The sequence below is a fragment of the Arachis ipaensis genome, chromosome B5 (genome assembly GCF_059453495.1).
Source record: "Arachis ipaensis isolate K30076 ecotype BB chromosome B5, ASM5945349v1, whole genome shotgun sequence".
NCBI lineage: Eukaryota > Viridiplantae > Streptophyta > Magnoliopsida > Fabales > Fabaceae > Arachis > Arachis ipaensis.
The window spans coordinates 115328403-115400491 of record NC_142440.1 but is presented as its reverse complement, the minus strand read 5'-3'; the positions used below and the strand labels follow the sequence as shown (position 1 = coordinate 115400491).

The 72089-nt window shown below is 36.1% G+C and overlaps 1 protein-coding gene, 1 long non-coding RNA gene, 1 other non-coding gene and 1 pseudogene across 7 annotated transcripts; 2 read left to right on the top strand and 2 right to left on the bottom strand.

Annotated features, from left to right (window-relative positions):
• Positions 1–26007: 26007 nt before the first annotated feature.
• Positions 26008–26727, bottom strand: LOC107640861 (putative calcium-binding protein CML15 pseudogene; annotated as a pseudogene).
• A 13390-nt stretch (positions 26728–40117) lies between these two features.
• On the bottom strand, positions 40118–41028 carry LOC107641984 (uncharacterized). Its single transcript, XR_001620561.3, has 2 exons — positions 40549–41028; positions 40118–40464 (listed from the first exon to the last, which is right to left on the bottom strand). It is a non-coding gene; the product is annotated as an uncharacterized LOC107641984 (long non-coding RNA).
• A 1806-nt stretch (positions 41029–42834) lies between these two features.
• Positions 42835–47742, top strand: LOC107643801 (RNA-binding CRS1 / YhbY (CRM) domain-containing protein). Of its 5 annotated transcripts, XM_088488478.1 has the most exons (8): positions 42849–43313; positions 44411–44519; positions 44670–44888; positions 44996–45249; positions 46215–46342; positions 46417–46642; positions 47024–47151; positions 47245–47742. In XM_088488478.1, the coding sequence occupies exons 3-8, from the start codon at positions 44848–44850 to the stop codon at positions 47356–47358; spliced, it is 891 nt and encodes a 296-aa protein (XP_088344604.1). In that variant the 5' UTR covers positions 42849–43313; positions 44411–44519; positions 44670–44847; the 3' UTR covers positions 47359–47742. The 5 variants fall into 5 exon arrangements, with proteins under 5 accessions (XP_016203035.1, XP_088344601.1, XP_088344604.1 ...); XM_088488475.1 differs by having other exon boundaries at positions 42836–43313; positions 44670–45249; XM_088488477.1 differs by having other exon boundaries at positions 44699–45249.
• Positions 47743–64069: 16327 nt separating this feature from the next.
• On the top strand, positions 64070–64177 carry LOC148565459 (small nucleolar RNA R71). Its single transcript, XR_015884232.1, has one exon. It is a non-coding gene; the product is annotated as a small nucleolar RNA R71 (small nucleolar RNA).
• The last annotated feature ends 7912 nt before the right edge of the window (positions 64178–72089 follow it).

Sequence of the window (72089 nt, the reverse complement as noted above, 5' to 3'; positions counted from 1 at the left end):
GTGAGTGATAGCTTGGCCAAACGATTTTTGCTCCAATCGCTTGGCAAAAAATAGAGGGAACATAGGATAAAGCTTTGGAATGAGTTTTATGATCCGAGGTTGAGTAAAACCGAGATCATAAATAATGCACCAGAAGATACTGCTCCTCATCAATGGGCTTTATTTGCAGAATATCGTTTGAAGCCTAAAACTCAGGTAAGTACTTACTCTCCTAGTTAAATGTTGTCCCACTAAAAAGCCTTATATAGTTTGCTGCTGTAAATATATGCTTTTTTCTTGCATTTCTTTTATATACAAGTTAATATATGAAGCAGATATTGCTACTGCCTGCTCGTCTTTTATTTTATATAGAGTTGGTAATGAACCGGTGATATGTTGAATGCATGTTATATGTTGAATGCATGTTTGACTCTATTTAATTGTGTCCAAATTTATCTTGTAGAATCTTTGTAAGAGGAATCAAGAAATTTGGCAAAAACAAATAATTCCTCATACTTTAGGTGCTAAATCAATTGCAAGAAGAAGGGCTGAATTGGTAATCAATTAATGCATGCCCTCTGTTGTTAGTGTTATTCATGATAGCATTGTTAAGATGAAGGATTTGGACATATTTTGTAGGGTGTTGTATGATTTGGTGATCCTTCTTCTAAACGTTTATGATTTGTCCCTGTTGACTAAAGTCTTTTTAGTTGTTTATACCATTTCAGGAAATAATTATCTTTTCCTACATATATGAATCTCGTGTTATTATCTACATATTCATCCCAGTTACTTGGTTTTACTTTAGAATCCATTGTTTAGTTTGCTGCCACCTTATATTTTATATAGGAGTAAAGTACTAAATTGGTCCCTTATGTTTGGGCGTAATTCTGTTTTGGTTCTTAAGGTTTAAAGTGTTCTATTTAAATCCAAAAAAGTTTTATTTAGCATCAATTTAGTCCTACAGTGAGGTCAAAGTTAAATAATTAACGGAATGTCCTACATAACAATAGTACAAGAACAAAATCGATAATTTGGAGAACAATACAGACTCCAGAGGCACAAAATTAACCATGGATACATCAATACATTTATTTATTATTTTTCTTACAATATAAATAAAATATTTTCTATAAAACTAAAGAGAATGATAAATAAATGTATTGATGCATCAATGGTTGATTTTGTGCCTCTGGAGCTTGTACTTGTTCTCCAAATTATCGATTTTGTTCTTGTACTGTTGTTATGTGTGACATTTCGTTAATTATTTAACTTTGACCTCACTGTGGGACTAAATTGATACTAAATAAAACTTTTTTGGATTCAAATAGAACACTTTAAACCTTAAGGACTAAAACAGAATTACGTCCAAACATAGGGGACCAATTTAGTACTTTACCCTTTTATATAGCATAGGAGTCATTTATGTTAGCACCCAATGCATCTCAGTTATTATATTGTTGCTATTAGTTACTTAATTTCATGCATATCTGATGTATCTCAAATAATAATTAGATGAATGATATATTTTTTGATTGAGTCTTTCTACTTTTCTTGAATTTTAGACGGAAGACACAGGAAAAGAAGTTAGTAGGGTTTAAATGTGGGACATCACTCACAAGAAAATAGATGGAAGTTATGTTAATGAAAAGGCTAAAGAAATAGCGGTAAGACTAAAGTGCAATAAGTAACTTGTTTATATTTCTTTTTCTTTCTTTTTTTATAAGATAATACTATGTTTGATTCTTTCTCTTTCTTTTTATATATGTAGGAGAAGATTGAAGCACATAGCAGCTAACAAGTGGTGGAATCAACCGTTAATTCTCCTCTTGATGCTCTTGGAGCAATTTTTGGGAAAGAACATCCTGGTCGTGTTTGAGGTTTAGGCATGGGATCTGTTCCAACAGTTGCTTTCAAGAACAACACTACAAGGATTAGTCAGATGAATTTAGGTTCTTCAAATGATGCTGGCACATCATCTACTTGTGGTCCAAATGTGCAAGAAGAGTTGGATACCGTTAAAGCGCAATTGCAAGCACTAGTCTTCTATATTGCTTCTAAGGAAGGAGGTAAAATTCCAGGGAAATTGGCTAGAATGTTCCCTACTCAATAAATTTCATAGATACAAATACAAAATTTTAAGCTGACTGGCCTATATTATTGTTTAGCAGACTATATAAGCCCATTACATTCTTTAATCTATATAATTTAAGTCTAATAAAAAAGCTAACAATATCTATTGTTTAATGTTATATCCGTGCATGGTAATATGATAAAAGCATACAGAAAGAGGATAATGAAAGAACTTTTGACTTAGTGATATAATTATACCTCTTGTTAAAAATGACATGCTTAATTTTCCAAGCATGAACGTGCTAGAATATTATTATATATTCGATGTCAAATTGTCAATTGATAATTAAATTGGTTTCTCTTAAAAGTGCATGACTTTTGAGTATTGACTTTATCTTTTAAAGATCCAACAAACTTCCTAAAATTTTATTAAGTGGGCCACTAAAAGAAGTTATTTTCATATCTTAATAATTTAGCCGTAAAATGACATATATTAATTTTATTGTGTTGATAATAATTATATTTTTGTTGTAGGAATTGGATCAAGAGAGTGAAATTTCATCACCAAAAGAGTTAGAAAGTAGGTCTTCTGGAGCAAGCAACAAGGAAGCATGACCTTGCATAATAAAGATTTTATGTATTAAGGATTACATGCATGTTAAGACGAATTATTGAAAATCTTACTGTGATACTTAATTTTTGGATTATGACTTTTCAATTATGACTTGGATTATGATTTTTGGATCATGTATGAATTAAAAATCATCTTATGATGTTTGATTTATGACTATGCCTTTTGGTTATTACGAGATTTTATAGTTTGAGTTTTGAAAATATCACTTCTAATAGGTGATTTCAATCTTATTTTAAAAAGAATAAAATTGTCATCATAATTAGATAAAAATGGTGGTTAGAAACCTCCATTTTAAATGAAAATGATGCCATTAAATTCTGGTAAAAACGGCGGTTAGAAACCTCAATTTTAAATGAAAAGATGCCAATTATACCCTGGTAAAAACGGTAGTTAGAAACCCCCATTTTAAACGAAAATATGCCATTAAACCCTGGTAAACGATGCCATTATATCTCGATAAAAATGGCGGTTAGAAACTACCATTTTAAGCAGAAATGATGCTACTATATTCTAGTAAAAACGGCGGTAATAATCGTCGTTTTAAACAACTTAAAAACCGTCATTTTACATAGAAATAATGGCGGTTTCAAACCGCTATTTTAACCGTAAAAAAGCCGCCGTATTATCCACAGGTAATTGTGGCGGTTTTTTGAAAACCGCCATAATAACCAGAATGGCTGCTAGAATATCGGCATTTCATGGGAGTGCCATTTTTGAAAAAAATGGTGGTTGGAACCGCCGTAATTTAAAAAAAAAACTGCCATTTTAATCTTTTTTTTTGTAGTGTAGTCATGTCAAGCCAATACATCCCTTTATACTCTCCATATCCCAACTTCTTAAATAAAGTCTGTAAATCAAAGAAATTAAGATAATCTAAATCCATCGGCGGATACCTTTGCACATTCCTAATAACGTCACACAGTATTCTTTTCGAGTTCCTCTTAAAAGAACCACCGTAGTTAAACACATGGACTACCATATAATCATCCATCTGTTATAACAATAATAATTATACAGAAAAATAAGTTATGGAAAAACCTAATTATAAAAATAATTTTTGTCAAATAAGCATAATTATTCAAAGTTCATATCAATCATACATAGTTTAGCTCAATGATGTAATAATAGAGAATAATTAAAAAAAATTTCATGCCAACCCTTCAATTAAATGAACCCAACCTTGTGCAAAATAATAGATACAATGTGCAACCCTCAAACCCTGGAGAAAAGAAAATTCTTTCCAGATAATCCATGTTCCTAACATCCAAGAAAACAAAACACAATAGTACAAATTCACCAAATTTTTTAATACCCTAAATCCATTCTTACCTCTGTAGCTACTACCTTCAACTTCGGTCGACGTTGTCACGGAGTCTGTTACTGACGCCGTCAGTTCCCTCTCCTCGCACTTTGTCAGCAGCACTGTTAGAGGTCCACTCAGCAGCATCACCACATGCACTGTCATAGATTTGCCTTTTGGAGGGAAAAGAGGAAAAGAATTTAGGGTTTCTATAAATACAAGTTAGGGATTGGGGGGTTATATGGGAAGAAACTCAACGAACCAATTTTCTAGTTACAAAATGGCAGCGTTTTGGACTTTATAATTTTGACGAATCAGTCGCTATCCATTTTTGACTTGTCACTGTGACACTTAACAGACAATCCATTGACACATTATCATTGTTTTTTTTTTAACGAAAAGCTCAACACAACAAGTGGAGCATAGGGAGTAGCAACATAGTATCAAACTAAAAATAAATAAACAAAACAAACGAAACTATAGATACCCCTTTGTCATCTCCAGCATTGCCATTAACAACAGAAAGGGTCAGCACCTAACCACTCCTTGTAGCTCAGAAAAGACATGTTGATAATCTCCGCAACCCCTTTTCCTTTGTTCTGAAAAATCCTCCGGTTCCGTTCCAACCATATGTTCCAGATGATCGCGCAGAAACACACCATCCATCTCTTGCACTCCTGTTTTGTACTTGAGTTCTCAGTCCAACTCTGGAAGTTCTCCTTTACTGCACCTGGACAAGACCATTGCATTCCAACATATGAGAACCAAGCACACATACCTGCCAAGCAAAGCTACAACCAAGAAATATGTGGTGGCCACATTCAACACTATTGTTACATAAAACACATAAAGTATCTTGTTGGTGAATGATCCGAAGGCGACTCAGTCTCTCCTTCGTATTAACCCTGCCTACCAGAACAAACCAGACAAACAACTCTACTCTGGGTGGGACAAGGCCTTTCCAAATGGTCCTAGTAAAACTGTAGCTTTGTATATCCTCCGGAGCCATTTCCACCTGCAACAACTGCACAAAAGAGTTAGTAGAGAAAATTCCTTGTTTATCATACTTCCATACAACTCTATCCTCTCTCCTAAGATCAAGTTTGACCAGCCTCAGAGTGTGGTGAAGCTGGTTCACTAGATCCAATGCCCATTGGAACAATTCTCTCCTCCACTGAAAATTCCATATCCAATCTAGCCCATCCCAAAATCCACAATCCCCTATCATTGATCCTGTTTGGTTTGAAACCGAGAATAGCCTTGGAAAGCGGTCTTTCAGAGAACCTTCATGAATCCAGACATCCTCCCAAAACCAAGTTCGTCTCCCGTCACCCACCTCCATGGACAACCCGGTAATCATCTTTTGTCTGACTTCTTGACTCTTGAACTGTATCTGACAGATATCCTTCCACGGACCACCTCGGATAGGTAATTCTTGAGAGGACAGGAGCTTACTTGGATTCAGGTTGTTACAGGAACAGACTACCTTCTTCCACAGTGGACACTCCTCTTTAGAGAACCTCCACCACCATTTAAACAGAAGAGCTGAATTTCTTATCATAGCATCTCCAACCCCCAACCCACTTAACTTTTTAGGGGCCTGAACCACTTCCCACTTAACCAAAGCCATACCACTCTTTCCATCCTCTTTACTCCATAGAAATCTTCTCTCAAGGAGATCAATTTCTCTGCAACAGCCTTTGGCATCTTATACAGGCTCAGATAATAAACCGGTAGGCTGTTTCACACAGATTTGATAAGTACCAACTTACCATCCTTATTGAGGATCTTGGCCTTTCAGAGACTAAGCTTCTCCTCCACTTTGTCTATTACTGGCTTCCACATCTTAACCAGCCTTGGGTTTGCTCCTAGCAAGATACCGAGATATTTAACTGGTAGATTGGCTTGCTTACAGCCCAACACACCGCACATACGTTGTACCCACTGCTCCTCACAGTTAACAGGAATCAAGCTAGATTTATCAAAGTTAATGCTTAAACCTGACATCAACTGAAAGCATCTAAGCAACCTCCTGTAGTTCTTGATTGTGTCTTCCTCCGGAGGGAAGAACAAAATAGTATCATCTGCGAACTGTAGATGCGACAACTCAATATGATCTCTCCCAACCATCAACGGTGATATGCGACCGTTTCTCACAGCTTCTCCAATCATCCTATGTAGGACATCAACAACAAGTACAAAGAGAAATGGAGACAGAGGATCCCCTTGCCTCAGACCCCTTTCCATCTTGAACGGCTTGGAAGGCGAACCATTTATCAACACTGACATAGAGCATGTGCTGACACACTTCATCACCCAACCCCTCCATCTTCGACCAAAACCCATCTTCTGCAATACAAGGTCTACAAAACTCCACTTGACTCTGTCATATGCTTTTTGGAAATCTAGCTTTATTATTGCCGCTTCCTTCTTCCTTTGTTTGATCCACTGAACCGTTTCACATGCAATTAGAGCCCCGTCATGAATCTTCCGACCCTTCACAAAAGCACTCTGTGTCTCACCTACTAACCCTGTCATAACCCCTCTCATTTTCCTAACCAGCATCTTCGAGATTACCTTATATACACACCCCACCATGCTAATCGGACGCAGATTTTTGATTTCCTTAGCACCATTAAACTTGGGGGCCAACGCCACCCATGTGACATTAGCATCAGGCGGCAACCTTGAAGATTGGAAAAAGCCCAACACCGCTGCCGTGAAATCCGAGCCTATATCATTCCAACACTTCTTTATGAAGTTCATGTTGTAACCGTCACATCTTGGGGCCTTGGACGATTCATAATCCTACACTGCCTCTTTAATCTCTTCAGGTGACGGTAGCATCTCTAAAGCAAGAGAATCCTCCTCGCTGATCCTTTCCACCAGACCATCTCTGAAACCCACCTCAGGGGACCTCTCTTGATGATATAAGTCTTTGTAAAACTCCCTGATGGCAATTTTAATCCTAGCTTGATTCCTTATCAATCTTCCATTAATAACTAGTGTATCAATCCTATTATTTCTCCGTCTCGCCGAAGCTAAGTTGTGAAAGTATCTCGTATTTTTATCCATGTCCCTCGCAAGCCTCGACCTTGACATCTGCTTCCAATGTAGTTCTTTTCTCACATACCATTTCTCGCAGCACGTAACTAACGCCTTCCTTCTTGCTTCCACTGTTCCATCAAAGCTCCCATTGCCGACCATGTCATCAATCTTCTGAATCTCTTCCTCAAACTTCAATATTTTCCTGTCCATATCACCAAAGTTGTCTATGTGCCATCTCCCCAAAGGAATCGTCAACGCCTTCAATTTATTGGTGAATTGTATCTCTCCCAGCCCTCTCCATTCCTCCTTGATCATCCTTAGAAACCCTTCATGAGTAAACCACGAATTCAGACTTTGGAACGGTCTCGGTCCATCTCTTAGCCTCTTCTCTTCCACTATGATAGGGCAGTGATTTGACAACCCCTGTGGACCACCTCTAAAACGAGTCTCCGGAAATGCCTCAAGCCATTCCAAACTAACCAAAGCTCTGTCAATACGGCTGCATAACTGTCCTCTGAACCATGTAAACTTACGGTCTGAAACTGGCAGGTCCACTAAACCCATGTCATGTACCCAATTCTTATAGTCCTGTGCCGACAAAGGTAAGCTTTCTAAACCTCGCCTTTCTTCCACTTTTCCAATCTCATTAAAGTCCCCCAGAAAACAACAGGCGCCTGATATTCCATGAACTGATAATCATTTTGAATTATAATTACACACCTTTTTGAGATTTTTAGGTTTGCTCCGTCTTGCTTTAGCCTTCTGTTTTGCCAATCTTCTTTTTTGAGCAATCTCTTCATTCTGTTCTTGGAGGATAGCCATAATGTCATCTTCTTCGTTAAGCAACATTGCTCCGGATTCTTTCGCTAGCTCCCATGCCTTCCAGTTCTCTAGCATTTGTTCATCCAAACTTACATACTCATTACTACTGTCCTCATCATCGTTGGCGTGTCTTTGTTCCCCTTCATGGTTGCCTCTATCACCGTACCCCTCCTCCACATTCTGAACCGGCATATTCGTGTCACTACCCGAGTCAATTCTCAAGCCTGACTTCACTGAATTTGCATTACCTCCAACAACTATTTTATGATAGGTGTCGTTGCTTTGCCCGTTCACCTCTTCGAACCCTTGAACCTCCTCCAGAGCCGTCACAGCCCCCTCCACCCTGACAGCATATTCTTCCAGTTTATAAGCCCCTGCCCTTACCAATTTAACTCCTCCTGTAGCCTTCCTCTCACCAGCGATGCCACCCCTACCCGGCGCACAACCAGCGAACAGCGAGGCGCCGTCACCGTCAGTCAACCTCCGCCTCAAGGTTTTCCCGCCGACGGATGCAACGCAACCTTCTTCTTCGTCACGCTCGGAGCCATCCCACTTTTCAAGGTCATCCTCTTCCAACCTTCCCGCATTACGCCGTGGCTCATCACCTGCATCGTGCAAGACGCGGCAACCTCCACCTTCTCCCTTTCCGAGGTTGCTGCAATAAGTCCCTAGCACGCGTGATTTCCCTAGCGGTGCAGATGGATCGCCAGTCACAAATCCCATCCCTTGGAGCAGCCTGACCCGACCCACAGCCTTATGATCCATTCCTTGGAGCAGCCCGACCCGACCCACAGCATCATGATCCATTCCTTGGAACAGCCCGACCTGACCCACAGCATCATGGTCCAGTCCATTATAGCAAGTACCGGTGCTCACCATTCGATCTGTTGGTGATTTTGGGCCTCCTTGGCCCAACACAATTTTTTTGTGTTTAATGGCATTGGTAGCCCTTCCCTTATCTCTCACACATGTTCCAATGGGCTTTCCTCTTTTCAGCCCATTATGATCATAGGTGTAGCTCCATGGAATTGTGAGCTTGGAATCTGTTTCATTACTCCCTTCCAATCCCATAAAATCTGCCAAGCCATCAATATGACCATAAATTTGCTGATTCGTAACCGAATTTCTTTGATTGAGCTTTAAGTGGTCATAACTCCATTTGTTTAAAATTGACTCTAAAATTACTAATCTATCCTCATCTTCTTCTTCCTACCGTACCCTTTCCGTAACTACTAACACTGCCTGATCTCCATAGCCTATCAACTTTGTAAGGTCAGACGACATTGTAGCATCAACATCAGGAGCTCTAATTGTTTCGTTATTTTGAAGAACGCAAACCACATCTTTGTCCGCTCTTTTTTCCAAAGTACATTGCGAGCTGTAGACTTCCTGTCCTACCTCTTTTACCAAGACGTCAAATCCACTGGTACCTAGAGTGATATGAACCCATTCATTGATCACATCCATAACACAAGTATCAATTAGTACCCGGCCAACACTAAACGAGGCGCACGATTCCGTCCCTTTATCACACCCAACCACATCTCCCCATTGGCCACACTGATCTTCTTGAAGGTATCCACTGTCCAAATATGTAATGGGACCCCATAACACTCTAGCCAGACTCTTCGAGAATCACTTTTCTCCGATTCGTCCAACCTCCATACGTTATGAAATATTTGTAGTAGGCTATTCATTTTGAACGTGTACGTCTCTTCAGCATTCAACAGACTGTCAAACGTCAGCAAGGCTTTGTAAGCTCCCAATTCTTGTACCTGAACAACTTGTGGAAAGTTCTTAGCAACCAAATCCTGTAACAACCCAAAGTCGATGGCCGTTGTTGTTCCACCTATCAGGCTTTTCTGCAACCAGTTCAAGTTCTCTTTCGCCACTGCTGACAAACCCCATTTGTAGGGTTTGTTTTGTATTGATTTTTGGGGATTTTATCACCTTTTACCCATATTTATTCAAGAAATAGCATGGTTTTGTATATTCTCCTTTAATTGTGCTTAAGAGTGAAAACATGCTTTTTAAGACTTAAAATAGCTAAATTTAATTCACCTTGATTCTATTGGATGCCTTGATATGTTTGTTAAGTGATTTAAGGTTTAGGAGGCAAAGATTGGATCAAGGGAATGAAGAAAGAAAGCATGAAAAGTTGGAGAACTCATGAAGAAATGAAAGAACCGGAAAGCTGTCAAGCCGACCTCTTTGCACTTAAACGACCATAACTTGAGCTACAGAGGTCCAAATGATGCGGTTCCAGTTGGGTTGGAAAGCTAACATCCGGGGCTTCGAAACGATATAAGATTTGCCATAGTTGCTACATGTATGGTGGCGCGCACGCGCAAAGTACGCGCACGCACCGTTGCTGCCACCTAGTTCACTTAAAGCAAAACGTGGCCAACGAATTCTAAAGCCTTGTGGGCCCAATCCAACTCATTTCTGATGCTATTTAACCCAAGGAGTGAAGAGGGAAATATATGTTAGTTACCAATTAGTTTAGTTTAGCTTTGTAGTTAGTTTCTAGAGAGAGAAGCTCTCTCTTCTCTCTAGGATTAGGATTAGATTAGTTCTTAGATCTAGATCTATTTCTTCTTATTCTCTCTTCTAATTTTCGTTCCTCTCCTCTATTGCACTTGTAGGATTCTTCTTCTAATGTAATTCCTTTGTTTGTAGTTTGTGAATTCTCTTTTGTAGATCTACATTTCTCCTTCAATGCAATTGGTAAGTTCTTTGTTGTTTCATGATTGATTTAGTTTTCTATTGTTGATCTCTTGTTTTTGTAGTTGTAGATTCCTTTAATTCTTGCATTTAATAATGTTTACTCCTCTTGCACTTTATGTGTTTGTTGAAATGTCTCTTTTAGTTTTAGTGTAGATTTTGTTCCTCTTGGCCTAGGTAGAGTAATTAGTGACACTTGAGTTATCTAATTCCTTTGTTGATTGATAATTGGAGAGATTGCTAATTGGTTTGGAGTGCACTAAAGCTAGTCTTTCCTTGGGAGTTGGCTAGGACTTGTAGCTCAAGTCAATTCATCCACTTGACTTTCCTTTCTTTAGTAAGGGTTAACTAAGTGGTAGCAATGAACAATTCTCATCACAATTGAGAAGGATAACTAGGATAGGACTTCTAGTTCTCATATCTTGCCAAGAGCTTTGTTAGTTGTTAGTTTATTTTCTTTGCCATTTATATTTCTTGTCCAAAAGCTTAAAAACCCCAAAATAACTCACAACCAATAACAAGACACTTTATTGTAATTCCTAGGGAGAACGACCCGAGGTCCAATACTTCGGTTTATAAAATTTAGGGGTTTGTACTAGTGACAAACAACTTTTTGTATGAAAGGATTAGTGATTGGTTTAGAAACTATACTTGCAACGAGAATTCATTTGTGAATTTCTATACCATCAAAAATCCCGTTCGTCAAAATGGCGCCGTTGCCGGGGAATTGCAATGGTGTTATGTTATTGGTTATTATATATATGTGAATAGTGTGAATATCTTGCTTTTTGCTTTATTTGCTAGTTGTAGAATTTTGTTTCTTTTGTTTTCTATTAGCTTTTGTTTTTATTTTATCTTTTCACCATGAATTCTCATTTTGGCTATGAGTGTAATTTCAACTATGTTGTAGGTGATGAGGACTATAATGGAGATGTGTATCAAGGATGGGACAATCAAAGGTGGGAAGAGCCATATGCTTATGATCAATCATCATGGCAACAACCTCCACCAATGCACTATGAAAAAGAGCCATTCTATGATGCATATCAATCCAATGGCTATGATGGATCTCCTTGTGATTTTCAAGAACCACCACCATATGCCTATGAGTCATATCCTCAACATGACCCTCAACCACACTCACAAGCCTATTTTCAACAAACACCTCCATATGACCATGATCCTTACCCACCATACCAACCTCCTTTTGAACCATATGAGCCATACATGGAACCACAATTCCAAGATTACTACTCCCAAAAACCACTTCAATACACACCACCACCTTACCAAGAAGAACCACCTTCCTATAATGAACCCTTTCTCCAAGACAATGAACCTTCTTATCCACTCCAACCTCTAATGGATGGAACCCTTGGTGTTCTTCTTCAAGGACATGAGGAGATGACAAGGGATGTGCAACAATTCATGACCGCCTTGGATGCGGTGGTAAACCGGTTAGCATCCCAACTTTTGGACACTCAAGGAACTCCCATGGCTCAAGAAGAGCATAGCATGAAGGAGAGATTGGAAACTCCGGTGGAAAGGGAGGAAGGCTACTTTGTATTAGAACAATTGGAGGAGCCTATGATCATTAAAGAAGAGGAAGAAGTGGTTGAAGACCTAGGAGATGCGGAACCTCCATGGGAAGCTAAAATCATAGAAAATCCATCCAAGAAGATTGAATTTGATGTCAAGGAGGAAAGTGCACAACCTCCAAAACAATTTTTGAATGAAGACTTGGAAAGAATGAAGCAAGAATTGAGTTCCCTTGGTGATGAAGATCATGCATCCAACCATCTTGGTGGTGAATCCTTTGAATTTGAAGAACCTTCTCCCAATGAGATAGAAAGCAATGTGGAGGTAGATTTCTCTCAACCTCCCATTTATGATTTGAGTGATGAGGAAGAGTTAGATGAAATTGATGAACAAAGGATTGGAAGTGAAGAAGCTTATGAAGAGGTGGAGATTAATAAGGAAGAACACAAGGGAGTAAAGCTTGCTAGCACGTTGGAGATACCTCTCCCCAAGCCACCACCATCCATTCTTTCATTCAAGTGGGTAAATTCCTTATACTCAAGCTTTATTATTCCCCTTGAATATGGTTTGCTTGAGACGGATGGTCAACTTAGACATATTTGTGGCTTTAAAAGCAAAAAGAAAATGGCTAGTGGTTGGAAACATTATTCTAGGCTCATTATGGTTGCATGTTCAAAGCTTAATTGCACGGTTTGGTATAGAGCTAGATTGTTTGGGTCTAGGAGAATGTTTGGTCACTTTATTGAGAATTCTAAGGTCATGCCACCCAAATGGAATAATGATAATCAACTTGAAGATGGGTGTGGAAATAAGACATGGGATCCGGGAATATATGAGGATCAATTTTGGGAGCCCATGGTTTGTGAAGAACTCCATCAAGGCTTGAAGATATTAAAATTGAAGAATGGAGCTTATTGGAGATTCAAGCATTGGTGGATGTTCAAGGATAGCTTCAAGCACAAGCCACCTTGAGAGGAGCGCCCCATAAGTCCAACTTAAGGACACTAAACAAAAGTGCTAGGTGGGAGACAACCCACCATGGTAAAATCCTTTCATTTTCTCTTTTGCACATATTGATAGAATTAGTTTAATTTCATGTTTTGTTTAGTTAGTTGAGTATGTTTGGTAGTTTAAGTATGTTAAATAAGGTTTTATGGTGTTTTGGTAGCTGTTTGGAGGTTTGGAATGCTTGGATTGGTGCAAAAACATAGAAAAAAGAAAATTTTTGAAAAACAGAGCACCATCCACGCGTACGCGTACATGGCGCGTACGCGCACTTACAGCATTTCCGACCATCCACGCGCGCGCGCCATGCGTGCGTACGCGTGGATTGAGAAGTTCCAACCTCCATACATTTTCCAGAGAGTTGTGCCTGCGCCGCGCCAACGTTGTGCCTCTGGCACAAACCGCACTTGCGCACACGCGCACATGACGCGTACGCGCCACTCTCGAAATAAGCCAACGACGCGTGCGCGCCATGCGTGCATACGCGTGGATGCCCTTTCCTCCATCCACTTCTTTTCTTTTCCTCTTTTTATTTCTTTCCTTCTCCTTTCTTCCTCCCTCCTACTACCCCTCATCCAACACTTCCAAACACCATCGATAACCATTTATTTTAGTTGGTTGTTAGTTAGTTAGTTAGTTAGTTAATTAGTTGATTAGTTCGTTCTAGTTTAGTTTTCATTTTATTTTCTCTCTTTTCATCATAAGTGTTGGATTATTGACTTTGTTTACTATACATTGCTATATCCCTTATTGCCTAAATGCTATTTTAGCATGAATGTTTTTAGATAATCTTTGTTGGATTCTATGATTGAGGTTATATTTTGTTACTTGGTTTTGAGTTTTTCATGCTTACCTTTTGAAAAAATACCAAGTGATGAGAATTGTCTTCGAGCTTATAACTCTTTTGAATTGCATGTTGTAGCTAGCCATCATGTGATTTGGATCCTTTTCCCTCGATTAGGCAACCTCTTGATGGATGATGTTGTGCATTTACCTTAATGCATTGTGTTCATGATTATATCCATCCATATATTTGACTTGAATGCTTTCATGCTTCTCTAATGCTTGTCTTACCTTACAAGCTTACTTAAAGCATCTCAAGCACACTAGGATAAGTGAAGTGCATGCTTCTTTTGTGACATAGCTTTTATGCTAATGTGTATTCTAAACCGCGCAATTTAGAATTCACACACCTAATATTTCTTAATGTCACACTAATTCACTCACCTCATTCTAGTGATTTACCTCATTCCAACAATGTATGCTTCCTTGCTTTTATATCTTCTCATCTTATGGTGTTGTATTTTTGTTTTTCATAACGAATGCACCACAAGCAACCATGGAAGCAGAAGAAAGAACACATAGCAATCCGGAGAGTCGCCGTACCCCCTTGCTCATCTTTGAGTGCACCGAGGACGGTGCAAACTTTTAAGTGTGGGGAGGTCGTCTGACCGGTTGGCGATTTTGGGTGACAAATTTCTAATCCCAACACTTTTGCATTTCATTTTTAGGTTTTTAGGATTTTTACTTTCATTTTCTTATTTTTGCATATATATACACAATAAGCTTAGTCAAAATAATGAAAATTTTCCAAGGATTTCTATCTATAGGGCACCAATTGATTTGAGTGAAAACTTTTCATAGAACTTGCTTGAATTATATATTGTAGATCATGTTTTTGAGCTAAGAACACAAGCAAGAGAGTCTTGAGCCTAATGGTGTGGTTACATCTTATAACCACTTATTTTTCCTTCTTGTGTGCATTATTCTCTTTCTATGATTGTAATCTTTGATTTGTTTGATTCTTTATTTCCATTATTTTGTATATTCATGCATTTATATGATTGAGGCCATCATTTTATTAGCTCACTTACCCAAATAGCCTTACCTTTTATCTTCCTTTGTTAGCCAAATTTGAGCCTACGCTTAACCCACTTATTCTTATTTTAGCACATTACAAGCCTTAAAGCGAAAAACAATAATTGTCCCTTAATTTGGATCTTTGATTAGCTTAGGCTAGTGTGTGTGAGTATCATTCAAGTGTGGGAACCTTGGGACATTGGGTGAATAAAAGGGTATTTTGTATTGTTATTGAAAATATTGGGAATTGGGTATATATTCATGTATCGATCAAATGTAAAACCTTATGCATTGATGCTCTTGCATATAGAAAGAAAAAAAATGAGAAAAACAAAAGAAAAAGAAAAGAAAAATAATATGGAAAAGAAAAAAAAATAGAAAAAAAAAAGAAGAAAAAAAATAATAAAAAGGGGACAAAATGCCCCAAGGCAAGGTCCAATAAAATCAATGCATAAGTGTTGTGAAATGAAAAAGAAAATGCATGAGTATGTGAAAAAGTGAAGAATAGGTAGCTAGATTAGAACTTAATTGTATAGGATGTCATAGGTTAGGTGGGAAGTTTAAGCTTATCAAAGATTCAAATTTCAAGCTCACTTGACCAAATATGCATCCTACCTTGACCCTAGCCCCATTACAACCAATGAAAAGACCTCATGATACTTGCATGCATGCATGGAATAAATGTTGATTGTTAGAAGAAAAACAAATCTTGGAAAGCATGAAATAGAGGAGAATTGAGTGAATCAACCCTAAACACTTGAGCGAATAGAGTGCAAACACATCCGGTGAGGGTTTGATGCTCAATTACATGTTTTCACCTATGATCATCATTCTTCATGCAAGTTTGTAAAAATATTTAATAACTCAATTCAATTGCGGATTAGACTTGCTAGTCCTTAGCCCTTGTGCATATATGTTTCTTGGGAATTGATTTATTTTGACCAAGCACTTGCATTCATTTAGATAGTTGCATATAGGTAGATTGCATTTAGTTAGTTTCCATTGAATAAATGCCATACCCTTACTTCATTCTTGGTTTAAGCATGAGGACATGCTTGGTTTAAGTGTGGGGAGGTTGACAAACCCCATTTGTAGGGTTTGTTTTGTATTGATTTTTGGGGATTTTATCACCTTTTACCCATATTTATTCAAGAAATAGCATGGTTTTGTATATTCTCCTTTAATTGTGCTTAAGAGTGAAAACATGCTTTTTAGGACTTAAAATAGCTAAATTTAATTCACCTTGATTCTATTGGATGCCTTGATATGTTTGTTAAGTGATTTAAGGTTTAGGAGGCAAAGATTGGATCAAGGGAATGAAGAAAGAAAGCATGAAAAGTTGGAGAACTCATGAAGAAATGAAAGAACCGGAAAGCTGTCAAGCCGACCTCTTTGCACTTAAACGACCATAACTTGAGCTACAGAGGTCCAAATGATGCGGTTCCAGTTGGGTTGGAAAGCTAACATCCGGGGCTTCGAAACGATATAAGATTTGCTATAGTTGCTACATGTATGGTGGCGCGCACGCGCAAAGTACGCGCACGCGCCGTTGCTGCCACCTAGTTCACTTAAAGCAAAACGTGGCCAACGAATTCTAAAGCCTTGTGGGCCCAATCCAACTCATTTCTGATGCTATTTAACCCAAGGAGTGAAGAGGGAAATATATGTTAGTTACCAATTAGTTTAGTTTAGCTTTGTAGTTAGTTTCTAGAGAGAGAAGCTCTCTCTTCTCTCTAGGATTAGGATTAGATTAGTTCTTAGATCTAGATCTATTTCTTCTTATTCTCTCTTCTAATTTTCGTTCCTCTCCTCTATTGCACTTGTAGGATTCTTCTTCTAATGTAATTCCTTTGTTTGTAGTTTGTGAATTCTCTTTTGTAGATCTACATTTCTCCTTCAATGCAATTGGTAAGTTCTTTGTTGTTTCATGATTGATTTAGTTTTCTATTGTTGATCTCTTGTTTTTGTAGTTGTAGATTCCTTTAATTCTTGCATTTAATAATGTTTACTCCTCTTGCACTTTATGTGTTTGTTGAAATGTCTCTTTTAGTTTTAGTGTAGATTTTGTTCCTCTTGGCCTAGGTAGAGTAATTAGTGACACTTGAGTTATCTAATTCCTTTGTTGATTGATAATTGGAGAGATTGCTAATTGGTTTGGAGTGCACTAAAGCTAGTCTTTCCTTGGGAGTTGGCTAGGACTTGTAGCTCAAGTCAATTCATCCACTTGACTTTCCTTTCTTTAGTAAGGGTTAACTAAGTGGTAGCAATGAACAATTCTCATCACAATTGAGAAGGATAACTAGGATAGGACTTCTAGTTCTCATATCTTGCCAAGAGCTTTGTTAGTTGTTAGTTTATTTTCTTTGCCATTTATATTTCTTGTCCAAAAGCTTAAAAACCCCAAAATAACTCACAACCAATAACAAGACACTTTATTGTAATTCCTAGGGAGAACGACCCGAGGTCCAATACTTCGGTTTATAAAATTTAGGGGTTTGTACTAGTGACAAACAACTTTTTGTATGAAAGGATTAGTGATTGGTTTAGAAACTATACTTGCAACGAGAATTCATTTGTGAATTTCTATACCATCAAAAATCCCGTTCGTCAAAATGGCGCCGTTGCCGGGGAATTGCAATGGTGTTATGTTATTGGTTATTATATATATGTGAATAGTGTGAATATCTTGCTTTTTGCTTTATTTGCTAGTTGTAGAATTTTGTTTCTTTTGTTTTCTATTAGCTTTTGTTTTTATTTTATCTTTTCACCATGAATTCTCATTTTGGCTATGAGTGTAATTTCAACTATGTTGTAGGTGATGAGGACTATAATGGAGATGTGTATCAAGGATGGGACAATCAAAGGTGGGAAGAGCCATATGCTTATGATCAATCATCATGGCAACAACCTCCACCAATGCACTATGAAAAAGAGCCATTCTATGATGCATATCAATCCAATGGCTATGATGGATCTCCTTGTGATTTTCAAGAACCACCACCATATGCCTATGAGTCATATCCTCAACATGACCCTCAACCACACTCACAAGCCTATTTTCAACAAACACCTCCATATGACCATGATCCTTACCCACCATACCAACCTCCTTTTGAACCATATGAGCCATACATGGAACCACAATTCCAAGATTACTACTCCCAAAAACCACTTCAATACACACCACTACCTTACCAAGAAGAACCACCTTCCTATAATGAACCCTTTCTCCAAGACAATGAACCTTCTTATCCACTCCAACCTCTAATGGATGGAACCCTTGGTGTTCTTCTTCAAGGACATGAGGAGATGACAAGGGATGTGCAACAATTCATGACCGCCTTGGATGCGGTGGTAAACCGGTTAGCATCCCAACTTTTGGACACTCAAGGAACTCCCATGGCTCAAGAAGAGCATAGCATGAAGGAGAGATTGGAAACTCCGGTGGAAAGGGAGGAAGGCTACTTTGTATTAGAACAATTGGAGGAGCCTATGATCATTAAAGAAGAGGAAGAAGTGGTTGAAGACCTAGGAGATGCGGAACCTCCATGGGAAGCTAAAATCATAGAAAATCCATCCAAGAAGATTGAATTTGATGTCAAGGAGGAAAGTGCACAACCTCCAAAACAATTTTTGAATGAAGACTTGGAAAGAATGAAGCAAGAATTGAGTTCCCTTGGTGATGAAGATCATGCATCCAACCATCTTGGTGGTGAATCCTTTGAATTTGAAGAACCTTCTCCCAATGAGATAGAAAGCAATGTGGAGGTAGATTTCTCTCAACCTCCCATTTATGATTTGAGTGATGAGGAAGAGTTAGATGAAATTGATGAACAAAGGATTGGAAGTGAAGAAGCTTATGAAGAGGTGGAGATTAATAAGGAAGAACACAAGGGAGTAAAGCTTGCTAGCACGTTGGAGATACCTCTCCCCAAGCCACCACCATCCATTCTTTCATTCAAGTGGGTAAATTCCTTATACTCAAGCTTTATTATTCCCCTTGAATATGGTTTGCTTGAGACGGATGGTCAACTTAGACATATTTGTGGCTTTAAAAGCAAAAAGAAAATGGCTAGTGGTTGGAAACATTATTCTAGGCTCATTATGGTTGCATGTTCAAAGCTTAATTGCACGGTTTGGTATAGAGCTAGATTGTTTGGGTCTAGGAGAATGTTTGGTCACTTTATTGAGAATTCTAAGGTCATGCCACCCAAATGGAATAATGATAATCAACTTGAAGATGGGTGTGGAAATAAGACATGGGATCCGGGAATATATGAGGATCAATTTTGGGAGCCCATGGTTTGTGAAGAACTCCATCAAGGCTTGAAGATATTAAAATTGAAGAATGGAGCTTATTGGAGATTCAAGCATTGGTGGATGTTCAAGGATAGCTTCAAGCACAAGCCACCTTGAGAGGAGCGCCCCATAAGTCCAACTTAAGGACACTAAACAAAAGTGCTAGGTGGGAGACAACCCACCATGGTAAAATCCTTTCATTTTCTCTTTTGTACATATTGATAGAATTAGTTTAATTTCATGTTTTGTTTAGTTAGTTGAGTATGTTTGGTAGTTTAAGTATGTTAAATAAGGTTTTATGGTGTTTTGGTAGCTGTTTGGAGGTTTGGAATGCTTGGATTGGTGCAAAAACATAGAAAAAAGAAAATTTTTGAAAAACAGAGCACCATCCACGTGTACGCGTACATGGCGCGTACGCGCACTTACAGCATTTCCGACCATCCACGCGCGCGCGCCATGCGTGCGTACGCGTGGATTGAGAAGTTCCAACCTCCATACATTTTCCAGAGAGTTGTGCCTGCGCCGCGCCAACGTTGTGCCTCTGGCACAAACCGCACTTGCGCACACGCGCACATGACGCGTACGCGCCACTCTCGAAATAAGCCAACGACGCGTGCGCGCCATGCGTGCATACGCGTGGATGCCCTTTCCTCCATCCACTTCTTTTCTTTTCCTCTTTTTATTTCTTTCCTTCTCCTTTCTTCCTCCCTCCTACTACCCCTCATCCAACACTTCCAAACACCATCGATAACCATTTATTTTAGTTGGTTGTTAGTTAGTTAGTTAGTTAGTTAATTAGTTGATTAGTTCGTTCTAGTTTAGTTTTCATTTTATTTTCTCTCTTTTCATCATAAGTGTTGGATTATTGACTTTGTTTACTATACATTGCTATATCCCTTATTGCCTAAATGCTATTTTAGCATGAATGTTTTTAGATAATCTTTGTTGGATTCTATGATTGAGGTTATATTTTGTTACTTGGTTTTGAGTTTTTCATGCTTACCTTTTGAAAAAATACCAAGTGATGAGAATTGTCTTCGAGCTTATAACTCTTTTGAATTGCATGTTGTAGCTAGCCATCATGTGATTTGGATCCTTTTCCCTCGATTAGGCAACCTCTTGATGGATGATGTTGTGCATTTACCTTAATGCATTGTGTTCATGATTATATCCATCCATATATTTGACTTGAATGCTTTCATGCTTCTCTAATGCTTGTCTTACCTTACAAGCTTACTTAAAGCATCTCAAGCACACTAGGATAAGTGAAGTGCATGCTTCTTTTGTGACATAGCTTTTATGCTAATGTGTATTCTAAACCGCGCAATTTAGAATTCACACACCTAATATTTCTTAATGTCACACTAATTCACTCACCTCATTCTAGTGATTTACCTCATTCCAACAATGTATGCTTCCTTGCTTTTATATCTTCTCATCTTATGGTGTTGTATTTTTGTTTTTCATAACGAATGCACCACAAGCAACCATGGAAGCAGAAGAAAGAACACATAGCAATCCGGAGAGTCGCCGTACCCCCTTGCTCATCTTTGAGTGCACCGAGGACGGTGCAAACTTTTAAGTGTGGGGAGGTCGTCTGACCGGTTGGCGATTTTGGGTGACAAATTTCTAATCCCAACACTTTTGCATTTCATTTTTAGGTTTTTAGGATTTTTACTTTCATTTTCTTATTTTTGCATATATATACACAATAAGCTTAGTCAAAATAATGAAAATTTTCCAAGGATTTCTATCTATAGGGCACCAATTGATTTGAGTGAAAACTTTTCATAGAACTTGCTTGAATTATATATTGTAGATCATGTTTTTGAGCTAAGAACACAAGCAAGAGAGTCTTGAGCCTAATGGTGTGGTTACATCTTATAACCACTTATTTTTCCTTCTTGTGTGCATTATTCTCTTTCTATGATTGTAATCTTTGATTTGTTTGATTCTTTATTTCCATTATTTTGTATATTCATGCATTTATATGATTGAGGCCATCATTTTATTAGCTCACTTACCCAAATAGCCTTACCTTTTATCTTCCTTTGTTAGCCAAATTTGAGCCTACGCTTAACCCACTTATTCTTATTTTAGCACATTACAAGCCTTAAAGCGAAAAACAATAATTGTCCCTTAATTTGGATCTTTGATTAGCTTAGGCTAGTGTGTGTGAGTATCATTCAAGTGTGGGAACCTTGGGACATTGGGTGAATAAAAGGGTATTTTGTATTGTTATTGAAAATATTGGGAATTGGGTATATATTCATGTATCGATCAAATGTAAAACCTTATGCATTGATGCTCTTGCATATAGAAAGAAAAAAAATGAGAAAAACAAAAGAAAAAGAAAAGAAAAATAATATGGAAAAGAAAAAAAAATAGAAAAAAAAAAGAAGAAAAAAAATAATAAAAAGGGGACAAAATGCCCCAAGGCAAGGTCCAATAAAATCAATGCATAAGTGTTGTGAAATGAAAAAGAAAATGCATGAGTATGTGAAAAAGTGAAGAATAGGTAGCTAGATTAGAACTTAATTGTATAGGATGTCATAGGTTAGGTGGGAAGTTTAAGCTTATCAAAGATTCAAATTTCAAGCTCACTTGACCAAATATGCATCCTACCTTGACCCTAGCCCCATTACAACCAATGAAAAGACCTCATGATACTTGCATGCATGCATGGAATAAATGTTGATTGTTAGAAGAAAAACAAATCTTGGAAAGCATGAAATAGAGGAGAATTGAGTGAATCAACCCTAAACACTTGAGCGAATAGAGTGCAAACACATCCGGTGAGGGTTTGATGCTCAATTACATGTTTTCACCTATGATCATCATTCTTCATGCAAGTTTGTAAAAATATTTAATAACTCAATTCAATTGCGGATTAGACTTGCTAGTCCTTAGCCCTTGTGCATATATGTTTCTTGGGAATTGATTTATTTTGACCAAGCACTTGCATTCATTTAGATAGTTGCATATAGGTAGATTGCATTTAGTTAGTTTCCATTGAATAAATGCCATACCCTTACTTCATTCTTGGTTTAAGCATGAGGACATGCTTGGTTTAAGTGTGGGGAGGTTGACAAACCCCATTTGTAGGGTTTGTTTTGTATTGATTTTTGGGGATTTTATCACCTTTTACCCATATTTATTCAAGAAATAGCATGGTTTTGTATATTCTCCTTTAATTGTGCTTAAGAGTGAAAACATGCTTTTTAGGACTTAAAATAGCTAAATTTAATTCACCTTGATTCTATTGGATGCCTTGATATGTTTGTTAAGTGATTTAAGGTTTAGGAGGCAAAGATTGGATCAAGGGAATGAAGAAAGAAAGCATGAAAAGTTGGAGAACTCATGAAGAAATGAAAGAACCGGAAAGCTGTCAAGCCGACCTCTTTGCACTTAAACGACCATAACTTGAGCTACAGAGGTCCAAATGATGCGGTTCCAGTTGGGTTGGAAAGCTAACATCCGGGGCTTCGAAACGATATAAGATTTGCCATAGTTGCTACATGTATGGTGGCGCGCACGCGCAAAGTACGCGCACGCGCCGTTGCTGCCACCTAGTTCACTTAAAGCAAAACGTGGCCAACGAATTCTAAAGCCTTGTGGGCCCAATCCAACTCATTTCTGATGCTATTTAACCCAAGGAGTGAAGAGGGAAACATATGTTAGTTACCAATTAGTTTAGTTTAGCTTTGTAGTTAGTTTCTAGAGAGAGAAGCTCTCTCTTCTCTCTAGGATTAGGATTAGATTAGTTCTTAGATCTAGATCTATTTCTTCTTATTCTCTCTTCTAATTTTCGTTCCTCTCCTCTATTGCACTTGTAGGATTCTTCTTCTAATGTAATTCCTTTGTTTGTAGTTTGTGAATTCTCTTTTGTAGATCTACATTTCTCCTTCAATGCAATTGGTAAGTTCTTTGTTGTTTCATGATTGATTTAGTTTTCTATTGTTGATCTCTTGTTTTTGTAGTTGTAGATTCCTTTAATTCTTGCATTTAATAATGTTTACTCCTCTTGCACTTTATGTGTTTGTTGAAATGTCTCTTTTAGTTTTAGTGTAGATTTTGTTCCTCTTGGCCTAGGTAGAGTAATTAGTGACACTTGAGTTATCTAATTCCTTTGTTGATTGATAATTGGAGAGATTGCTAATTGGTTTGGAGTGCACTAAAGCTAGTCTTTCCTTGGGAGTTGGCTAGGACTTGTAGCTCAAGTCAATTCATCCACTTGACTTTCCTTTTTTTAGTAAGGGTTAACTAAGTGGTAGCAATGAACAATTCTCATCACAATTGAGAAGGATAACTAGGATAGGACTTCTAGTTCTCATATCTTGCCAAGAGCTTTGTTAGTTGTTAGTTTATTTTCTTTGCCATTTATATTTCTTGTCCAAAAGCTTAAAAACCCCAAAATAACTCACAACCAATAACAAGACACTTTATTGTAATTCCTAGGGAGAACGACCCGAGGTCCAATACTTCGGTTTATAAAATTTAGGGGTTTGTACTAGTGACAAACAACTTTTTGTATGAAAGGATTAGTGATTGGTTTAGAAACTATACTTGCAACGAGAATTCATTTGTGAATTTCTATACCATCAAAAATCCCGTTCGTCAACTGCCACTTCCAACTTCTTTGTCCATCCATTCCCATGTGGGTCTTGCATCTTCTTATCTTTTCTCACATCCTTAGAACTACTAGCTGGGAGAGCTGGAGCATCCTCACGTTCCTTTTGCGGCTGAGGGACACTTTCTCTTCGAATGATACCTCCTTCCTGTATCTTCTTTGTGCCATTCGCAACCGACAGTCTCCTGTATTTTGCTTCTCCAACAAACATAACCTTACCTCCCAGTCTCATACAATTCATCTGTGTTATGGCCTTCAAAGCTCCTCCCCTCGTGGTGTATCGTATGAACGCAAAGATGTACAAACTACCATTTTTTTGCTTCTGAGATAGGTATATGTCGTTTATATATATGTCCAGTCCAACTGAAAAGCTCGAACAGTTCTCTCTTTGAAATATCTTCTGGAAGGTTATCCAAGAAGATCGAAAAGGACTCCATCTCCAATCGATGATATTCTTCTCGATTCCAAACTCTAGGATCTTTGATCGGATTCCTAAAACTATCCCCAACTTTCTCTCTCTCTCTCTCCCAACTCTCTCATATTTTTTTAAATGAATTTCCACTAATTTAAATGAAAAGCTCCACATTATCGTCGTTAAATGACACGTAAATAAATTCTGTTAAATTTTAACACTGAAAATGACAGAATGATCATTATATTTTACGGCTACCAAAAACAAAGATCGGATGATTCCACTTTTTTCGACAAAAATCAGCTTATCCTTAAAAAAATTATTAGAAACCAGCTTGAAATTTTATTCATCATTTTTTCTTAATGCATAAATCCCTCTTTTCTTCTGACCCTACGTAAAATAGGACTTCAAATTTTCTTCCGTTAAAGATGCTCTTTGCCTATAATAAGAAAGAGGTAATCTAAAACACTAGCATGGAAAAAAATTTTCTAAATCAAATCATGTGACGTACATTGCCTTTTAGCATTAAGGTATGTTTCTATATAATATTCCCAATCAATTTTTGAATAACTTTTAGTTAGACAATTAAATTTCTGACAGATTGTAATTACTAAATCAGTTTCATTCTAACTTTTTATTTTGTTAAGTAAATCAATTCCCAAATCAAATTATAGTAAAAAATTTAGACAGATAAATTCTATCATTATTTAATAAAAAATTAGAAGTCTCTAAAAATTTTCAAACCTTTCATCAATGCTACGATTTTGATGAGTATTTGATGTGGAACTAATTTGCATAACAAAACGAAATTTTAGAACTAATTTGATGTCTGATAAAAAGTTCCCAAAAAAACCGATTTGGGTATCACTTTTCCAAACAACGTGTGGTGTCCTTTCAAAGCTTTTCTTCATGAATTTTGGTGTTTATTAGCTAACTTATTACCTTCTATTTTTGCCTCCTCTATTAGCATCGTGGTTTTCATCCAAATCCAATCTGCCAGTCTTTTATACAAATAATTAATCCAATAATATTAAAGAGATAAAAAAAAAACAACTAAAACTTATTTTATTTAATATTTATTAATTATTATAATAATTAATTAATATTAAATAAAAAAATTTTAACTGTTTTTTATTAATATTTTTTATTACCATTTTTTATTACTATTTCTGAATGACATCGAGAATGAAAATTATAAAAAAGCCATAACTTAATCATTAGTGCAAATAGTTTAACATGTAAAGAAAAAAACCCACCAAGCGCACCCAAAGAAATCAAGATCAAAAGAAAATTAGACATTAAAGGATTCTGTTATCCTTAATCTAAAACTAGGTAATGGTAAAACTTTTGAAGCAAAAATGATTTATATAATTAATAAGCTGCAATTTATACAGAACTATGTTGCCATTCAATTTCAAAAGATTATTCTTAATTAATATGTAGGGTATAATTCTTTAAATTGGATTCGTCCTCATTTCGATATTCAAATTGTAATTATATTTTAGATGATAATTATGAATGAGCAAACAACAGAAAAAAAAAAAAGAAAGAAAGAAAGAAAGAAAGAAAAATGTAAGACATAAAATGTTACACCCAGAAAAGTATATGTACAAGTTTCATTCACAACTAGTCGCAATCTTTTAACATGCCGATTAAATCCACCATTGTTTTCCATTGCATCATATATATACAATATTCCTAATTTTGTTTTGTCTTCAACATTTGTCTTTCATCGTCTTAATTTGTTCAACAATGTAACAACATATATGTTCACATAAATCAAACCTTGTACATTATTCATACCTAATTCTTGAATGAATCTTTATATAGCTAAGCCAGCAGGCTATTTCCTTGAATATTAACACGCAAAAAAATTAGAAGCTGACTTTGCCATGATTCCTGCAAACTCATTGAAACTAATAACACCGTCACCATTGCTATCAGCTTCGGCCATCATATCGGAAAGCTCACGGTAAGTTAACGGATGGCCCATTTTTGCCATGGTGCTGGCAAGTTCTGCGGCGGTAATGTAGCCATTTCCGTCTTTATCAAATGATCGAAACAACTCGCTGAGTTGTTCTTGATTGATTAGGACATGCTCATTCAAATCAGGTAATAAGGCATGAACAAGCTCATCAAATTCTATATATCCATTGCCATTGTTGTCCATGTTGGTAAGTAAGGCATGGAGTTGATCGCCGGTGGGTTTGATGCCGAGAGATCGAAGGAGGGCGGCGAGCTCTAGGTGGGTGAGGCTTCCATCGGAGTCGGTGTCAAAGCGATTGAAGATGTCGTGCAGCTGATTGATCTGCTCGGAATGGAGGTTGGCCATCGCAAAGGGACGGATGTGGTTGTGGTTGTGGTTGTGGTGGTAGAAGATGAGAGCAAGAGAGAGGTTTTGAGTTTTGACCTAAAATGGTAAATGGCTAATTAGTTGGAACCTTTTTGCTTTTATTTGATGATGAAGAATGTGAGGTTCTTGTGTCGTCTGATTTGGTTGCGGGATTGGTTAGTTACATTGTTTTATAACAGGCACAGCCTTGAATTGTTAATTATAAACTATATTTGAGTGAATTCAAGTTATATAAAACTAATGGAATCTTCCAATGTAGTAAAACCCTATGCTTTTTAGAGAATATTAACCAACATTATAACCGAGTTGAGAACTACTGATGAGTACTATAATTAGTACAAAACTTCTCATTGCAATAAGTAATACCTCGACATTGGCTAATAATTTGTTTTGGGTATAATAAAAGCAGATAGCATTGTTTTTCCTTAATAAACATCTATATCTATATAGTTTAGCTAGATAGTTCGTTAAAAATTTCAACGAGATTAGATAAGTTTACAACTTAATTAATTAATGTTTAATTAAGTAATAGAGTATAGTCTTTTTTAAAAAAATAACAAAAGAAAAATAATCTTTTATGTATTTGGCCTTAAAGCGATTGCACCAAACTTGCTACGCATGCTTGGAATGGTAAATTAGCAAAGACTAATTATCCATTCATTCTACTCAATATGAAACTCACCACTAACTTCTTCAGCCTACTTGTTTATATTTTTTCTATGGAAAACTACCAAAAGTATCTATGAAGTTTACAAACGTTGACAAAAGTACTTATAAATTAAGGAAATTAACATTGTATCTATAAAAAATAAATTTCGAACGACAAAAGTATCTAAACCCTAATTTTTTATTGATTTTTAATCTACTTATGATCTTTGCTGAAGTAAATTTCAAATTGTATGAACGGATTTGTTAGTTTTTTATGGTTGATAGATGTTTCAATTTCTGGTTTTGCTAGAGTGAATTGAAATTGGATGAATGAATTTAAAAATTTTTTATGTTTTGAGTACTTTTTTAGTGTTTGATTGATTTAGTTTGGGTATGGATTGTAAACTTATTACTGAATCGGTTGAGGTCCGATCATCCACCATTTATTTGTCGATTGATTTAATTCTGTTGTAGGAGTAGTTTCGAATTTCATGACAAGGGTTTTAAAGATGCATGTTGAGTTATGGAAGGTTAAAAAAGTGAGTTAGTGTTGAGGGTGGGTAGCTTGAGAATTTTATTAAAAAATTAATAAAAAATCAAAATTTTGATACTTTTAACGTACAGAACTCATCTTTTATGGATATTTAATTTTCTTAATTTATAAGTACTTATATCAGCGTTCGTAAACTTCATGAATATTTTTGATAATTTTTTTTTGTATATATAATGTCCCTGAATTTTGAGCTTTATTCCATCTTTCATTCTTTTCCCATATCGAAATGCTCATTTTTAAAATATACTTCACTATTTGTTCTACACAGCTTAGATAATAATAGAAGATAGTAACTACTATTGAAAGGAAAATGTAATAAGGAGAGAAATTATTTGATGAAATATTTGTGACAAAGTTAATCACATAGCAACCATAATAATACCATACAACAAACACACCCTTCTTTATTCAGCTCTTTTATATCATATCTATGTCTTAGTGTTGATTTAGATTAGCTCTTTTGAGTAAATTTTTTTTAATTAAAGTATTTTTATTTAATTTTATATTTATTTAGGTATATTTTTTAAAAATTGTTTTTTTTAACTAATAGTATTTTGCTTTTAAAAAGTAAAAGCTAAAGATATATTTAATATTTTAAAAAAATTTAAAAAAAATTATCTAAATATAAATAGTTGTTGTCTATTAAATAAAGATATATTTTTAAAAAAATAAATCCTTTTTTTAAAAGTCAATTTAAACTAATTCTTATTTGAGTAAAAAAAGTATTTTTTATAAAAAATAAATCTTTTAAAAAAATAACTTTGTTAAAAAATGTAAATTATTTATTTTTTCTAAAAATTAATAATATCTTACTTTTAAAAAAATAAAAATAAAAAATATTTTTAATATTTAAAAACTCTTTTTAGAATTTAGGGTCAACTTTCCTTTCTATCCATACTTAATTCCATCCAAGATGGACAATCATGGATAGAATACAGATAGAGCTTCTGCCAAGTTTGAACTAAAATAGAAAAATCCAAACAATTTCAAAGAACTTTGCACTAATTGAATCCAATCTTTCTTTGATGAACATAAATGTCAAAGTGTTCACAACAAATCCATTAAAACACATAATCCCTGTAACACCCTACTGATGCGAATTTTACAAACCACAAAATACCAGTAAGTACAACGGATCATATCAAGTAATAACTCACGGTGAGTGAATATCGATCCCACGAAGATTAACGGATTAAGCAAGTAAAATTAATCATTAATCTAGTCAGACAATCAAATTAGGATTTTGAAAGGCTTTATTCATAAACAGAAATTAAACGAAAGAAAACAGTGAGGTGTGAGAAATAATATGAATTAAAGAGTTAAGGTTTCGGAGATGTTGAAACTTTTGGATTAATATTTTTCACTTTCCACCTTGATCATGCAAAAATACTTTTATGACAAACCGTTAGTAATCAAACCCCAATCCCTTGATGATTTAATTTCTCTTTAACATAATTAATCGCTAATTCCTTAGTTAATTACTTAAAGAAAGAGTTGAAGAAAGTTCACAGATTTATAAAGCCACACAATTCATACGAATTTCTCCTAGTTGATTTTATGTCACTTATCAATCCAGTTTCAAAACTTAAGAATTATGAGAATCGGTTTTCAAGCTTAATTCAATTAATCGACTTTCCCAAGAAATTAAAATAATTCAAATCAGAGAAGAATTATTTCCCAACACATTCAAACCCTTTAAGATGAAGAATAAAAACCTATTCTTGAAAAGAAATTAATGCATTAATCAAAGGTGTAAAAAGCTAAAACATTAATCCATGGAATCAATAGAGCTCCTAACTTTAACTGAAGAGAGTTAGAAACTCATGTTCTTCCTTGAAATCCTTGAAAAATAAAGCTGCCGAAGCAGCCAAGAGCCTCCTCTGAAGAGTCTCTCTCTGCCTTAAATACTAACCCTAATTTAAATTAAAATAGAATCAAAACTAAAACAGAATCAAATATATCTAATTAATGATTGCCTCTAGCATAACTTCTAATATTTATCTTCTTGTAATCCTCAATTAATGCTAAGATTAGTGGATTTTGAATTGAGTCTTGAATTGATGAGGAAGTGGACATTTGGTAACTTGAATTGAGGCCCTAAGAGGTGTAGAAAATCTCACGTAGCACATGAAATGTATTGCGCACCAAGTGAAGCAATCTTTCGGCCTAGAATGTATTCTGTTGGGGTCACATCCAAAGTGAAATAGGCTACATTGTACGTGAGCCAATTTTCTTCAATTATGGGCTTCCTTTGCTTCTTCACATTATACGTGGTAAATTTCACGTTATATGTGAAAACCAACTTGTGCATACGTACGTTCGCCAAAATTTGCTTTTTGTGCATATGCACACATATATGCGTACGCACAGTTGCTGCGTCTTACGTGAAATTTTCCACGTACTACGTGAAATGGTGAATGATATGTGCGTGTGCGTATGCACAAGTGTGTCCGTACATACAGATCCCTTTTCTTCTCTTCACGTTTCACGTCTTTCACCTTCTCCTTCCAGTGAGCTTTCTGTCATTCACAAAAAGCATTCTGCTTGTCATTGTTTGTCATAGAGAGCTTTCTGTTTATTGCTCTCCATCTTCCTTTCTGTTATGTTTCTTTCTGTTTTTCTTCTAAAATTTCCTATAATTAATGAAATTCAACTAACCAAAGTAATGTTCATTCCAACCTTAAATTCTTGATTATTTAATAAAAATTCTTATTAAACCAATTCAAATCAAGAAAGAAAAATACTAAAGATGCGGACGCATCACCTACCACACAGAGATTTACGTCTAGGATGTAAATCAAAGATGGTGAGGTGCTACAACCTCTAAAAGAAAAAAAAAAAAAAATATATATATATATATATATATATATATATATATATATATATATATATATACACGTAGTAGTAGTTGAAAGAAAAGTATAACAAGGAGCCTTGAAGGAAAGCTTAAGCAACGAGTCGCAAAAAGAAAAGCGCATCGCTCGCGTGAACGGAAACTTAAGTACGAAGAAGAGTAAGGAAATATATAAATAATAAGAGCGGAAAGTCAAAAGGTACATAATATCAAGCTCCAGCCTCGACCTGCGAAGCTAAGGCCGGCCGGAGAATATGTACATACATACATACATATATATAAGTATATCCCAAAATATCCCAACATACATAAAGTAATCGTCTAGTTCTCCAAAAGGCCTCTAAGAGGACTAAAAATAAGTTATATATATACATAGGAGAGTCTATAAACATAAATATATAATCGACAACCCAAAATATAACAGCCCAACTTTGCTTGCCATAGGAACCTTCAGACGCTTAGCGAGGAGCCTCTCGACCTGCATCTGAAAACGACAACATATGTATGGGATGAGAACTAGAGGTTCTCAACATGGTAATGGTACCCATATAAATAATATATAAGGTCCCGGGAAAGTTAGAGGCGATCCTAGATCTTTGACACTCATATTTAGAACTTAGAGTTATAAATTAAACCAGAAATCAGGTAAACTATCTAAGGTACTCAAGTTTCTAATCCAATATATAACTTAACACTTTAATCTCACTTTCCTTTAACCCTCTGAAACACCGGTGGAACTACCCTCGTCACTCCTCTGCCAAATGAGGGTTCTCTCAGTCACATAGGCATACAATACAGACAAAGAAAATACAGATAGAGTGCAGATATAGTAGGTAGAACATATAGCAATTAAACATAGTAATTCAAATAGGCAAACCCAAGTAATGCAAACTCAAACAAAATGTTGGCAAAAAAATACTGAAAATTAACACATACTTTTGTGCAAGCTTGTCATTTGTTTTCTTCAATCTTGCTTTTGTTATTTCTTACATTTCTTCACTTCTCACAATATATACAAAAGATTCTATTAATATATAAAATTTTGATGAATAAACAAAATATAGCATTACGATGATAGTTTCTGAATCTTACTCATCATCAAATTCGGTTTTTTTTTTGGGAAGATGAATCCACAATACCACGCTTCCTCTTTTTGGAATCCATCTTGAAAAAGCAAACAATCATCAGGCAAATAAACACAATAAAATTGACAAAATATACTGAAAACTAACACATACTTTTTTGCAGGCTTATCATTTTTTTCTTCAATCTTCTTTTTGTTATTTCCTCCTTTTCTTCACTTCTAGCAATACATGCAAAAAAATTATGTTTATAAAGATAATTTTGATGCAAAAAAAATATGATTACAATGATAGCCTCTGAATCTTACTCATCACCAAATTCAATCTCCATTTGGGAAGATGAATCTTCAATAATGTGCTTCCTTTATTTGGATTCCATCCAGAAAAAGTACAAACACACAAGGTAAATAAAGTGAATAAATATTTACAAAAGATATCGAAAAGTAATACTTACTTCTTGGCCATTCTCTCAGATTGTTTTTTTCTCTTCGGTGTCTCCTGTGAGTCATGTTCAAAATCAGACTCATACTCATAAATATTTTCACTTTTCGAAGATGAGTGCGATATAACAGTCGTTTCCTTTTGTGGCTTCTTTTGTTCCTTCTTTTTCTTTCTTTTTTGATTGGTCTCTCAGCTGTGTTCTTCTCACGATGCCCTAAAATAGGAAAAATATTAGTTAGCATAAAATATTAAAAAAATACATCGAAAATAAAGAAAAGATTTCTATCGAGTTGCCATTTTATCTTTCATTTTAGCTTCTATTCTTTCAACCAGCTTCTCCCTAGTCCAATATTGAACCCATGGTGGTCCAGAAATTGTATCCACCGACTTAATCTTGTTTATAGATTCATGAAAATATACAATCATCAGAGTAAAGAGGCAACCATGGACTGCAAATTTCTTTTTCAATTTGTGCCCTCTGATGCTCTTGATGAGGAAGTTGAGTACATGAGCATCCCAATTTCATTGTCGTATTGTGTCCACATGAAGAATGGGTGGCATGTGAACCAGAAAAAATTTGTTTATTGTTGTCGGCAATAAGAAGCACTTCTGAATGAAGAGGATGAATATCCTCTTGAATTTTAGCTGATTTTCCTGCCCATCTGCACTCATGTCCATTATAGAGTTTGTCAATTGTGACAAAGTCCAGCCTTTGAAGTTTTCAATAAGTTCCTTTTGCTCCTCATTGATTCTTTTATTTTTAATTTTGCTTGGATAGTGCTCCTCTACAATAGTATTAAAAATATTTCAATAACACAGAAATAATTTAAAAAATACTGAAATTTGATTTACAGAATAGATTACAAAATAAATTTTTATCAGATGCATTCAAGCCAAGGGCATCTTCTGTTTTTCACAGGTGATCTCGATTACATGGTAACGCATATGCAGTGTGTTATTGAACAAATTAAATAAATATGCTAATTCTTTCAAGAGCTTATGCGGCACATTTAAGGTAGGGATATGCGTCATAGCACCAAATCCCAATTCTTCGATAATAGCTTTTTTCTCATTGCTCATGTTGTAGAATATATCATGAATGGATCCTGTGGAGCATCTCAAATCATAAGTTTTTTTATAAATAAATGAGAATTATGTTACATAACTATATTTATACAAAAAAATTGAGTTGTTTTAACATATATATGATTAGATAATATTTTGGTCCTTCCTTTTTCGCGATGTTCCTGTCAGTAACTTTTTCATTGTCATTTTTTCTATAAGGAATAAAAACTTAGGTTAATAGGTGACAACAATACCAAATACACATTAATTCAAATGAAATACACCAAAATACAAAACAAATACACCATTATTATCTCTTGATTGCATCACACAATGTTAGTTCAAAAACATATGCAACTCAATCAAACATGCACAAAATGACACCAGAAGCACTACAATAATTTTCTATGGGCTAGTTACAACAAATGCATGAACAAAATTCCTCAAAAATGGACAAAAAATACATGCAAATCACTCAAACATGCAAAAAAATATCAGAAGTACTACAACAATATTCTGTTGCCTAGTTACAACAAAAAAGGACAACAGCACCAAGCACACCTCAATTCACATGAAATACACCGAAATATAACTCAAATACACTGTTATTATTTCTTGATTGCATCACCCAATGTCAGTTCAAAAACACATGCAATTCAATCAAACATATACAAAATGACACCAGAAACACTATAACAAATTTCTAAACACATGCAACTCAATCAAACATGCACAAAATAACATCATAAGCACTATAATAAGATTCTATTGTCTAGTTACAACAAAAAGAGGATCACAACACCAAGTACACCTCAATTCACATGAAATACACTGAAGTTGTTACTGATTACTACACATAAACTCAGTTCGAAACATGCAAACACTCAAACATGCACAAAACACATTTAAATCCCTCAAACACCTGCAAATATAGGTTAAACTATACGACAAACACTACGTAACATTTTTACACCGGTCTAACACAATTATCATCAAATGAATAGTATAATGACCACAATAATATATACTTTAACGCAAGCACATAAAATGAATCTACTAAATAAACAGAAATATCACTATCTAGTGTTTTGCGATCGAAAATGAGAAGGAAAAAAGTACAAAATTGAATGATTAGTGAACAATATCTTTAATAATGATTCATCTTTTGTTTCCGTGTTTCTTTGTGAAGATTTCGAACATAACTTTGAGAATTTCTTGAGTTTTTGCGATGATTTTAAAAGATTTTTTAGAGATTTTGAATGAAATTTGAATTTTGATCATTGTAGTTTTGATCGAGGAAGAAAAAATGTTTTTTATATTAACGTTAGTGGTATTGAATAGTTGTAAGAGCACGCGTATACATGCTCTTTAATCTTAAGTTAGTTTTTATTGGATTTGAGTCAATTTGGTTAGACTTAGTTTCCAAAAAAATTGGTAGGTATAGCATACCTGGTCAAAATATAAGAGGCTTTCGGTGGTTTACCCTTTGAAATTGAAATTGTTTGTTTGTTCGTTCGTGGACACCCCCTACTTTCATGAGTCTTTCTCAGAGTCGCTAGTGTGACTGTAACAGGATCGAAGAATGTTACTCTGATCTTCATAGTTGAAGATATCTTGCCGGTTTTGTTAGTTTCTGTGTCACTGACAGTCGTCGTTCTTGCGTCTTCAAAACGTGAAGGTGACCCCTCCAATGTCGTCGTCCGTTCTACGCCGTATCCTGCTTCTCCCCCAGTCCCACATCGTTGTGACCTTCACCGATTTGAGGATGAGACTTAACTGCTGCTTCTGCCTCTATGCACTTTAACAATCTCTGCAACGTGTGCTTTTGCCGTTGTTCTTTTGCTCCCATTCCCCTGCGCCGTAGCTGGCTTGCATTTGTTCTGTCTTGTTCTACTGTGGTTGTCGTTCTGACTCCATGGAACTAATGCTTCCGGAGTTGCGATGCCATTGCTGCTATCGCCGTTCCTGCATCTTGCTTCCCTTGTCTATGTCGCAGTCTCTGAGCTATCAAACCGCCACTGCCGCCATTTTGTCACTGCTGCTGTTGGTCGCTGAAGCTGCACCAGAGAAACCGCCAGCCACCATTACCCATCCTCACATTCTCTGTGAGCTTAGTTACTGCTTTGAGGTATGAATCTTTAATGAAATTAAGTATTATTCTCTCAAACCCTAGGTTATGTGATTATGATAAATTTGGTGAACTTAATTCTGTTTGTTGTGTTGATTATTGATTGTATGATGATCATAATGGTAAGTGAATATGATTGGGATTTATGTTAACCACGAGGTATGGTGATCTTGGCAATATTATGTTGGAATTGATTGTTGATTATGCTAACTCTATGAAACTGTGTTAATTGATTTGTTATGGTCAATGATCATAGTTAAAAATATGGCAATATCGAGTTAAACTTGAGGATGCATTTTGACAAACATCAACTTATGAAAAGTAGACGCTGCTGGAATTTTGTATACTTTGCTTAAAAATGTGAATTGGATGGTTATTGTAACACCCTCACTATCAGAATGTCATGCTTCCGACTGCGCCACTCTGATAGCTCGAACATTACGACGACGCTTAACATATTTAATACTAAGATAGGAGCCAGCCGTATAACCTTCCAAAAGACTTTTAATTGAAAGCATAAATACATACTTACAAGCCACATATAACACCTACAAAGAATATATATATATATATATTGACTTCCAAACATTACACAATACAAATCCTATCCCTCTTACAAAATGTATAAAGATAAAGGTGAGAGAAAATATAATATCTAAAACAATACAATATATCATATAAACGGAAACGAAAAATAAACTCTTCGAGACTTCTTCGTCCGTATCCTGAAAAGGAAACACCTGTAGGGGAGTGAGAACATCGTCCTCGAAAGGGTTCTCACTATAGGGTTACAGAATTGATATAATAAGATACGTAAAATAAATCTGTTTTCAGAGTACAGTGATCGTTGTTTGCCTTATTTATCGTTTCAAAAATCAAAGGTTTACATTTTCAAAAATCCGAAATCCTTTTTAAAAGAGAAATCTGTTTATTCTTCAAAACCCAAAACCTTTTGTATCAAAACTTAAAAGTTTTCCTAGACAGTATGAATGACCAAGCTGTTCCAAGTATAGGTTCATTAAGTGTATACTGAACCAGTTTGATTTTTCATATTTTACTAAACCAAAAACTCAAACCAATCACGGCCTCCAACCCATCACATAATCAATCGTGGCCTAAGGCCCAAACAACTCAATCACAATCCAAAATCACCACAATCCAACTAATTTCAGTTACAAACACAAATAGAAAGATTCAAACACAAACAAAGCAGTTACATCAAGTATAGCAATTAGCAGTTAAACATAATTATTCACGTAGGCAAACCAATTACAAGTTGCACACCCAAACAATGTCACATAGATGCATATGATGAATGTCTATTCTATTGGCTCGTGATATCACTTATCAGTCTATAAATGCCAACCCGACACATCCTTTCGGATGTCGCTTTTCTACCACGCCAAGGATATAGTGCCCTGCACACTCTTGCGATGGAAATTCTGCCACGCCAGGGATATAATGCCCTACACACTATTGACCCACGGATATAGTGTCGGGCACACTCGCATGTGTAACCCAAGGATATAGTGTCTGGCACACTCTTGCAGCAGAAAAGATTATCCATCATAATTCAACCCAGGGATATAGTGTCTGACACACTTTCAATAAGTCCATCGTCCTTTTCCAAGTTCCAAAACTCATCATCAGTTTCTAATTTCTCAAATCAATTTCCTTTACAACCAAAAACCCATTTCCTTGGTGACATATTCCGAAACTCCAAAAAACTTCAAAATCATATCAATTGTAAATCTCTTCCAAAAGTCATCAAAATCATTCGTTTTAAATCAGGATTTGGTAATGAAATTTCACAGAAGAGTCTCAAAACTTTAGGGGAGTACAACCTAACTCAATTTCTTAAAAAATTATTGAAACTCTTAAAATCATAGCTTCTTAGTTTGAGTAAATAGAAACATAATTTATTATAAAACTGAATCATATAAAGTCACAAGTCCAAACCCAATCCAAAACCAGTTCATTTAAATTAAAACCACTTTCAGGCCCCTCTTAAAAACCAATTCTCTGACTTCTTCCAAAACGTCACACACGCAATTATTCAATCAAAGTCTAATTTCCTTTAAAATCATTAAAAGCTCCTCTGAATGAAATTCTTAAGTCTAACCAAAAACATAAGCCCTTTTTATATTTAAAATCGATATTAGAACATAATACTTTTCTTCAGTGATTCAAAATTGTAAAGTAATTCTTTTCTAAATAAATCGAACTCAAGACATATAGTTTTCTTAAATAAATTAAACTCGAAAACATAACTATTTTCTTAATAAATCATATAATACAATTTCTCAAATCCAAACCTTTCTAAATAACTTTTCAAACAAAGTCTAAGATTTTTGTAGAAATTTCGGCAGCACCTCCCCTAAAACTTGGACTTTGCCACCCTTTTCGGGTCCCAACAAAACCATTTCACAATCATTTTCTGCGGTCCAAAACCAAAATCAGTTCAAAAGCAAGCTAAATCCAATCATTCATATTATTTTCATATCTCAAGGAAACCGTTTCAAGATCAAATCATTATCAACTGATCAAACTCATTTCCAAAACTTTAAAGAAACAATTCAGCAATAGTCCATTTATCAAAACCAAACAGTAATCCAATCAAACATATAATCATATTTATCCAAAACAGCGAGACAATACATAAAACTTATACAATCACTAAAAAACGTATTCCTCATATCGATATCTATTTATAACAATTCTAAATTATAAAATTGAGTTTTTAGAAAAAGTCCCTACCTTGACTCATCAAAACCATAACCCAAACACGTCAACGAAACCTTTTTTTCTCAACTCGAAACCAACGGCAACCGCAAACTCAGTCCCTAACCACTCTCGCAGCAACCACAGCAACTTAAAAGCGACATGCAATAATCAGAACTCGAATCTATATTACCAAACCTCAGAGTTTATAACCAACATAACAGAATACTAACGCAAGAATTTTCGAAACATAAATACTTACTGTAATGACAAAACGAAGTGACCAAAACTCTGAATCGACCCGGCAATAGCTCTGACAATAACCTCGAGCGACAGCAGCAAGCAAAAACCCGGGGTGACAGCGATTGTAATAACCACGCAGCGTCAAAAATCTTCTTGGAACCCAAAAGGACAGAAACTAGTGCACGAAATTGACTCCGCATGTTTTGCACAGATAGACCGGCAAGTATACTGGGTCGTCCAAGTAATACCTCAAGTGAGTGAGGGTCGATCCCATAGAGATTGTTGGTTTGAGCAAGCAATGGATACCTTGCAGATTTTAGTCAGGCGGGTAGAAAATATAGTTTGTCACGAAAAAATGCATAAAACAGATAAAATAAATAAAACGTTACTAGATAAGTGTGAAATCTATGGTAGGAGAAAGGTTGAGGCTTCGGAGATGCTTCTTCCTTCTGGATCAACTTTTCTCTGATGGATTCATTCTATGGCAGGCTGTATATGATTAACGTCGGGTCAGCGGTCATTAATCTCCTCTTCTTCAAATCAAACGCCGGGTCAGCGGTCATCCAATCTGAATAGGGGTGAAGCTCTAGCAGTCAATTCCTTTGGTGATCCTACTCCAAACACCACATACAAGGTCGGATCTTCCGGATCATAGAACGTTGCTCCTTGGGTTCTAGCCTATACCACAAAGGCCCTAATCGCCCTGCACATCGGCTGAACTGATGTCTCGAGAAGTCCCTAACGAAGCCGTAGATTAGCCGTCTAGGAGATGTATAATCAAGCTTGTGGTTCAGTACTATCCCGTCAAGGACTCGCAAGAACCCATGTGGAATTGGAATGACGGTCAAGTTACACTCCCAATCCATTAGGATGAAGAACGAAGATACATCTTAGAATAGAATCAAGCATAGACTGAAGTAAAATAGTGATATTATTAATTCATGAGAATCAGCAGAGCTCCTAACCTGAACCTTAGGAGGTTAGTGACTCATAATGTACAAAGGAACAATGTAATTCGAAAATAATACATAAAGTTCTGAACAAGGGTGATCCTTGTTCTATATATACTAATTTACTACCTAAGAATTACAGAAATAAGATAAACTAGTCCTATAGTGCAAAAATCTACTTCTGAGGCCCACAAATTTCAAGTTCATATCACTTCATTTGATTAATTAATTGTCAATTGGAACTGGTGCCTGTTTTCATAAATCAGTTCAGAATTTCCAGCAAGCAATCCAATTTCCAAGTGACTTAATTAAGCCTACAAAATAGATATGGACATGAAATTTATACTCACTTAAAATAGACTGATAGATCTTATAAATCCTTTTCAAAACAACTCAAAATTCCAAATAAATAAAAAATTACAGCTGCTGAAAGTTGGTACTGCAGAACCAGAAAATCAAAAAATTCTGCAGCAAGCACTAAACTTCAAAAATTTATATCTTCCAAAACACTTGGTCAAATTCTCTGAAATTTTTATGGAGTAATCTTGACTTCTTCAAATTTGATAGAAAAATAATTTGGATTGAAAATCACGTCTAAACTACTCCTAGTTTTTATTTTAAGTTGCTATCCAAAATTCTACAGAATTTCTACAGCATAGGTACTTAAGTTTGTAAACACTAACTTGCTTCCCTAAAATCCTAACCATTATACATCATTGATCCTAATTTGTTTAGGTCATCTCTTCTTGTTTCATATAGATTACAGCTCCAAGAGCTTCAATTCATATATTCCAAAAATTTACACCATCGGTACCATATCATTACACCTTCACAATATCAAACTCTGCACTATACTCAATAATAATTACTCAACAAATTCATGATACACTAGCAGAATTGTAGCAAACTATTGCAACATCAAATTTATGACTCCTCTAAAAAATTCCAGTAGCAATTACCACACATTCATATAGAATCATCATCAACAATAAAATCATAACTGTCAGCTACACATATCTCTAATCTAATCACCTAACCCCTTACCTCTTTTGATGCTCAAGAACACAATTCTTGCTCTCTTGTTTTCTTGAATCAGGAACCCTAACATACAAAACAATCGGAATTTTGTTATGGATTCATGGCCATTTAGTCGAGCCAGAGAATGGGTAAGAGAAGGGTTCTCACCCTTGTAGGTGGCAGTTCTTGGGAAATTCAGTCAGTCTAGCAAGAAATGGAGCACAATAAAAGTTGAATTTTTGGATTGGGGAAAAAGAAGAAAGAACAGAGGTTACTGGGTCTTACCCAACAAGAAGAAGAACACTAAGGAAATCATAAAGGAAAAGGGTAGGGTTCCTTCTTTGGCTCCGGGTAGCAACACCCTTGATGGCCCTTCTCTTTCTTCTTGATGGTGATGTACGCAGATGATGATGATCTTGTTGACGTTTTCCTCCTCCTCTTCCTCAAGCAATCGCCACTTTTTCTTCCTTTCTTCTCTTCGTGTGGTTTCCAGAGGAATTCAAAGGCTTGACTCTGCTATATATATGTATAGAAGGTGGAGAAGGATGAACTGGTGCGGCAAGGCTTCGTGGCTTCCTCCCCTTGCAACACCACATCACATCATTGATTTCACAAAGCGGTGACCATGATTTACTTTGAAACACGTTCGGTTGTGAGAGGAGAAGGGAAGATGGATTTAATAAGAGTTCCTTGGGTTTGGTTTAATTAAGGAAGCATGGTTTGATTGAATCGGAAGAAGAGAAAGAAAACCGTGACTTTATAATAAAAGAAAAATCGGTTTGATTATGAAATGGTGGAGTTTGTTTGGTACGATTTTTAGTTTAGGACACGCTTTTATCTCTCACGGCATATCTATTCTTTTCACTTATCAATCCTAAATCCGCCTTATTAATTTATGATGAGGTGATTCTCAGATATTTATCGAATTTTTCATCACAGAATTTCGGAGAATAACTCTGTGGAGAATCAAGGTGTTATAGCTATCAACTAGTAAAAGGCATAACTTACCTTGTGGGTTTCTTATAGTGGCAGAGCAAATTTTAATTTTATATCCAAGTTACATTGGATTGTTGATCATTCTTTAGATTATTGAAAATTTATCGAAGAATAAACTACCATTTGGTCATCAAAAGATTCAATTTTTGACAAAACATTCTTTGAAGAAAAAATGACATTTTCACCCTTCAAAGATGATTTCAATTTGATAAAATGCACCAATTATAGTAATACATATTCGAGAAAGAATTATTGACATTAGATTTCGACGTAACTTTTTGTAAGCTTGCTTAGAAAAAATAAAAAAGGGTCTAGACATCGAATTTTTTCTTGAGATTTTGTATGTACCTTCTAAATAATTTTCTAAATGTTACCAATAAAAATTTGGATCAAATGCATGAATTATTTGCAATTTATAATAAAAGATGGTAGATTTTGTGAAATTGAGAAATTTTTTGGAGGGTCAAAATATAATTTCTTATTTTAAAGGGCTATTTTTGTCAAAAATTGAATCTTTTGAGGCAAAGATGGTAGTTACATATAAATTTTGAGGTGAACAAAGCAATGGATAGCTTCTGCATTTTATTTCAACTTTTACAGCTTTAATTTTATTGGCTACTTTCAAGGTGTAGTACTCAGTATACAGTTTCTATGTTTTAATTTGATGATAGAAATGCTGTTGGTTTAGGTAAGGATGGATTCTCAGTTTTTCATTTTGTATGGTCCTAACTGTTAAAATTTATTTATATTGTGTTCTACTTTTTTACAAGTCAAGCAATCTTTCTGTTAATAAAATTTGGATGTTTATGTATAATTGAAATCAACTTCCACGCAACAGCGATACTTAATACATAATATGTTGTAGAATGAGAACAAATATTCTTCACATGTTTAAAAGTTTGCTAATAATTTTATGATTAATCTTATTGTTCAACCTGTTTCTTAGACAACTCTTAAATAATTATATCTGTTTACTCTTCGTATTTTATTTTATTTTGGAGATGGTTCATCTTTGAGATGTAGATCATAAGGGATAAATAAGCAACTGCTATAAAGATATAATCACATTTGCTGAAATTCTTGTTTTAGGACATATACCTGATATTTAATTTAATTTCTGCTGCTGAAGGAACTTACCACCAGTCTACCACTAGAGCTGGGTATATGAGCTATGATATGTGGATCCATTTGCCGCTACACCTGACTCCTTGACTCCCAGCATATGTCAATGTTTTGAAAACTGAACCGGGGGTGGTTGGACTGGTTCAACTGCAAACCGATAATATTAACGATTCGGTCAAACATGTAAAACCGGTAATAAAACCAGTAATAAAAATCGGTAAATAACTGTTGAACTGGATGAGAACTGACCAATCGGATCGAACCGGAATCCGGCTGGTCGACCGAACCGAAATCCGGCCGGTTTACACAAAAAAGGGAAGCTCCTTCGTTTCTTTCTCCCTTTCACCCTTTCTTTCTTTCATTCAGAGAAATCACACAAAACCCTAGCACTATAAGCCTACACCACCGCCGCAAGGAGTGGCATACTGCCGCCGTCCGTCGCACTCAAAGTTCGCCATCCGTCGCACTCAAAGTTCGCCATCCGTCATCTAGCTTCCCTCGTGCTCCAAGTCTTCAACCCCTGTTCGCTGTCACCGATCGCGGCTGCTTCCTCGAGCTCGGCGTCCGTCGTCTTTGTCTGCTCAGCCGCGCTTCCGTCGCCGCTTGTTTGCCGTTCACGTTCGCGTCTTCGTTCAGCTGTCGTCTTCGTTCGCGTTCTTCGCCGTTCGCGTTCGCTCGGCGTTCACCGTTCGCGTTCACTCGCTGTTCACCGTTCGAGTTCGCATTCGTCTGGAAGCCACGTTGCTCTACTTCAAACTCTGCGATCAACCCGCGCGCTCCACCCAGCCGTCGAACAGCTCTCTTTTGTCGCCGTCGTGAGTTACCTATACCCGCCGTTCCCTATACTCACACAACACCAATACTCTGCTTCAAACTCTGCAACTTCTGATTTCTATTACAATAAGTAATTATTTGATTTGGTAGTGGTTTGGAATTTTTCATTGACTGAATTAAAGTTACAAACTTAAAATAGTTATGTTCTCTTCTCTATCACATTGAAATTAAGCTTTGAATTCTCTTATTTCGTTTTAATTTCACCGCACTCACCATGTTTGATGAAATGCTTTAACCATATTTCTTGTTGGTTTTATAATTTCTAGCTTTTAGAAACTTAGTAAGTTGATTGCATGTGAAATTAGAATAATTGGATCATAGTAATTAGGAAATTTTAGCTGCACAAATAGCATCTTTGCAGAAAACATATTAGTATGATTATTCCACTTGCATTAGTGTTCTTCTGGTAAATTTTAACTGTTATTGTGAACTTGTTAATTTGCTAATTGTTCTTGTGTTGTTGTTCTGTTGTTCTTCTGTTACTTCTAATTTTTTTTTGTTTTAGTTGTGATTTTCTGTTCTTGAACAAACATAATAATTTGCTAAGTTGTTGGGCTGCTGTTGTTTTAATTTGCCAAATTGTTAGGTTGCTGCGACTTAATTTGTTGGATTTTCTATTTAGGTCTTATTCTTGTTTATTTGCTAAATTGTTGTTGTGTATTTATTGTTTATTTGCTGGATATTGGTGATCATTGTCTTTGAGATATTTATTGTTTATTTGCTGGTATTGGTGATCATTGTCTTTGAGATTATTTACTATGCAGGTTTAGTGTCATGAGAAACTGTCTTTCTGTGTGTTATGACTTATGAGCATTTGGTGAAGCCTGTATTGTACCTATTCAAAGCTTAGTTTTACCAAATGGTCTTTAAAGCAACTCGTCTAAAATGCTACTGTACAAACCCAAGTCTATTGTCTCTTAAAGCCTGTATGCACCTTCATTTGGTGAAGCCTTTCTAGCACTAGTTCACTACCAACTTTGTTATTAATAATATTATCAAATTTATTTATGCGAGTACTATGTTTATTTTTCAGTTGGATTTATGATAATTCATTTGATATTCTTCTTATTCTTGTCAGATATTTCTTTTAACATTTTGTGTACTGATGAGGAATTATACTTGCTTGGTATCATGCTTTCATCTGGCAATTTTGCATTTAATATAAAAAAAGGAAAATCCTAAAAGAGGTAATTCACCACTCCATTGGAAAAACTTCATACTACCCTATACCCTCAACTTAATACTTGCATATTTATAATTTATTTATTATTCTATTCTAAAACGGTTTTTCTGGTTGATGTGGTTGAACCGGTTGGACCAATAAACTATTAAATCAGTGACTAAAGCGGTTTGATGACCGGTCCAGTTTTCAGAACCTTGGTCTACCGACCAAAGGCCTCCTTCAAGTGACACTATTTCACCAAATGTGGAGCCACCTGCCGTTCTCACTCAAAACATGTCATTTTCATCTCTCTTTCCGTCGCTTCCTCACTCGCTCTATCCACGAGAACATTTATGACCCGCCATTTTCACCCTCCAGGAAGCCACATCATAAAGTAAATGAGAAAAACAAGAAGAAAAAGAAAACAAAGAACATCAATGATCCTGATAAAATCGCAGCCCCGAAACTTCCCCTAAAATCAGAGCTTCCATTTGATTTCAGATACTCTTACTCAGAAACCAACTCTTCCGTGACACCCATCAGCTTCCGCGAATCACCGAAGTTCTCTCCGTTTGGACCTGGCCGGCTTGACCGGAAATGGACTGGGACGTGCGCACCAGTTCAGGAGGAAGTGAACCGGACGAGGCTAGAAGAGGAGCGGAATCGGGTCCTTGGAGAACCGCTCACGGAGGATGAGGTGGCGGAGCTCGTGGAACGATACCGTCACAGTGACTGTGCAAGGCAAATCAATTTGGGTAATCTCTTTGCAATCTCTCTAGTTATTGTTATTGTACCAGTAGTAGTGGTGGTAAGAGAAGTGGTTTGTCTACATGAGGTGATGGTTCAAATTTCAATATTGTTAATATAAGGCTCTATTGATGAACTAGGGATTGCAAATCACAACCCCTTATTGAAATACACGGTTGGAACTACCAACTGTGGAGGGAGTTCTTCCTCTCCAGTTTTAACAGTTTTAACAGAAAATTCACAAAACTAAAACTAACTAATCAACTAGCTAGGACTATGACTACTGCCCTTATGCCTGCTAGTGCAGCTCAAAGGGAACAAACAGATAGCGAATTAACAGCAATTAGGAACCAAAACAACTAAAACCAGCAAGTAGACTACTTGCCTCTCCTCTTGTGAACTAAACCAAACCTGTTTCTACTGCAAAACATGTATATATGTTAAATTACTTTATGTGATTTTCTTTCCTGGCTTTAGTGACTTCAATTCTAACACAATTGTTCTGTAAGCATGTATGTATTATTTTATGCTTATCTGCAATGCTAGTGTAAATGCTTAAGGATCGAGAAATGCCAAATACTGCAATTTTGCAGTTTCTTTTCGTTTTTGTTTCAACTGGATCTTTCTTTATAGTAAATTTTTGTACCAGGTTATAGTATAATAGTATAATTATGTAAGTGAATTTCAAAATCATTAGTGTAAGATTGTCAATTTAAACTAGATGCATTTTTAATCTGATGCACCAAAGGAAATGCATCTTCAATTAACTCATCTACTAAATACAATAACAAAGGCTTGCCCCACTAGATAGGGTTAGCTGCATGGAGCACAAAATGTCATTGCACCTTGTTGTGAATCGTGTCTAAACTCAGTCCATTCATGCTAAAATCTCTTTGGGCTAATGTATGATGAATACTTACCAGTTACCACCTTTAATTGGAAGTAGATAATGTTGTATATGTTGTGGTGGTAGGGAAGGGAGGAGTCACACACAACATGCTGGATGACATCCATAATCACTGGAAGAAAGCTGAAGCTGTCAGAATCAAGTGCTTGGGTGTGCCAACTCTTGACATGGATAAAATTTGTTTCCACCTCGAGGTCCCCATTCTTGCTGTCTAATTTGCAGTTTACAATGTTCATTCATAATTTGTGTACTATTGCTGTATTTACAGGACAAGTCTGGTGGAAAAGTCATCTACCGAAACATCAATATTTTGTTGTTGTATAGAGGTCGAAATTATGATCCCAAGAACCACCCTGTTATTCCTCTCATGCTGTGGAAGCCCTATGCACCAATATATCCAAGGCTTGTGATGAGTGTCATTGAGGGTTTGACGTATGAAAGAACGAAGGAAATGAGAAAGAAGGGGTTGGACTTAGACCCCCTGATGAAACTCAGTAAGTGAACTTTGGTATTGAAGACTCTGTATTTGGTTATGTTTTCATATTATTCTTGGGAAGATAGCATAACTGATTTAGTTTGAATTAGTTTTATTGTGAAGTGATTAAGTTTGGTAGTTCGTCTAAAAGTGATTATGATAGATAGTAAAAAGATTTTACTTCTTTTAAAGTCAAATCTAGAGGCAAGAATTGATGATCGTTCATGAAAATCAAACATCATCTCAAATTGATTTTGGGCCTGTAGAATTGATTCCAATTTCTAAAGCATCTCATTCGAAATAGAAATACATGCTAAACTAATGGCTACTATTTAGTCCTTGCCTGTTTGAAGAAGTTGCTGATCCTAACGTGTTATGATTTTCAAATTTTTATGTTCAGCTAGAAATGGTGTATATGTGAATGTAGTGGAGAGAGTGAGAGAAGCTTTCAAGACTCAGGAGGTTGTGAGACTGGACTGCAGACATGTTGGAATGAGTGACTGCAAAAAGATTGGAGTTAAGCTACGGGTATGTCAAAATCCAGTGTTTGCATCGTGTAGCTGAAAATCAGATCTTACATGAGTATGTGCCTGAAGTCATTTAACCATGTTGCTATTGTAGGATTTGGTGCCGTGTGTCCCAATCTTGTTCAAGGATGAACAGATAATCCTCTGGAGAGGAAAAACAGACCAAGAACCTGCTTTTCAGGACCACGATGTAGTGTCTGCAGTGTAATCTGTAAATATTGACAGGATTATAAGCTGTAGCCATTTTTACTCTATGGAGACACCCATGTTCGGGGCAACATGGCAAAAGTTGAAAACGGTGCTCTCATGAAGAAAGGAATACAAATGAACGGATAGACTTTATAATTTATGCATTGATCTACTATGAAACTAGCAAAATGTAGTGGGATGGGTTTTGTTTTTTCGGCAATTAGTTGTCATGTACATGCTTTGTTGATGTATTATATGTACTCATTCTTATCTTGTAAACTGAGTCAACACACATTAGTTCCCCGGGTTTTCAAGAGTGTTGAATAATAAGTCAGCCTATGTTTGGCTCAATTTATGTAGTATGAATGCATATAATTTTCTTCACAATTTAGGATAATGTCCGGCAAAATGCTTTGAATGCTTATTGTCACGGAAGAAAGATTTTCCATTTTCTTCCGTGTGTTATCTGTTTTACAACTCATGAAGAATTAAGTCGGGAGAGTCTATGTAATATTATCTATTAGTAATATATTAAGTAGAATTAAAATGGTCTTTAGATGCATTATTAGCCGTCTAATTTTTACTATTATATCACGTCAGTTGACAAATTTACACAATTTAAATATAATTTATCTAATTAAAATACCTTTTAATCTCTTTATCTCTAATTAAAATTCTTCTCAAATTTTTACTTTTTTTTTCCCTCATGTATTCTCATTATTTATTAATTTTTATATTTATTTTCATATATAATTAAAAATAAAATTAAAAAATGATTACTATTTTTATAATTTATTTTGTAACGAATTGGTATTATCGGCATTAATAAGGATAATCAAATTTTACAATCTTTTATATGTTTTGATAATTTAAGAATTGTAATATTTGTTTTAAATGTAATTAAGAATAACAAAATTATATATTAAGTAATGAAAGATTACAACGGTAACTATAATTAAGGCTGTACACGGATCGGATACGATATTCGCACTTTTTCAGGCTGAATCCGATTCGATCCACATACTTGCGGATCCGATATCGGGTATATCCGCATAATTCAAAAAAACTATTTTAAGATTTTGTTTGGCTGTTTTTACAAAAAGAAATATCCAGAAAATTTATTTTTCACCTGTTTAAGCATATTTACTTCTAAAATATTATCAATAAAAGTTCTCTTGAATAACAAAAACAAAATAATAACACAAGATTTAATTTTAATTATTCTAAGTTGAAGTACAACATCAAAAATTAAAAACAAGATATCATAAAATTCATAAAATAACACACTAAAATTCATATCACATTAGGGTTTACTTTCTTAAACTATGCTATTTATATGAGATGTGCGGATATGCAGATTTGCGGATCGGATCCACAAATATCACTGCCAAATCCGCAATCCGATCCTACCATAGTGCGGATCGGATAATATCCGCAAAATTCGGATCAGATGCGGATAATTACCGCGAATATGCGGATATTATCCGATCCATGTGCAAGCCTAATTATAATGGTTATTTTAACGGTCACAAATGACAAAAAAATATCATAAATATGTGCACACTTATATATATATATATATATATACATATATCTTTAATTCTGGAATATCCATTTACATTCATAGTATAACTATTCTAAAGAAATTGAGTTTTTATTTTTGTGATCTTATTGTATTTTATTCTTCTTTCCAAAAAAAAAAAAAAATGCTTATAGCTTGATCATGTGTAATTCATATGTAGTCGAAGATTTTTTTAATATCTATGACCATCACCAAAATTTACTATGCAAAATTGCCAGCATGCCTCCAAGAATTGCTCATGAGCATTGGTAAGTTCAATATTTATGTTCTTTAGCTCATTTAGCTTTTCCCACAATTTATATTTTAAATATTGTTCCATTTGGCAAATATTAATTTTCAGAATCGCAACTGCTCAATTAATATCCGCCCAATATCAAGAAGCAAGGTATAGACGAAAATAATTACTAAATTTCAAGAGAAATCCAACTTTCTATTAGAGTCCAGATTGGTTGTCACTTTTTTATAATGTTGAATTTTTTTTATAAATATAAAAATTAGCCGATATCTATCATTTTGCATACACTAAGTTATTTATAATTTTTCTTGCTCAAATTAGTTACTTAATTTTTAATTAACCTATATTTTTATATAACTTAACGTGGCTCCATCTACACAAAGATACTATCTTAAAATATACACAAATAATAGAAAAAAGAACTACATTCACAACAGTACCAACAAAAAAAACCATATCAATAATAATAAAAACAGAAAACAATAATCCACAAAATAGATAATAAATACATTTAGAAAAAGCTAAACATAATATTTTATAAAATTTGATTTGTTATTTCTACATTTGTTATCTTAAGTTGTTACCAACATTTTTTATAAAAAAAAAGAACAATGCTTTAATTTTACTAAATATGATTAATATTAGAAGTGTCTAGTATATAGAGGTGTAAAGCTTTTACCTATACTAGAATAAATACCCGCGCTTCGCGCGGACTATGTGAAGATATATTTAGTAAATTTTTATTGTACCCAATTATCTTACGTGACCAAATTAAAAATGTATATGATGCTACTTATAAATGTAAAAATAAAAACGTGATACCAATTAACTAATGGAATGAACTATCAAACTTCATACAGTTTTATACTTGGTAAAAATATATTTATAAAAGAAATTTCCTTTTTTATGATAACACATGAGAATTGAGCTGATAGTTTTAAAACATCTATAATAAATTTACCTTTAGTGTCTTTGTTCTTTTTAGTGGATGATTTTTTAAATTTATTTTAATTGTGTTGCATGATTAAATGTTATTATCACCAAATAATATTATGTGCTATAGATAGCATCTAGTTAATTATATGCTGAATTAAAACAAAATTTATTTATATTTATTTATGATGAGTTTAAAAAATTCTAAATTAATATTTGTGATGACTAAATATTATTAAAATAATTAATTACAAAATTATTAATTTGATTTTCATCTAACATATGTTAATTAATAATTTTGTGTTGCAGGTTTTATAATTGGGCCGAAAATAAAATATAATTGCTACAAGCCCAAGTGTGATTTTATTTCTAATTCAGCTTTGATTCAAAAAATGTTCAAAGAAGTATGGCTGAATTGTTGTGATATTATTTGGGCCAAATTGAAGCTATTATTGCTACAAGCCCAAATTAATATTGATGCTACAAGACCCAATGCATGATCCGAATCCACTAAGCATAGAAAGCAAAGTTCCATTGCTTCCAACGGAACTTCTTTACTCATCATGAAGTGGAATTCAAAATTTTATTGAGTAAAGCTAATAAATGCATGGGAAATATGAGAGAGAAAGTTTCATTGATTTGATTGATGGCCTTTAATGAAAGGCACGCTACCAAGAAACAAAAAGGAAGTGGACATTTAATTTATTTTGTCTAAATCCTTTAGTTAATGTTCATACCTTCCTTTCTTCTCTCTTTTGCTTCTAACCTTTGGTCATAACACAGAGAAACCATGGAAGCTAAGCATAGCCACCGAAGAGAAAAAGAAGCACGCTACAAGACCATCAAAATGATGGCACGAAAAAGAAAAAGAAAAGTATGCTGTGGCTAAGATCTTCAACCATGAATGGTAAGATATGGTGATGAGATCTTGGCTTCTTCATACCAAAAATGGTAGAAGAAGATCTCGGCCAGCAAGGAAGAGATTCTTGGAGGCATGGCTTGTCTTTGATTCTGCTCAACCACCACAGGAAGTAGCTAGAGTGGCGAAGTGATGAAAGAGGCAGAGATTGGAGCAGATGAAGCCATCATCATCATGAAGCATCAAGGGCCAAAAATCCATCTTGGAGAGCAAGCTAAGGATGGAGCGCTCGGATTGATGAAGAGTGATGACCAAGGAAGAACTAGAGGTATTTGCATGTTGGGTTTTGCATGAGTTACCTTCTCTCTCTCTGTGGCCGAACCGGTTATGTGTGAAGGAAAAGAAGTTGAGCTTGGGTTTTTGGTTCAACTGTGGAGGCTTCCCTCTTCTATAAAAAGGGAGAACAGCCACGGTTTGATTCAAGGAGAAAGTTTGAGAGTGCAAGGCACAGAATTCTCAGAGCTACCTGAGCTAACAGTTTTCTCTTCTCCTTCAATGTATTCTGTTTTGTAATTTTTCTGTTTAATTTTGTCATGTCTTGAGTCTCATGGAAAAAGGCAAACAGTGAGGTTTGTATGAAAAAGCCATAGAGCGAAAAAAGGCAGAGAGTGCAAAATTAAAAGAAAAAGCCATAGATGTCTTAGAGTTCCTTTGTTCATCTATGTTGTGTTTCATGATTCTGTGGGAATCCCCTTGTAAATTGGGTTAGCACTTTACAGATTGTAATCAGGAAGATTATAGTGAAATTCCATCATGTTTGTGATGGAGTCTGGATGTAGGCTGCACTGCACTTAACAGCTGAACCAGGATATATCTGGGTGTAATTTTCTCTCCTATCTACTCCATTTCTGTTTCTACTGCACAGGAGAAAAAACTAAAAATATCTCGTGTCAGGTGACGAGACAAAAAGAAAAGTCTCGTGGCTAGGGACGAGACAAAAGAAAAAGTCTCGTGGATAGTGACGAGATAAAAAGACAAAAAGTTACCTAAGTTGGTTTCAAAGATCAGCAAGTATTATCAAGCAAAAAGGGGGCTAAGATTCAACCCCCCTTCTCTTAGCCACTGATAACCATCAATTGGTATCAGAGCTTGGTCTCAAAGAGATCAAGCTTTGCAGCTTGGAGAAAAGATCCAAATGGCAGAAAGCAGTGGCTCTAATCTGGTGTCCTACAATCTTACAGAAGGGCAGTCAAGCAACAGACCGCCTCTTTTCAATGGGAAAAACTATACCTATTGGAAAGAGAGAATGAAGATATTTGTGCAGGCAGTAGACTACAGACTCTGGAAGATCATCTTGGAAGGCCCTCAATTTCCAACTAACACAAGTGCTGAAGGAGTAGTCACTCTCAAACCAGAAGCAAGCTGGACCGAGGAAGATAGGAAGAAGGTGGAGTTAAATGCCAAGGCAGTAAACCTGCTCAACTGTGCTATCAGCTTCGAGGAGTACCGACGGGTATCACGATGCACAATGGCAAAAGAAATCTGGGACAAATTGCAAATCACTCATGAAGGAACCACCATTGTAAAGAAGACTCGGACAGATATGTTGAACAGAGAGTATGAAATGTTTGCAATGAAGGAAGGAGAGTCTATTGATGAGCTGTTTGAACAATTCAATATCATTATTGTTGGCTTAGATGCTCTGGGAATTACATATCCTGATTCTGTGCTTGTGAGGAGAGTGCTGAGATGTCTCACAAAAGAGTGGGAAACAAAAGCTTTAATTATTTCTGAGAGCAGTAGCTTAGACTCCATGACATGTGATGATTTGAGAGGAAATATTCTTGCTTTTGAAAACACCTATTTGAAAAAAGATTCAAAAAAGAAAGGAATTGCTTTTTCTTCTATGACTAACCCTATGGATGAAGAATCCAGTGATAACTCCTCTGAACATGAATTTGTGTTATTTGCCAAAAAATTCAGGAAAATGATGAAGCTCAAAGGCAAAGGCAGCAGCTCAAGGAGAATGAAGAAAGACCTTAGCAAAGTAACTTGTTACAACTGCAAGGAAATGGGGCATTTCAAATCTGACTGTCCCAAGTTAAAGAAGGAGGAGAAGCCAAAAAGAGGAAAGAAGAAGGGACTGATGGCTTCGTGGGAAGACTTGGAAAATGACTCAGATGATGATGATGAAGAAATCGAGACCAAGTCACAACCATGTCTCATGGCAGATCACATTGATCAGGTAGTCTTTCATAACCCTAACACTGAAGATCTTCATCTTATGATAGACCACCTTTCTGAAAAAATAAGATGCTTCCTGCTAAAAAATCAAGAACTTGAACAACAAATCACCATTCTTAAAGCTGAAAACAGCTTTCTTAAAGAGAAAGTGAGAGAGGCCGAAACTGCTTGTGATCTTGTTGAAGAAAATAAGCAGTTAAGAGCCCAAATTAAGAGCTGTGAAAGTGATAATTCCATTCTTGCATATGTAGATTGTTTTAAACAAAATGAAGAGTTTCTTAAAGAGGTTAAAAGACTTAAGGAAGACTTGGCCAAGTTCACTCAAAGTTCTGAAAATCTTAATCAAATCTTGGCTAGTCAAAAACCTCTTTATGATAAAGCTGGGTTGGGTTTTTATAAATCTGCAGAAAAATCTCATTTTAAGAACATTGCTTCATCTTCTAATGATACAAAATTTCAAGACCCCACCTACTTTAACAAAACACCAACTCCAAGATTTTGTAGACTATGCAACCGACATGGACACTTTCCCATTCAATATTTTTTTGGTAAAAGAATGATTGGTGAAAAGGTGTATAAAGTCATTTTTTATCACAATGGCTTAGGACATAGGAGATGGTTTAACGTAAAAGGATCCAAGAAGATTTGGATACCTAAGGTCACTTAAGCTTGTTTTGTAGGTGTGCCTAGCATCCAAACGGAAGGAGAATATGTGGTATATGGACAGCGGATGCTCTAGGCATATGACCGGAAAGACAACCTTCTTCATAAAGCTTGATGAATATGATGGAGGACTTGTCACTTTCGGTGATGATGCAAAAGGAAAAATAGTGGCTGTTGGGAAAGTTGGTAAAAATTTTTCATCTTGTATAAATGATGTCCTCCTTGTACATGGTTTGAAACATAATTTACTTAGTGTTAGTCAATTATGTGATTTGGGTTTTGAAGTTATTTTTAAGAAGTTTGTTTGTTTGAAGCTAAAAGATGCAATAATGTGTATGGATTAACCCTTGAGGACCTAAAAGAACAAAATGTAATATGTTTTACCTCTCTTGAATCTGAAAAATGGCTTTGGCATAGAAAGTTGGGTCATGCTAGCATGTACCAAATTTCTAAGCTAGTTAAGAAAAATCTGGTTAGAGGAATTCCAAATATCAAATTTGATAAGGATCTTACTTGTGATGCTTGCCAATTGGGCAAACAAGTAAAATCCTCTTTTAAACCTAAAGATGGAATCTCAACCAAAAGGCCATTAGAGATGTTACATATTGATCTTTTTGGACAAACACGAACTCAAAGCTTAGGAGCTAAACACTATGGTCTTGTGGTGGTAGATGATTACTCTAGATTTGGTTGGGTACTTTTCCTTGCTCATAAAAATGATGCTTTCCATGCCTTTTCCACTCTTTGCAAGAAAATTCAAAATGAAAAGGATTTAAAAATTGCTCATTTAAGAAGTGATCACGGAAGAGAATTTGAAAACCAAGATTTTGAAAAATTCGGTGATGACTTAGGAATTTCTCATAACTTTTCATGCCTTAGAACCCCCCAACAAAATGGGGTGGTTGAAAGAAGGAATAGAAGCCTTCAAGAAATGACTAGGGCTATACTTTGTGAGAATGAGATTCCTAAATTTTTATGGGCTGAAGCTGTGAATACAGCTTGTTATATTTTGAATAGGACAATCATTAGAAAAGGGTTAAAGAAAACCCCTTATGAGTTATGGAAAGGAACCCCTCCAAATCTTAAGTACTTTCATGTTTTTGGATGCAAATGCTTTGTACTTAACAATAAAGAAAACCTTGGAAAGTTTGATCCAAAATCTTATGAAGGAATATTTGTTGGATATTCCACCACAAGCAAGGCCTATAGAGTTTATCTCAAAGAGCATAGAACCATAGAGAAATCCATACATGTTACTTTTTGTGATTCTAACTTATTTCCCAGTATTGTAAAGGATAATGATTCAGATTGTGAAGAGGCTGGAACAAGTAAAGAAAATCCCAAATATGTGCAAACTGAAGAATCTGTCAGCCCGGTTTTGTCTCGTCAGATTCGAGGAGACATCTCCGTTTTGTCTCCTGAGCAAGCACGAGAAACTGAAACAGTGAGACCACCAGAAGTTCATCAAAGCTCAACACCTGTCCGAAAGCCTAGAGAATGGAAGTCCATGAGGGGTTATCCTCATGACTTCATCATTGGTGATCCCTCTCAAGGTGTAACTACAAGATCCTCCACCAAAAGGCAAATCGAACCTAGCAATTTCGCTCTCTTTTCACAAATGGAGCCCAACAATGTCAAACAAGCCCTTGAAGATCCATCATGGGTCAAAGCCATGCAAGAAGAGCTTGCTCAATTCGACAAGAGTGAGGTTTGGACACTAGTATCCCATCCGGATGGTAAGAAAGTTACGGGTACTAAATGGGTATTTAAAAATAAACTTGGTGAGGATGGACAAGTTGTTCGTAACAAGGCTAGATTAGTGGCCCAAGGTTACGATCAAGAAGAGGGTATAGATTTTGATGAGTCTTTTGCTCCGGTAGCTAGAATTGAAGCAATTAGGTTGCTTCTTGCCTATGCTGCCCATAAGGGTTTCAAAATGTTTCAAATGGATGTTAAATGTGCTTTCCTTAATGGCTTTATTGATAGAGAAGTGTATGTGGCACAACCCCCCGGTTTTGAACATAAAGAGTTTCCAAATCATGTTTTCAAACTATCGAAAGCTCTTTATGGTCTTAGACAAGCTCCAAGAACTTGGTATGAAAGGCTTAGTGCCTTCTTGTTGGAAAACCAATTTCAAAGGGGTACCACCGATACTACTTTATTTATTAAAGCATCTAATGATGATATACTCCTTGTTCAAGTTTATGTTGATGACATTGTATTTGGATCGGCCAATGTATCCATGTGTGAAGAGTTTGGAAAACTTATGACTAGTGAGTTTGAAATGAGTTTAATGGGAGAGCTTACTTTCTTTCTTGGCCTCCAAATCAAACAAACTCCTAGTGGTACTTTTTTTCACCAAGGAAAGTATGCAAAAGAACTTATCAAAAAATTTGGCCTAGAAAATTCCAAACCAATGGGTACACCAATGCATCCCAACACAAAACTTGAAAAGGATGATGATGGTCAAGATGTGGATGAAACAAGGTATAGAGGAATGATAGGTTCATTAATGTACCTTACCTCCTCTAGACCGGATATTGTCCAAAGTGTGGGTGTATGCTCAAGGTTTCAATCTCACCCAAAGGAATCCCATCTTACGGCCGTTAAACGCATCATTAGATACATTAAGGGGACTTACAATTTTGGATTATGGTATCCTAAATCTGATGACTTTTGTGCAGTAGGGTTTTGTGATGCAGATTATGCGGGAGATAGAGTGGATAGACGAAGCACATCAGGCATGTGTTGCTTCCTTGGAAGCTCACTCAACATGTGGTCAAGCAAGAAGCAAGCCACAGTGGCTTTATCCACAGCTGAAGCAGAATACATTTCTGCATCTGCATGTTGCTCTCAATTAATTTGGTTAAAAACCCAATTGGAAGATTACAAATTAAAGATCAATAGTATACCCTTGTTCTGTGACAACATGAGTGCCATAAATATTTTAAAATATCCTGTTTTGCACTCAAGAACAAAGCACATTGAGATAAAATATCATTTCATTAGAGAACATGTGCAAAAGGGAACTATTGATATTCAATTTGTGAAATCCGAAGATCAACTTGTGGATATTTTCACTAAGCCCCTCTGTGAAGACAGATTCTGCACCTTGAGAAATAGTTTGGGAATGATAGAATTAAGTTTTGTTGAGAATTTGTAAATTTTTTGATTCTGTTTGTTTTTGTCTCGTAGGAAATCAGGAGACAAAATTGAGGACGTGATGAACTGGCACTGATACAGTGGGAGACAGATTCTGATATTAATAATCATGGGGCCAACCAATTTCTTTTACCCACTCCATGACTCTGGCCCGTTTGAGTTCTTCATCATATTTTTATTAAAAAAAAAAAAATAATAATAATAATAATAATAATAATTTTTGGAGATTATCACATCATATCTTAATAGGGGAGGATAGTAGAAAAAGAGAGTGACTGATCTAATGATACTCTGAATTTTTTGATGTTTACTGCCTGCCAATTTTATTTGATCTGATATGTTGGCTGAACTTTATGTTGCTATATATTTTTGCTTGATTGAATTGTTTGGCAGGAAATATTTTTGAACATGTTGAGTTTTGGTTACTGGTGCACGAAATTGTGATGTCCAGGCTCGAACAATCCCTGGCAACGTGAGCAACTTGGTACGCGTAATCGTGATTACACTTTAATTATGTAAAATTCATGGCTCTTTCTTTCCCTGGCAATGGCGCCAAGAACATGGTGCCAATACCATGGTTCACAACTTCGATACAACTAACCAGCAAGTGCACTGGGTCGTCCAAGTAATACCTTACGTGAGTAAGGGTCGAATCCCACGGAGATTGTTGGTATGAAGCAAGCTATGGTCACCTTGCAAATCTCAGTTAGGCAGATATAAATTGATAATGGTGTTTTCGAATTTAATATAATAAAATAGGGATAGAAATACTTATGTAATTCATTGGTGAGAATTTCAGATAAGCGAATGGAGATGCCTTCGTTCCTCTGAACCTCTGCTTTCCTGCTATCTTCATCCAATCAGTCTTACTCCTTTCCATGGCTGGCATTATGCAAGGGCATCACCGTTGTCAGTGGCTACATCCCCTCCTCTCAGTGAAAAATATGCTCACATGCTCTGTCACAGCACGGCTAATCATCTGTCAGTTCTCGATCATGCTGGAATAGGATTCACCCTCCTTTTGCGTCTGTCACTAACGCCCAGCACTCGCGAGTTTGAAGCTCGTCACAGTCATTCAATCATTGAATCCTACTCGGAATACCACAGAAAAGGTTTAGACTTTCCGGATTCTCTTGAATGCCGCCATCATTCTAGCTTACGCCACGAAGATTCTGATTAGGAGATCTAAGAGATATTCATTCTAGCTTATTTCATGTAGAACAGAAGTGTTTGTCAGGCACGTGTTCATAGGGGAGAATGGTGATGAGCGTCACACATAATCATCACCTTCATCACGTTCTTGGGTGCGAATGGATATCTTAGAAGCGAAATAAGATGAATTGAATAGAAAACAGTAGTACTTTGCATTAATCTTTGAGGAACAGCAGAGCTCCACACCTTAATCTATGGAGTGTAGAAACTCTACCGTTAAAAATACATAAGTGAAAGGTCCAGGCATGGCCGAGAGGCCAGCCCTCTCTGATCTAAGAACCAGGCATCCAAAAAGATTGTATACAACTGATCAAAGATTGTCTAAAAGACTAGTAAAAGGTCCTATTTATAATAAACTAGCTACTAGGGTTTACATGAGTAAGTAATTGATGCATAAATCCACTTCCGGGGCCCACTTGGTGTGTGCTTGGGTTGAGCCTGAATGTTACACGTGCAGAGGTCCTTCTTGGAGTTGAACGCCAGCTTTTGTGCCAGTTTGGGCGTTCAACTCTGGTTTTGGCTCCTTTTCTGGCGCTGGACGCCAGATTTGGGTAGAAAGCTGACGTTGAACGCCAATTTACGTCGTCTATTCTTGGCCAAAGTATGGACTATTATATATTGATGGAAAGCCCTGGAAGTCTACTTTCCAACGCAATTGGAAGCGCGCCATGTCGAGTTCTGTAGCTTCAGAAAATCCACTTTGAGTGCAGAGAGGTCAGAATCCAACAGCATCAGCAGTCCTTCTTCAACCTCTGAATCTGATTTTTGCTCAAGTCCCTCAATTTCAGCCAGAAAATACCTGAAATCACAGAAAAACACGCAAACTCATAGTAAAGTCCAGAAATGTGAATTTAACATAAAAACTAATGAAAACATCCCTAAAAGTAACTAGATCCTACTAAAAACATACTAAAAATAATGTCAAAAAGCGTATAAATTATCCGCTCATCACAACACCAAACTTAAATTGTTGCTTGTCCCCAAGAAACTTAAAATCAAATAGGATAAAAAGAAGAGAATATACTATAAATTCCAAACTATCAATGAAACAGAGCTTCAATCAAATGAGCGGGACTTATAGCTTTTTGCCTCTTGAGTAGTTTTGGCATCTCACTTCATCCATTGAGGTTCAGAATGATTGGCATCTATAGGAATTCAGATTTCAGATAGTGTTATTGATTCTCCTAGTTCAGTATGATGATTCTTGAATACAGCTATTTTATGAGTCTTGGCCGTGGCCCTAAGCACTTTGTTTTCCAGTATTACCACCGGATACATAAATGCCACAGACACATAATTGGGTGAACCTTTTCAGATTGTGACTCAGCTTTGCTAAAGTCCCCAATTAGAGGTGTCCAGGGTTCTTAAGCACACTCTTTTTTTGCTTTGGACCTTGACTTTAACCGCTCAGTCTCAAGTTTTCACTTGACACCTACACGCCATAAGCACATGGTTAGGGACAGCTTGGTTTAGCCGCTTAGACCAGGATTTTATTCCTTTAGGCCCTCCTATCCACTGATGCTCAAAGCCTTGGGATTCTTTTTATTTGCCCTTGCCTTTTGGTTTTAAGGGTTATTGGCTTTTTCTGCTTGCTTTTTCTTTTTCTTTCTATTTTTTTTGCCCTTTTTTTTTCTTTTTTTTTTCTTTTTGCAAGCTTTGTTCTTTGCTGCTTTTTCTTGCTTCAAGAATCATTTTTATGATTTTTCAGATTATCAAATAACATGTCTCCTAGTCATCATTCTTTCAAGAGCCAACATATTTAACATTCTTAAACAACAACTTCAAAAGACATATGCACTGTTCAAGCATACATTCAGAAAACAAGAAGCATTGTCACCACATCAATATAATTAAGCTAAGTTCAAGGATAAATTCGAAACTCATGTACTTCTTGTTCTTTTGAATTAAAACATTTTTCATTTAAGAGAGGTGATGGATTCATAGGACATTCATAACTTTAAGACAAAGTTACTACTACTAATGATCATGTAATGAAGACACAAACATAGATAAGCACATAACATAGAAAACGAAAAACAGAGAAAGCAAGAACAAGGAATGAATCCACCTTAGTGATGGTGGCGTTTCCTTCTTGAGGAACCAATAATGTCCTTTAGCTCTTCTATGTCTCTTCCTTGTCTTTGTTGCTCCTCCCTCATTGCTTTTTGATCTTCTCTTATTTCATGAAGCATGATGGAGTGCTCTTGATGTTCCACCCTTAGTTGTTCCATATTGGAACTCAATTCTCCTAGGGAGGTGTTGATTTGCTCCCAATAATTTTGTGGAGGAAAGTGCATTTGAGGCATCTCCGGGATCTCATGGAAATGAGTTTCTTGCGCCTCTTGAGCTCCATGACTGGGCTCTCTTGCTTGCTCCATCTTTTTCTTAGTGATGGACTTGTCCTCTTTAATGAGGATATCTCCCTCTATGTCAATCCCAGCCGAATTGCATAGGTGGCAAATGAGGTGAGGAAAGGCTAACCTTGCCATGGTGGAGGACTTGTCAGCCACCTTGTAGAGTTCTTGAGGTATAATCTCATGAACTTCCACCTCTTTTCCAATCATGATGCTATGGATCATGATGGCCCGGTCTATAGTAACTTCAGACCGGTTGCTAGTGGGAATGATTGCGCATTGAATGAACTCCAACCATCCTCTAGCTACAGGCTTGAGGTCCAATCTTCTTAGTTGAACCGGCTTGCCTTTGGAGTCAACCTTCCATTGAGCTCCTTCTACACATATGTCCATGAGGACTTGGTCCAACCTTTGATCAAAGTTGACTCTCCTTGTGTAGGGGTGTGCGTTCTCTTCCATGTTTGGCAAGTTGAACGCCAACCTCACATTTTCTAGACTAAAATCTAAGTATTTCCCCCGAACCATTGTAACATAGTTCTTTGGATCCGGGTTCTTACTTTGATCATGGTTCTTGGTGATCCATGCATTGGCATAAAACTCTTGAACCATTAGGATGCCGACTTGTTGGATGGGATTTGTTAGAACTTCCCAACCTCTTCTTTGAATTTCATGTCAGATCTCCGGATACTCATTTCTTTTGAGTTTGAAAGGGACCTCAGGGATCACCTTCTTCTTGGCCACAACATCATAGAAGTGGTCTTGATGGGCTTTGGAGATGAACCTTTCCATCTCCCATGACTCGGATGTGGAAGCTTTTGTCTTCCCTTCCCCTTTCTAGAGGATTCTCCGGTCTTAGGTGCCATCAATGGTAATAGAAAAACAAAAAGCTTATGCTTTTACCACACCAAACTTAGAATATTGCTCGCCCTCGAGCAATAAACAAAAGAATAGAAGAAGAAGAAGAAGAAGAAATATGGAGAGGGAGAGGGAGATGTGGTTTCGGCCAAGAGGAGTGTAGAGGGATGTGTTGTGTGAATTTGATGAAGAAAGGAGGTCTTTATATAGGGAAGGGAGGGGGGAAAGGTTTCGGCCATATGGGTGGGTTTGGGTGGGAAACTGGTTTTGAATTTTTGAAGGTAGGTGGAGTTTATGAGGTAGGTTTATGGGGAAGAGTAGATGGATGTGAGTGGTGAAGAGGTGATGGGGAAGAGATTGAGGTGATTGGTGAAGGGTTTTTGGGGAAGAGTGTTTATGGGGTTGTGTGAAAGAGAGTGGTGAGAAGAAGTGAGTGGAGGCAGGTGGGGATCCTGTGGGGTCCATAGATCCTGAGTGGATCCTGTGGGGTCCACAGATCCTGAGGTGTTCAAGGATTTACATCCCTGCACCCATTAGGCATGTAAAAATGCCTTTGTACCCAACTCTGGGCGTTCAGCGCCAGGTTGGTGGCCATTTTGGGCGTTCAACGCCCATTTGTGTGCCATTTCTGGCGTTGAACGCCAGAACCATGCCTGTTCTGGCATTCAGCGCCCAGAAGCTGCCCATTTTGGGCGTTCAGCGCCAGAACCATGCTCTGTTCTGGCGCTGAACGCCAGACAGATGCTCCTCCAGGGGTGTGATTTTTCTTCTACTGTTTTTGATTCCGTTTTCAATTTTTATATTTATTTTGTGACTCCACATGATCATGACCTATAAAGACATATAATTAAGAAAAATATAGTTAGATAAATAAAAATTGGGTTGCCTCCCAACAAGCGCTTCTTTAATGTCAATAGCTTGACAGTGGGCTCTCATGGAGCCTCACAGATGTTCAGAGCATTGTTGAAACTCTCCAACACCAAGCTTAGAGTTTGGATATGGGAGTTCAACACCAAACTTAGAGTTTGGTTGTGGCCTCCCAACACCAAACTTAGAGTTTGACTGTGGGGGCTTGGGTTGACTCTGCTTTGAGAGAAGCTTTTCATGCTTCCTCTCCATGGTTGCAGAGGGAGATCCTTGAGTTTTAAACACAAGGGAGTCCTCATTCCATTGAAGGACTAGTTCACCTCTGTCAACATCAATCACAGCTCTTGCTGTGACCAGGAAAGGTCTTCTTAGCTAGGATGATGGATTCATCCTCTTCCTTTCCAGTATCCAGGACTATGAAATCAGCAGGGATGTAAAGGCCTTCAACCTTTACTGATACGTCCTCTACTTGTCCATATGCCTGTTTTCTTAAATTATCTGCCATCTCTAATGAGATTCTAGCAGCTTGCACCCCATAGATTCCCAGTTTCTCTATTACAGAGAGGGGCATGAGGTTTATTCCTGAACCAAGGTCAGACAGAGCCTTAAAGATCATGGTGCCTATGGTACAAGGTATTATGAACTTCCCAGGATCCTGTCTCTTCTGAGGCAATGTTAGTTGATCCAGATCACTTAGTTCATTGATGAACAAGGGAGGTTCAACTTCCCAAGTATCAATGCCAAATAATTTGGCATTTAGCTTCATGATTGCACCAAGAAACTTGGCAGTTTGCTCTTCAGTAACATCCTCATTTTCTTCAGAAGAGGAATACTCATCAGAGCTCATGAAGGGCATAAGGAGGTTCAATGGAATCTCTATGGTCTCTAGATGAGTCTCAGATTCCTTTGGTTCCTCAGAGGGAAGCTCCTTATTGGTCACTGGACGTCCCAGGAGGTCTTCCTCCTTGGGATTCACGTCCTCCTCTCCCTCATTGGGTTCGGCCATTTTGCTTATGTCAATGGCCTTGCACTCTCCTTTTGGATTCTCTTCTGTATTGCTTGGGAGAGTACTGGGAGGGATTTCAGTGATCCTTTTACTCAGCTGGCCCACTTGTGCTTCCAAATTCCTAATGGAAGACCTTGTTTCATTCATGAAACTCACAGTGGCCTTAGATAGATTAGAGACTAGATTTGCTAAATTAGAAGCATTTTGTTCAGAGTTCTCTGTCTGTTGTTGAGTGGATGATGGAAAAGGTTTATTATTGTTAAACCTGTTTCTTCCACCATTATTAAAGCCTTGTTGAGGCTTTTGATCCTTTCATGAGAAATTTGGATGATTTCTCCATGATGAGTTATAGGGTTTCCATAGGGTTCACCTAAGTAATTCACCTTTGCTATTGCAGGGTTCTCAGGATCATAAGCTTCTTCTTCATAAGAAACCTCTTGAGTACTGTTGGATGCAGCTTGCATTCCATTCAGACTCTGAGAGATCATATTGACTTGCTGAGTCAATATTTTATTCTGAGCCAATATGGCATTCAGAGTATCAACTTCAAGAACTCCCTTCTTCATAGGCGTCCCATTATTCACAGGATTCCTTTCAGAAGTGTACATGAACTGGTTATTAGCAACCATGTTAATGAGTTCTTGAGCTTCTGCAGGCGTTTTCTTTAGGTGAATGGATCCACCTGCAGAAGTGTCCAGTGACATCTTTGATAGCTCAGATAAACCATCATAGAATATATCCAGGATGGTCCATTCTGAAAGCATGTCAGAAGGACACTTTTTGGTCAACTGTTTGTATCTTTCCCAAGCTTCATAGAGGGATTCACCTTCTTTCTGTCTGAAGGTTTGAACATCAGCTCTAAGCTTGCTCAGATTTTGAGGAGGAAAGTACTTGGCTAAGAAAGCCGTGACCATCTTATCCCAAGAGTTCAGGCTGTCTTTGGGTTGAGAATCCAACCATAATCTAGCTCTGTCTCTTACAGCAAAAGGGAAAAGCATGAGCCTGTAGACTTCAGGATCTACTCCATTAGTCTTAACAGTATCACATATCTGCAAGAATTCAGTTAAGAACTGAAAAGGATCTTCAGATGGAAGTCCATGAAACTTGCAGTTATGCTGCATCAGAGAAACTAATTGAGGTTTCAGCTCAAAGTTGTTTGCTCCAATGGCAGGAATGGAGATGTTTCTTCCATGTAAATTGGAATTAGGTGCAGTAAAGTCACCAAGCATCCTCCTTGCATTATTATTATTTTCGGCTGCCATCTCCTCTTCCTGTTCGAAAATTTCTGAAAGGTTATCTCTGGATTGTTGTAATTTAGCTTCTCTTAATTTTCTCTTCAGAGTCCTTTCAGGTTCTGGATCTGCTTCCACAAGAATGTGTACAAAGAAGAAGGCACAGAAAAATAATAATAATAATAGAGATCCTTTATACCACAGTATAGGGATCCCTGTGTGAGTAGAAGAAGAGGGGGAGACAAAGAATGTAATATAATGGAAGAAACACAACTGTAAGGAGGCTAGAGATGTGAGATGAGATGTTAGGATATGAATGAATAAATAGAATAAGATGGGGGAGGGATAATTTTCGAAAAATATTTTTGAAAAAGAGTTAGTGATTTTCGAAAATGGTTTTTGAAAAATGTTAGTATTTTTTTTCGAAAAAATTTTTAAAATTAAAAATAAAAATAAGAATAATTAGTTAATTAAAAAGAAATTTTTGAAAAAGAGGGAAGATATTTTCAAAAATTAGAGAGAGAGAGAGAGTTAGTTAGGTAGTTTTGAAAAAGTTAAGAAACAAACAAAAAGTTAGTTAGTTAGTTGAAACAAATTTTGAAAAGATAAGAAGTTAGGAAGTTAGAGAAGATATTTTGAAATCAAATTTTTGAAAAAGGTAAGATAAGAAGATATTTTAGAAAATATATGATAGAAATTAGTTTTTGAAAAAGATTTGATTTTTAAAATCACAATTAATGACTTGATTCACAAAAAATCACAAGATATGATCCTAGAACTTAAAGTTTGAATCTTTCTTAACAAGCAAGTAACAAACTTCAAATTTTTGAATCAAAACATTAATTGATTATGTTATTTTCGAAAATTTGGTATAAAAATAAGAAAAAGATTTTTGAAAAATATTTTTGAAATTTTCGAAAATAACTAAGAATTTTGAAAAAGATTTGATTTTTTTGAAAAAGATTTTGAAAAAGATAAGATTTTCAAATTGAAAATTTGATTTGACTCATAAGAAACAATTTGATTTAAAAATTTTTGAAAAAGTCAATCCAAATTTTCGAATTTGATGAGAGAAAAAGGGAAAGATATTTTTTTTTATTTTTGAATTTTTATGATGAGAGAGAAAAACAACAAAAAGACTCAATGCATGAAAATTTTGAATCAAAACCATGAATGCATGCATGAATGATATGAATGTCAAGATGAACACCAAGAACACTTTGAATGTCAAGATGAACATCAAGAACATATTTTTGAAAAATTTTTGATGCAAAGAAAGCATGTAAGACACCAAACTTAGAAATCTTTCATGTTTAGACTCTAAGAAACGAAAAATGCACATGTAAAACAAGAAAAGACACAAAACATGAAATCATCAAGATCAAATAAGAAGAATTACCAAGAAAAACTTGAAGATCATGATGAACACTATGAATGCATGGAAATTTTCGAAAAAATGCAAGATGCACATGCAGTTGACACCAAACTTATGATATGACTCAAGACTCAAACAAGAAACACAATATTTTTGATTTTTTTGATTTTCTAATTTTTTTTTGGATTTTTTTCGAAAATTATATGAAAAAGAAAAAATAAGGATTCCAAAATTTTTAACATGTATTCCAGGAATCTTGCATTCTTAGTCTAAAGCTTCAGTCCAGGAATTAGACTTGGCTCACTAGCCAGCCAAGCTTTCAATGAAAGCTCCGGTCCAAAACACTAGACATGGCCAATGGCCAGCCAAGCTTCAGCATGTAAATCAGGAACAGTAGCAGGTGGATTAACAACAACTAGCTTGCTCTTGATAACAAATTGCTGCCTCAGTCCAAATAAATTTAGACATGGCTTTACAGCCAGCCAGGCTTCACATGCTTCATGAAACACTAGAATTCATTCTTAAAAATTTTGAATAAAATTTTTGAAAACATTTTTTTTTCAAAAACAGATGAGAAAATTTTAGAAATATTTTTGAAAAATTTTTGAAAATAAAATAAAAAGAAAATTACCTAATCTGAGCAACAAGATGAACCGTCAGTTGTCAAAACTCGAACAATCCCCGGCAACGGCACCAAAAACTTGGTGTTGTTGCCGGGATTGGGATCTCAGACGATTCTTGGCGCCAAACAGGAACAATTAAGTCCTCGGCAACGGCGCCAAAAACTTGGTGCACGAAATTGTGATGTCCAGGCTCGAACAATCCCTGGCAACGTGAGCAACTTGGTACGCGTAATCGTGATTACACTTTAATTATGTAAAATTCATGGCTCTTTCTTTCCCTGGCAATGGCGCCAAGAACATGGTGCCAATACCATGGTTCACAACTTCGATACAACTAACCAGCAAGTGCACTGGGTCGTCCAAGTAATACCTTACGTGAGTAAGGGTCGAATCCCACGGAGATTGTTGGTATGAAGCAAGCTATGGTCACCTTGCAAATCTCAGTTAGGCAGATATAAATTGATAATGGTGTTTTCGAATTTAATATAATAAAATAGGGATAGAAATACTTATGTAATTCATTGGTGAGAATTTCAGATAAGCGAATGGAGATGCCTTCGTTCCTTTGAACCTCTGCTTTCCTGCTATCTTCATCCAATCAGTCTTACTCCTTTCCATGGTTGGCTTTATGCAAGGGCATCACCGTTGTCAGTGGCTACATCCCCTCCTCTCAGTGAAAAATATGCTCACATGCTCTGTCACAGCACGGCTAATCATCTGTCGGTTCTCGATCATGCTGGAATAGGATTCACCCTCTTTTTGCGTCTGTCACTAACGCCCAGCACTCGCGAGTTTGAAGCTCGTCACAGTCATTCAATCATTGAATCCTAATCGGAATACCACAGACAAGGTTTAGACTTTCCGGATTCTCTTGAATGCCGCCATCATTCTAGCTTACGCCACGAAGATTCTGGTTAGGAGATCTAAGAGATATTCATTCTAGCTTATTTCATGTAGAACAGAAGTGTTTGTCAGGCACGTGTTCATAGGGGAGAATGGTGATGAGCGTCACACATAATCATCACCTTCATCACGTTCTTGGGTGCGAATGGATATCTTAGAAGCGAAATAAGATGAATTAAATAGAAAACAGTAGTACTTTGCATTAATCTTTGAGGAACAGCAGAGCTCCACACCTTAATTTATGGAGTGTAGAAACTCTACCGTTAAAAATACATAAGTGAAAGGTCCAGGCATGGCCGAGAGGCTAGCCCTCTCTGATCTAAGAACCAGGCGTCCAAAGATTGTATACAACTGATCAAAGATTGTCTAAAAGACTAGTAAAAGGTCCTATTTATAATAAAATAGCTACTAGGGTTTACATGAGTAAGTAATTGATGCATAAATCCACTTCCGGGGCCCACTTGGTGTGTGCTTGGGCTGAGCCTGAATGTTACACGTGCAGAGGTCCTTCTTGGAGTTGAACGCCAGCTTTTGTGCCAGTTTGGGCGTTCAACTCTGGTTTTGGCTCCTTTTCTGGCGCTGGACGCCAGATTTGGGTAGAAAGCTGACGTTGAATGCCAATTTACGTCATCTATTCTTGGCCAAAGTATGGACTATTATATATTGCTGGAAAGCCCTGTAAGTCTACTTTCCAACGCAATTGGAAGCGCGCCATTTCGAGTTCTGTAGCTCCATAAAATCCACTTTGAGTGAAGGGAGTTTAGAATCCAACAGCATCAGCAGTCCTTCTTTAACCTCTGAATCTGATTTTTGCTCAAGTCCCTCAATTTCAGCCAGAAAATACCTGAAATCACAGAAAAACACGCAAACTCATAGTAAAGTCCAGAAATGTGAATTTAACATAAAAACTAATGAAAACATCCCTAAAAGTAACCAGATCCTACTAAAAACATACTAAAAACAATGCCAAAAAGCGTATAAATTATCCGCTCATCAGTTACCTGTTGCTGCTGCTGAATGCTCTGTTATTTTGCTCTATGTGTATTTGACTCAAGGGAACTATTTTCATGTGTCTTGGATGACTGTACCAAACTTAACTCGATGCTGTTTTGTTTTATGCTTGAATTATTATGAATTGCATTGCTTTGCAGGGTCCCTCCTTGATGACAAAAGGGGGAGAAGAGAAAAAGGGCTGAATTGAAACTGTTATATTTCATTAAACTTGTTTTGCTTTGTATAATGTGTTGCCCTATTTTGCTTTGTTTTATGCTCTGATCTGGCTCTGTTTTGAACACTCTGTGTTAGTGGATTAATTTCGAGTTAAGCTTTGATTGTCATTTGCTCAAATGCATGTGTGCTTACTAGACCATTGTGTTTTGGTGAAAAACAAATATTTTGCCTTTTGTATGTTGTTCTCATTTATTTTGCAGTGCCCCTTGATGCCAAAAGGGGGAGAAAGTGTTGAAAATTGAAATTAACAAAACAGGGATGAAATTCTTGTTTGGATTCATGACCTCCCTTGTTTTAAGTTTCAATATTTTGTTATGTGTTTGATGTTAATAATGCATCTGATTGATGCTTGCTGTTTTGAGTTGATGCTTGAAGCTTTGAAGTTTGTAATTTAATATTTATCTTGGTAAAATATTTATTGTGTGATATTTGACTTACCTTGATAAAATTATTGTTGTTTAGGTTGCTGTTTTGAATTGTCTTTGGCAGTTCCTTTAAATTGTGATATAAACATGAAGTTTGAAAATTGCTATGGTTTGAAAGGATCAAGCTTGATTAAAAATATTTTCCTTATCATAATTACTTTGCTCTTATTTGAATGGAAAATATTTTAAACAGCAATTTATTTTCAAAAGACTTTTTGGTTGATTATAGTTTGAGCAGAAAATCAATTTATGATAACGAATAAGTTTTGATTATCATCCAACTCTGCTTATAAATCAAGCATTTAGCATCATGTAATGAATATGCTAAATAATATTGTTACTTGAAGCTTGATTAAAATGTTACAGGTTAGTGCTTCCCTTGGTAAAAATGGCATATATTAAGGGTGAGTCATGTGACAATTTGAAAGGGGGAGAAATTCAAATCTTCAAAGAGAGTACTTTATACTCAAATCTTTAAATTTCTTTCCATTTCAATTTTAATAATGTTTGTCATCAAGGGGGAGATTGATGAGTTTGGAAAACTCTAAATTAATATTTGTGATGATTAAATATTATTAAAATAATTAATTACAAAATTATTAATTTGATTTTCATCTAACATATGTTAATTAATAATTTTATGTTGCAGGTTTTATAATTGGGCCGAAAATAAAATATAATTGCTACAAGCCCAAGTGTGATTTTATTTCTAATTCAGCTTTGATTCAAAAAATGTTCAAAGAAGTATGGTTGAATTGTTGTGATATTATTTGGGCCAAATTGAAGCTATTATTGCTACAAGCCCAAATTAATATTGATGCTACAAGACCCAATGCATGATCCGAATCCACTAAGCATAGAAAGTAAAGTTCCATTGCTTCCAACGGAACTTCTTTACTCATCATGAAGTGGAATTCAAAATTTTATTGAGTAAAGCTAATAAATGCATGGGAAATATGAGAGAGAAAGTTTCATTGATTTGATTGATGGCCTTTAATGAAAGGCACGCTACCAAGAAACAAAAAGGAAGTGGACATTTAATTTATTTTGTCTAAATCCTTTAGTTAATGTTCATACCTTCCTTTCTTCTCTCTTTTGCTTCTAACCTTTGGTCATAACACAGAGAAACCATGGAAGCTAAGCATAGCCACCGAAGAGAAAAAGAAGCACGCTACAAGACCATCAAAATGATGGCACGAAAAAGAAAAAGAAAAGTATGCTGTGGCTAAGATCTTCAACCATGAATGGTAAGATATGGTGATGAGATCTTGGCTTCTTCATACCAAAAATGGTAGAAGAAGATCTCGGCCAGCAAGGAAGAGATTCTTGGAGGCATGGCTTGTCTTTGATTCTGCTCAACCACCACAGGAAGTAGCTAGAGTGGCGAAGTGATGAAAGAGGCAGAGATTGGAGCAGATGAAGCCATCATCATCATGAAGCATCAAGGGCCAAAAATCCATCTTGGAGAGCAAGCTAAGGATGGAGAGCTCGGATTGATGAAGAGTGATGACCAAGGAAGAACTAGAGGTATTTGCATGTTCGGTTTTGCATGAGTTACCTTCTCTCTCTCTCTGTGGCCGAACCGGTTATGTGTGAAGGAAAAGAAGTTGAGCTTGGGTTTTTTGTTCAACTGTGGAGGCTTCCCTCTTCTATAAAAAGGGAGAACAGCCACGGTTTGATTCAAGGAGAAAGTTTGAGAGTGCAAGGTATAGAATTCTCAGAGCTACCTGAGCTAACAGTTTTCTCTTCTCCTTCAATGTATTCTGTTTTGTAATTTTTCTGTTTAATTTTGTCATGTCTTGAATCTCATGGAAAAAGGCAAACAGTGAGGTTTGTATGAAAAAGCCATAGAGCGAAAAAAGGCAGAGAGTGCAAAATTAAAAGAAAAAGCCATAGATGTCTTAAAGTTCCTTTGTTCATCTATGTTGTGTTTCATGATTCTGTGGGAATCCCCTTGTAAGTTGGGTTAGCACTTTACAGATTGTAATCAAGATGATTATAGTGGAATTCCATCATGTTTGTGATGGAGTCTGGATGTTGATGCACGGAAAACTTGTCTCTTAACAAATTTCCTTCGGCAAGTGTACCGAATTTGTCGTCAAGTAAAAACTCTCAATATAGTGAGGTCGAATCCCACAAGGATTGATTGATCAAGCAAATTTAATTAGAGAAATGTTCTAGTTGAGCGAATCCAGGATTTGAGTTTAGAATTGCAGAAAATAAAATGACGGGAAGGTAAATGACAGAAAAAGTAAATGCTAGAATTAAAGAACTGAAAGTAAATTACTGAAGTAAATTGCAGAATTGTAAATGGGAATGGGGGAATTGCTCATAAGAGTAAATAACAGAAATTAAAGAGAATGGGTAAGATCAGAAATGGGGAGTTCATTGGGCTTAGGAGATGTTGCATTCTCCGGATCAATTTCATTCTCATCTCTTCCTCAATCAATGCACTCATTGATCTCCTTGGCAATCTTAAGTGATTGAATTACAATTTCTTGTAATTCAATCTCTCAAATCTTGATCAATAGCCAATTCCTTGGTCAATTGCTCATGAGAAGAGATGAAGTATGGTCACTGATTATACCACATGCATTTCCCAAATCAAGTGTTGAGAGGATTATAGTCATATATCCATCCAAACCCAATTTGGTCCAGCATGAGAAAGCATTTCTAGCTTGATCTCTTCATTCCTCTTTCAAGGTTCAGAAGAGATCCAAGTATGAATAGCTTCTTTTCCAAAATAACTACCCAATTGGATGAAGATCGAAAGCTTTCAAGTAAAATCAAGAGAAAAGATAGAAGAAGAATAATGAAAACTAGTATTGATCCATCAAATTACAACAGAGCTCCCTAACCCAATGAAAGGGGTTTAGTTGTTCATAGCTCTGGAAAATGAAAGCACAGATGGAGAATACATGATGAAAACTAGAAGTGCAGAGAAAGTAAATACAGAGAGTAATTCTATGCCCAGAGGCTCCCTATATTTT

Bases quoted from the DNA above. Each gene is read 5' to 3' on its own strand.
- LOC107643801 (XM_016347549.3), top strand. From the start codon at position 44,757: ATGTGGAGCCACCTGCCGTTCTCACTCAAAACATGTCATTTTCATCTC. The intron at 45,250-46,214 runs GTAATCTCTTTG...TTGTGGTGGTAG, and splicing joins TGCAAGGCAAATCAATTTGG to GGAAGGGAGGAGTCACACAC. The intron at 47,152-47,244 runs GTATGTCAAAAT...TTGCTATTGTAG, and splicing joins AGATTGGAGTTAAGCTACGG to GATTTGGTGCCGTGTGTCCC.